Source organism: Heterocephalus glaber, unplaced genomic scaffold (assembly GCF_053883595.1).
Source record: "Heterocephalus glaber isolate CG9 unplaced genomic scaffold, H.glaber_assembly_v1.0 deba00000122, whole genome shotgun sequence".
In the NCBI taxonomy this organism is placed as follows: domain Eukaryota; kingdom Metazoa; phylum Chordata; class Mammalia; order Rodentia; family Bathyergidae; genus Heterocephalus; species Heterocephalus glaber.
The window spans coordinates 8,885,883-8,957,971 of NW_028258138.1; the positions used below are offsets into that span (position 1 = coordinate 8,885,883).

Sequence of the window (72,089 nt, forward strand, 5' to 3'; positions counted from 1 at the left end):
CAAAAACCTAGCCTCATTACCAGGGAGAATGCCCACTTTGACCTAGTTTTTCTTCCTTTAAAAGAATGGTTATGTAAGAAAAAAAAAAAGAATGGTTATGTACATGCTCATAACTATTCCAAGAACTGAGTATAAAAAGTTCTTCAAAGATGAGCAAATCAAGATTCAATAAAGTCATATGACTTGCTCAAGGCCACACAGCTTTTTGCCTAATGATCTTGAGTCACCGATGACTAAAATAGGTACCCCTCAGAAAGGAATTGCAGACCAACCATGTGCTACTGAGAAGTGAAGTCTAGGCGAGAGATTGGTCTCAAAGAAATATCTGCACTTGTTGATAGTTTCCATACCCATAATGACCACAGTCACACACCTCACCCAAGTAAACTCACCAACTTCAGAAAGCATTGGAAAAATGAGGGAATGTTTTACCCCTGAATAACTCTATTATTTCAAAAGTTCACTGAACAGAACAAATACTCTGGGACTACTGTTCACAATAATTAATTGTCCAAATTAGTCCAAAATGCCCTGCATTGACTCCTTGGGCACCAAGACAGTGCCAAAGCATTGCCAATATCACCCATTGCAACAAGCTCATGCTTACAGAATTAAAGTAGTCATTGTATACACTTCCCCTTGGGTGCCCTGTAGATCGCTCTGTTTATGAAATGTCTACTGCCTTCTGTTTTGCATTTTTATTTTCTTCCCCACAAAGGCTATATTGTTCTTTACTAAGATCCCTTGAGTAAAACTCCAAGTGTTGAGTAATCTTTCTGATTTTACCATGCTAAATCCTCCCCGATTCCTTGATCTCATATACTTCAATATCATTCTCCATTGCTCCTATGAAGAGTAGCTCTGAAGCCCAGGTCTGTGTGATGTTGCTGATATTGCCCCACACACATACAGCCACAAATGGTCCCCCAAAGGCCTCAGGATGGAGGGAAGGGAGATGAGTGCTGGGTGGTTGGGAACTGTCCTTTTGATATTATGTATGTGGTTCCACAAAAACTAGCTTCAGCCATTAAAAATTAACCATGCTCTGAGTCTTAGATGCAAGGTTCCTTTGTTAGTTGTTAGAAACCGTGAGAGACAGGCAAGCTTGTCCGCCTCCATTGAGTAAACTGGGAAGGTTTCTTGGGATCCCAGAGGGTAAGGATCACATTTCCCAGGGTGGCAAATCACTCCTATGGTGCTCAGCCCCAAACTATCAGTCAAAAGCCACAGGGCTTCACTGTAACAGAAAAACTAGCTTTCCTGGTGCTAAAGGCCCTTGAACGGGAGCTAAGGTCGTGGTCCCTAGAAGTAACATTTCAAATTTTACCTGAAAGTTTCAGTGCAATTCAGAAATGTCTCCTCTTTCAAGGTGAGATCGACCTTCAGACTTCTCCAAAACACCAAGTAGAAACGTTTTCATATAAAAGTGATTATTGATATCACTTTGGTAAGTGATATAATCACCTTTCTGGCTGCTAGATAAGGCCACCCTAAGACATCTCTAAGAGATGAAATGCATCTTTTATCAAGGTATGAGGAGGCCCTGTCACACCTCTTCCCGGTCACCCATGGCAGAGTCAAGTGACCAGAGTTCTCTTTTGTGAACCAAGTCAAATCCCTCCTTTACTCATGGAGGCTGTCCTGGGTCTGGCCCTCAGGGCAAGACAGGAGCATGTTCTTCTCTGAAGATTGCATTAACAGGGAATCCCCCAAGCTCTCAAAAATGCTCTCATTAATAAAGACAAAAATCACTTCATCTGTGAAGATATTGTGGCTGAAACTATATATTCACTTCTCACCAAGGAAACTGCTATCTCATTCAACATTATCGAATGAAGTAGCTCCCGAGAATAAAGTCAGAGAGCCTTGATTTGTTGGTCTGAAAACAAAACAGAAATGTCATTTTGTTTCCAGGACTTGATAACCCAAGAATTAGAATACTAAATAATATTTTTTAATTTTTTAAATTGAACTTTAAAAAATAATGACGTTATGTTCTTTAACATCTCTCTCTAGGACATGGTTTCCTGGAGAAACCCTGCAAAGCAACTCAAACCTGAGAGCTGGTTCCCCATCCAGCTCTTCTCAGAATCAGGTATTCCTGATTTCCTTAGAAGAGGCCTCGCATGAAAGCTGGTAATCATGGAGTGGTTACCCAGGCTACATGGAGAACCAGAGTACTTTGCTGTTAAAAGGGACCAAGCTACACACTTACTGATAAGTCTGAGGCTTAAGGACTGGATTTCTGGCTTTCTGATATCCACCTTGGTGGCCTCCCATTATGTACAAAGAGGCTTCATTTGGTCCTTAGTGAAAAGCCCTGGGTTACATTTTTGCCTCCACTCCACAACTCAGCATTCCTGTTTTGACAGTGATTTCACTTTCTTATGGTTTGAAATCCATGGATCTATGATTCCTGAGTGTCCCAAAATGTAACTAAGAGAAATCAAAGGCATCATCCTAGCATCTCTTGACACTTGGAAGATTACGCTTGGTTTGGATGGATTATCCAGGAGTATTCATGGCCAGAACATGGACAATAAAAGCCACATAAAGACCTGAAACTGTCCAGTAGACACTGATGAGTCATGTGAACTGAATTACAAAGAGAATAGGAAAGAGTTGGCATCCTTTGTTTTGTTTTTCTAAACCCCGTGCAACTTCTCTCAGACAATTTTTTTTTTCCCTAAAGATAACCTTTACAACCCCAGGAGAAATCTTGACCTTTATTGTTACGAATTTGTACAACTACATTTTGGGCTGAATGTATAGAAGGCCAATGAGGAGAGATGTGTCTGCCTTGAACCTGAGATATTTGGCCATCTGGTCAACAAGGAGCAAAAACCATAACAAAGCCCTTCATCGACCAACTATAAAAGAATACTGTTTTCTGCCCCACCCTCTCTCCCCATCCTTTGACAAAGCCTGAGTAAATAGATACATTTGCTGCCAGGGCTTAAAGGTCAACAAACTCTTGCTTGTCAGTAGAACCTGAGAATCAAGTCAAGTGGACTTCACAGAAACACCACACCTTCCTGCTCTATGGTGTTTGATCCTCAGGATTAGAAGTGACAGTGTCTTCAGAAAACTTGCCAAGAAAAGAATGTAGCAGAAATCTGTGCTATAGTATGGCTTGGCCTGTGGAGAGCTTTGGTGATACAATGTCATATACTGGTGATAGGGACTTTCTTTGGAATGACCATCCCAGATTTTCTGGCTCATCTATGGCAGGAGAACTCTAGGCTGGTCCCTAATATGCCCAAGCCTTGATGTACACACTGCACAATCCCCAAATTCCCAAACACGTGGTGTTAAGTCAGTAAGTTTGTGGTCATTTGTTACACAGCATAGAAAGCAAATACATCATCTTAGGAATTGCAGAGGGAAAACATGCTTGTATTTTCCCCATTGTTTCTTAATGTCCATGTTTTCTGGACACACTTCTCCTTCTCTAGAAGGATGTGAAAAGTCAGGCTTGCTTTACACACAGGTGAAACAGTCCATGGCATAGATGAAGGGAAGTAGGTGAGTGCACTGAGAAAGGCTCCAAAAATCTTTTCTAGCTGTTTGAGTCATTCACAGACTGACTGATCATGTGACAATGTAGTATGTGTTCTTCACAAAGTAACCCCATTATACCTGTCCTGAGTGATTAATCTTCGCTTCATATTATATGGCTAAAGGATTAGACATTGGTAATTTAGTTACAGGCTGCACAAATATCTTCAATTTGGGAGTGGCTCCACCAGAAAACAAAAGATCCACCCCAAACCCCTAATACAGATGCCAAAGGATGTGTGAACTCAAAATAAGACCTTAAGCAACAACTGCCATTCGCTTGCATGATGTATTTCTGTGCAGGGGGACTATGCCCAAGTGTTACTACTGAGGCTACACCTACCTGTCTGGCTCAGGTTGTAGAACTTAGTGGGTGAGAACTACATAGAAGATTATGTCATGAAATCCCTAAACATTTGATGGCTGAGGAAACTGAGGTCTGAAGGGGTCAGCTGTCTTTCCCAAAGCCACCCAGCTGGATGTGACAGAAGAATATCAAAGTTCAAGTCTTTCAACTACTTCCGATGTGGTTACCTTTCCTTTAGTACAAAATGAGCCACATTCTGCCTGTTACCAATGCTCGCAAGGATACCAGTTTTAGATCTTGTCCTGAACCCAAGCTGTCCCTGCTTTGCCCAGAAACATGGCACAAACCCTCCTTGACAGCCCAATTTTCTTCTCATTTTAACTCTGCCATCAGTGCTAGTGTCTCTTACTGCTTAAGCAAAGAAGCAATGAGTCAGTTATTCTGAGATTCAAGCCTCACCAGGTGTCTTAGTTTCCTGCAGCTGTAGTAACAAAACACCACAAACTGAGTGGCTTAAAACAACAGCAATTTATTATTCTCTCACTGTTCTGGATGCCAGAAGTCTCATGTCAAGATGTCAGCAAGGACCAGTTTCCTGGTGGTGGCCAGCAATCCTTGGCATTCCTTGGCTTGCCACTGAATCCTTCCAGTCTCTTCTCTGTCTTCACATGGCCTCTTACCTGAGTGTGTCTCTGTCTTCTCTTTTAATGATGATGACACCAGTCATATTGGATTCGGGTCCACCTTGGTCCAATCTGACATCATCTGAATTTAACTATCTACGTCTGTAAAGAATCTGTTTCTAAAACAGATCATATTCCCAGGTTCTGAGTGGCCATGAAATTTAAGAAGACACTGCACAACCCACTACATTGAGTCTTATGTGTATGCTCAAAACTAATCTCCCCAACTTCCTCAGGAGTAGAGCAATTTTGTACACACAACTCTATCCAGCACTCCTCTTCACAAATGCTATTACAACCCAGGACCTGGAAGTTAGAGTTAAGCTATAAATAATGTTAGAGAGCATCTAGCCAATGGCTGTTAATAATCCTGGCTGCACATTAGAATCAACTGGAAAGAGTTCAAAACCACCAGCATCCGAGCCCAACATCAGAGACTGTGATTCAGTATGGCCTGGACATAGAAGTTTTCAAACTCCTCAAATGGTTCTCATATCCATCCAGGATTGAAATCCCCCCAAACGAGCCCAAACCCTCAGTTTTCAGGGGAAAGACCTGAGGCAGAAAAACCATAGCTATCGCTTCCCTTCTCCATTTGAGCTACCTCCAAGCCTCTGAGTCTCAGTTCTCTGAATGTTCTTCCCTCGAATGATGGAAGCCCCCCACAGTTATCATAACAAGGTCCTATGAGGGCCCACAACCTCCTCAAATGAGAGAGAAGTAAGTGCTCAATGACCACAGGGCAACAGTGCACAAGGGGCAGCTACTGAGTGGTTGTGACAGCACGCTGGTGAATTACCGGTGCCCACCCACAACCTCTGGAACGACACAGTGCTTGGGCCAGCTTTGTAAACTGTAAAGTGCTATGCAAATGTGTGATACCACTTTTGTTCTTTCTTTTCTGGTAGTGTGCCTTGGGCAGCTTTGTAAAACTCCCATAAGGGTGTACTTTGCCCACTCACCCATTTGGTTTCCATTGAAAAGATTCTTCTGTGTCCCTCCAGCCACTGCTGCATTTTCTCTTCGAAAGTACACATTTTTAAGAAACAGAAACATTTTTGTTGACTTTTTAAAATCTATGTGTATCATGTTGGTATCGTACTGAATATAACTAATTCTTCCAAGCTAACCAAAAATGCCCATGTATTTACCAGAGAGGACTGCCCAACGCCTTAGCCACCACTGAAGTTCTCCCAAATTTGTCTTTCAAACAATACTCTCCTTGGCAGCCAATGAGTCATTCTGAGCCCAAAACAAAAACCATAGAAAGACGAAAGGAAGACAAGTCCCACAGCTCAACCCTTCCTTAGATTTGAGGCACCTTCTTATCTCCCTTTCTCCTTCCTCTTGGCTCTGAGTGTGGGACAACCCAAGACCACAGGGAAAGGGAGTCATGTGGCCGGCTAGGCCTCTACACCTCAGCCGGTGACAGATTTAGAAATCAAGAAGCAAAGAACCCTGTTAAAAGAACTCGTGCCAGAAGTAATCCCAGCACTGTGGGAGGCTGAGGCAAGAGGGTCACAGGTCTGCACAGTAACTAAGAGAGATCCTGTCTCAAGACAAAAATGAAACAGGGCTGAGGTGCGGCTCAAAGCAAAAGCCTTGGGCTCAGTTCCCAATATCCCCCAAACAAACAAAAAACTCGTAGTTTTCTTTTACTTTAATTCACCCCACACTTTCAAGAAAATGTCCAACTAATAAGAGGACTGCTCCATGCATTTTAAATACTTGGACACATAAAATGACAAGGGAAGGCCTGGCTGAGCAGTACTACCCAGAGGCACAGGTAAGTCTGGAGGCCTCTGGTCTCCTCTTCTACACAAAACCCACCCAAGGCAAGTGATAATTTCCCCCAAAACCCACTGGGTTGCACACCTGTGGCAAATGCCACAAACTTCTCCACTCCTGCCACAGAATCTCTTTCCCCTCTTTCTCTCTCCTTCTCCTACATGCACACACACACACACACACACACACACACACACACACACACACTTACTTCAAGTCTTGTTCCTGGAACTTCCTAAATCTGCCTCTTTTTTGTTTAGTTTAGCTAGTTCATTTGTTTCCTGGATAGGAAAATGTGCACACACGGTTCCTGTCTACGCTACCTTGTCTGGGCTGTGATGAAGCTGCCTTTGGGGTAAGGAGAGGTATCGCGGTGCCCTTCTTCACCAAGAACACATTCAAGAAGTCAGCCCTGCAGGAGCCAGCAAACAGGTGGGCTTTGGTGACAGAATCTGAGCATGTCATTTTAACAACACAACCACAGATGGTCACAATACAGTCATCAGCTCTCTCCTCTCAAGTCAGCGAAGTAGCTGAGCTGTGAACGGGATGGTAGTCCAAGGACTGTGGCTTGGCTGATCAGAAGGACCCAAAGTCCAGCTGCCTGACTGCTTTTAATATAGTCATGGGAGGCAATCAAACGCATGGCTTTGCTCACTGGCAATAGAATCAGGAACACTTCAGTCAGGGAAAGGGACTGGGCTCCAGACCCACGAGTGTCCAATAATACATCTGTCCCCCCATCAGCAGGAGCCTGGTTCCCCTTCTCAGACCCACAGTGTGTGCCTCCTTTCTCATGATGCATGGACCAACCCAGTGGCTCCTTTCAATTCCTGAAATCTATGATGCAGAGTCCATCCACCCCACCACCACCATATACACACCCCTTTCTTCTTTGGCAAGCAGAAAATGGGTCAGGAGTGAGTTGTGTTCATGTCAGTGTGATAAGGAGCTTCTTGTCCTTGAAGGGGCTTCCATGGCAAGACAGACAGTCCTAGGACAGAGCAGGATCTCCCTTTCATTGATATCGTTCAGCACATCAGCAATACAACCCAACACATGGCTGTGATCTTCCTGGTAGCCGGGGCTAAGACCTGCTGGGTTATTTCACACTTTGCTTCTCTGATCCTGCAAGGCTACCCTTTGATGTGTGAGTCACCCAGGCTGACACCCAGGGGGCTCAGCTGGGTTTGGATGAAGTTCTCAGGCTGATTCTGTATCAGACCAGATGAGTCAACCCAGCTGTTAGGGTTTAGATCTAAGATGGCCTCAAAAGCTTCATGTATTTAGAGGGCAACTGAAATATAGGGGTGCTATAACTGTCCTGCTGTTGAGAAATGGGGTCTAGTTGGAAAAGGCAGGTCACTGGGAGGGGGGTGACTTGAAAGGGCAAATCAGTCTCTCTCTCTTTTTGTCTCTCTCCTTCCTGACTACTGTGATATGAGCAGCTCTTCCTCCCTACGCCCCTCTTTTAACATGTGGGTGTCAGGTATTGTATCTCAGTGATGAAGAAAGTGACTAAGACAGCAGTGACCACTTTAAGTTCTATTTTCTATAGTCCATTGCAGCAGATGGCGGAGTGAGGTCCACCTGGCTTTGTCGGGGGCGGGGGGAGGGGAGGAAGCGCCACCTAGTGGTGGAAAAGAGAAACTTGCCTGGGTGCACCGGACTCGCTTTAGGAACATCACACACTTAATCTGCTTTTCCATTTCTCAGGGTTTCAGTTAAATATTGTACAAGTGAAAATGGTGTATCCAAGCCAAATGAATGGGGTCCTGGAGAAAGCTGTTAGTCCATCATGGTGCTGCCAAGCTCAGTGTACCTGACAGACACCTGGACCAGCTCTGGACACCTGGACAGCCCACAGATACTGACCAAAGGGGACAGCTGAATGGTCAGGGACCACCATACCAAAGAGGATGTTTTGTTGTAGGGAATCAGGAGTTTAGAGTGTAACTGCATTCCATCTCCTTACAAGCTTATGAAGTCACTCCCCATCCATTTTAACAACTTATATTTAGGACTATTACTCAGTAAGAAGAGTAAATACCAGAGAAATTCATTTGCATAAAGCCAGCTATGTTGCAGATTTTGGAGAAAAGCTCTAAAAACACCACCCCCGTGTTCCCATTTCCCAGATGAAAAGAGGGAGGCTGAGGTGTTAAATGATCATTCAAACATGTCAGAGTTTTGGGGCAGGGGAGATTTAGGACCCTATATCTTCTGGAGATGGTTTTTATGAGTGCTGTGTGTTTGTGATACACAATGAATACATTCATGGTGGGAGTTGGTACATATACATTTTGCATCTTAGTCCTTTTTGTTTCCCTTTCCTCTTCCCTTCCTTTCTTATCCCTCCATCCCTAGATCCCTTTGTCATCCCCCAAAGGTCTTCTTGTTTCCTATCATCTATTTTTATTTTACTCATAGAGTTACTTATACTTTGGATTTCTCCTATAAGAGAAACCATGCAATATTTAACCTTTTGTGTCTGAAGATCTTGCTGTTGTTTCTTTTTTGTTTTCTTATACGTGAAACCTGTTTCAAACTCATTCTAGGGAAGAGGGCATTAATGTGAATAGTTTGTTAGTATTTGATACCAGAAAGGGAAAGTGAATAAGCAAACCAAACCACTTGCTGTTACAAAACCAAGGAGCATCCTGAGCACAAATTGTCCCTCTCCTTCTGGGGCCTGGGATTATTCCATGGTATTCTGGACCCTGAGTGGATCCCAAAGATTAGAAGGATCTTACCAAGCTCCAGAAAGTATTGGTTCTGCATTATAAAAGGTCAGAGCTTCGGAAAGGGGCCCAACCTAGATGTACAAGCATTCGCCACTTGGAATAATGGCTTTGCAGGGAGCCCAGCAATCCAGCAGCTCCTGTCAATGGGTGGGCCACTGTTCTTGTCTTCTCACCAGGAATAGATCATGGACCCCTACTGAAGAGGGTCACGGAAGAGTTGAGAGCAGGAGGTGTAGTCAAGGAAAATTACCTCTCTTTGAGAGGATTGTTAGGTTTGGCTGAAATGGCCCAAGGCATGTTCAGTAGAGACAGTAGATGGCAGCGCCTATAAAAGGTGAAAGGAACATCATGTGGGAGAAGATCTTACTGGTAGCTCACCCCAATTTTACTCCCTGAATAGATGGCTTCCACCTCCCATGTATGTGGTTCCATGCTTCTGAACACAGCTGCTCCTGGACCATGACTTCACCTCCACCAGCTCAGGGGCAAATAATGACAGCTTTGAACTCTCCCTGACTAAATACCCTACTTTGAGGCAAGAGTCATCAAAGACTCAGCTGGAACCCTGAAATAGGAAAAATGACTTTGCTAAATCAAAGCTACAGTGGCAGGTACTGCCACTGCTGGGTCCCTGGACACACAGAGCAGCAAATCTCTGGTGACCTGGACCCACAGTGCCCCAGTGAACAGTGCAGTCAGTCCCTCTGTGACCAGGGACCATGCTCTGAAGTAAAAGGTAACACATTAAACCAAAATTCAAAGTTTAAATGGGAAATTGGCTGAATAGAAGAGTTCAAAATTAAATCACCGTAGGGACAGAAGTCATTTGGTAATGTGAACAAATATGACCTAATTTATCCATTGGATGTATTTTATGTTTAGAGAATTATATGTTCTTGGATTAAAGCACACTTTGGTTCTCTTAACTGTAAAATGAAAAGTTGGGATTTTCTTCTTTAAAAAACTAAATAAAAGCCACCCCTCTAGAATTCTTCCAAAGTCTAATTATGAAGCTGAGGACTGAGGGGTGGGGGAATGAAGTGAAAGACTGGTCACTGTTGGAGCATAATGAGAGGGAACCCCGAGCTCAACCCAGTGAGGAGCATGCATGTGTGCATGCATATGTATATGTGTGTAGATGTGCCTGTGTGTTTGTGAGTGTCATAAGCGTGTGTGTGAGAACGTGTGGGGTGTATGTGAGCACTCTGAGTCTGTTCATCAGGGGAATGACAGCCTACAACTCCCAGAGATAGACCTGCAGACAGGAAATTATCAGTGGAGACCTCTGCTCTCTGAAAGCCTGTTCCCGGGCTGAATTCTTCTCTCCATTAGCTGGGTAGGATCCAGAAAGCATAACTGGGATGCTCATGTGTTCTTTTCCAGCCTGCCACTGGAGGGTGTGTGGTCAAAGGGGAGGTTATTACCATTGTCATTGTTAATTTTTTTAGTTATCAGGCATCCTGGGCAATTAGAAGGCAGAATGGAATCCTCTCCATCCCCAAACTTTTTACACAGCCTCCAGAGAGAGATTGGTCTCTCTCCATATTTGCATTCTCTATAGTGTGCTTTGAAGAACAAATATTTGTTCCTTGTGTTTTAAAACCATTCTTGAATAAAGATTTTAAACCAGCAGAACAGCCTTGGGATATTTTTCACCTCCCCACATTGATGCAGCTTTTTAGCGGGGAGGGGTGGGAAGAAGCTGCGGGCGGGGCTTGGGGGCTGAGGGTGGGGACTGGCAACCAGAGGCAGGGCTGGGGAAAACCGTCCTGAACTTCGGGTAACAGCGAAGCAGACTGCAGGGCCTCTATCTCAGTCCCCTGGACAAGGGCAGGTCACATGAGTCTGCTCAGGCCTCTTTAACCTTCCATTAAAGTTCTGTGATTCATAATTCAAACACGGATTAACTCTAATTCAAATACTGATAATCTCTGGTTCACATTTTCTATTGCCTTGTTAAAAGAAGGGCTTCTTTTAACCCCATAAAGGTTTTTTTTTTTTTTCTCAAAGCTTAAATGGAGAGAGAGAAAGATTGGGTCCATTTAAATGTTTTCATAGTTTGTTTAATTTTTAAGGCACACAGGTGTTCTGATCATTTTAACATCTATAAATACAAAGTTAGCACTAGTAACATCTGGTAGTCTACTCATTTATCAAGTTTGAATGTAACATTATGAAATGAAATTTAAACATCTGACTCTTAAACAGATATGTGACAACGTGGACCACAGTGAGACATGATAGAAAACACCTCCAAACCTGTGTGGTTGACGAAGAAAGAAGGCTGCTGGCATAAAACTGTGGCATCTAGTAAGCAGGGAAAGAAAGTAGGCACTATATTCAAGATTTTGTTTCCTTATAAGGCATTTTCATCAAATTCCAGAGTTGTTGCCATGAACGTGTTTTACTCCCTTTCAAATGAATCACCCATAGAGCAGATGTGTGCATAGAGAATGAACATTTTAGCTTCAATCAACTTTACAGGCAAGTTTTCTGTGAGATGCCTGTGAATGTCAAGGACAGACCTGTGAGGTCTTGATGAGTGTCTAAGCTGCCTCACCTCTTCTCCAGGTCTGGGGCTGGAGCCCAGCATCCGGCCCACACAGATGTGATGCATGTGGGTTGGAGGAGGGCTGGAGGAGGGAAAGCCACATATAGACCAAAAACTCTTTGAGTCAATCTTTTCCACTTCTGCCCTCACTGGACCATTTACCAGAATTGCCCAAGATAGTCACCACAAATTTAATCTCCCTGGGTTTTTCCAGCCTGACCACTAAAAGAGATAAAAGAGCAAAGCAGCAGTGAGGACTGGGCAAGCCCCATGATATCATGATCATCATCATAGAGGAAGAGCAAGGCTGGATCTCAGTGAGAGCAGCCATGAGAAGGAACCAAAGTGTGCATGGTTCACATTTCAACCTAAGGCAGGGGGTTCTCCAAGTTGCAAGTGATAGGAAGGGTCCCATTTGAGGCACAGACTTCGCGAGAAGGATGGGAAAAGAGAAGGCACTGGAGAGGAAGTGGGCACCAAAGGCACAGATGAGTCCCTCCTGCACTACCTTTCCTGGACCCAGGGGCAGAGGCATCTTGAAGATGGTGACCAGGTGGCTGAGTTCATCCCACCGCACTCCTGCTGGTTCCCAGGGCTCTGCCACTCTACACTTCCCCACCTCTTTAAAAATGTCTACAGTAACCTCTGATGTGTAGGGCTGAACACGTTTCTTTGTTTAAGGTCCTCTTTGAATGGATATCAAGGCATCACCAAGAGGTCCCCTCACCAGTCCTTTAAAGAAACAATAGAATAGATGAATGAAATTTGCATAGTGCAATTATGTTTGTGCACACACAAAAGACTGAAGATTTGGAAGATGTTTACCAATAAATTATCAGTAAACATGTGGGAAAAATTGTAGGTTATTTTTTTTGCTTCCTTCTCTCTCTGATACCATTTTAAAACAGGCACAAAACATTTTATAATTATAAAAATAGTGCTTTCATTTTGAAAAAAAAGTAAGTTAATATTTAAGAGGAGAAAACAGTCTATGTGTGATTATGAAAACTATCAAAGACAGGCCAAGTTTTTTAAAAATGGAAGGAATTAAACCCAAACCTAATTGGCTTTGAAACTTAAACTGCAAAACACATGCCCTGAATATCATAGATTATGATGTCAGTGAATGTCAAAAACTTAATTTACATACAGTAGGCAACTGGCGTGTATAAAGACAGATACTGGCTGAGTTGACAAATTGGCATTATTTTGCAAAAGATGGTTGGCTTTGGGGGAGATGCATGGAACACACTCTTCTTGAAGCCCAGCTCATTTATCTGAGAAATAAAGCAGAAAGCACCCCTGGTTCACTTCATCCTTTTGGCAACATCTGAATACGCATGTTCAATCTCCCGGTCAGCGGGACACGTATTTGTGAATTCATCCCTAGCATAAGCATTGTCCAAGTATCTCCAGATGCCAGTCATTTCAGGAGGAAACTCAAAATCTCTGTATTTCTTGGCCACAATCTGAAAACGAAGAGGAAATGATCAGTAAAGGTAAAATCCACTAACGTAGGCCATCATATCAAACAATCCATTCTTTTGGGGCACATAGCTCACTCCTGATGTCATCCTGTAGTCATCTGGTCTACCCATCGTGACATTTTTGACTTTGCATAGGAGGCATCATGGGGACAGGGAAAGTGATAAAGTTACTGGACTCAAAACAGTAACTCCACACAGTCCTGCTCACCAAGTTACCCCAAATGATCCCTGAGACTCACTGACACAAATGTCCTCTGTACTCAGTGGAGTTCTACTTGTGTTTCCTGCTGTTGTCTTTTCATCAATTATCTTTAATGCTACTATGTATACAATGCATAAAGATTCATAATGAATCTTCAGTGTAGATTGTGCCGGGATCACTGTAAAGTTTTTCCTGCTTGCTGAGCCTCACTTCCTGCAGTCCTGAGTATGTGTGCCCATTACCCCCACAGACCTCCATCATCCCACCACTGATAATCATTTGATTGTGGCCCTACCCCATTGAGAGGACAGACTCGTGAAGCAGACGGGCCCATCCCTCACCCTGGCGAAGACAGTGGATGTAAGGGAAGGGCGACTGAAGGTGAACTTCGTGAGAACCTCAGCAGGTGTGAGAACTACTCCCCAGCAGTTGGGGAACTGGTCACAAAGGAGGGTGCATGATTATATCAGTTTGCTCAGGCTGCCGTAATGAAGAATCCCCAACAGGATGCCTTAGAACAAAAGAAATGGATTCTCTCACAGTCCCGGAAGCCGGAAGTTCAGAACCAAGATGTCAGCAGTGCCCTGCTTCCTGATAAGGCACCCAGGAAGTATATGTCCAGCCTCTCTCCTGGCTTCTTGCAGTTCTGTGGTTTCCAGAAGCTTAACACTGGTCTTCCATGGCCCTCTCCCTGCATGGCCATCTGGGTGTCAGACTCCCCCCTTTTTCACTTCATCTTAACGATCTGCATTTGCAGAGGCTCTGTTTTCAAATGAGGTCACACTCTGGGTTATGGGATAGGACCTCCACATACAAATTTGGGGTGCAGAAAGGCACAATTAAACCTATAACAGGGACCCATGGCTACCAAGGCCAGTTCTGCTTTGTCACCCCTGTCCCCTGTCCCCTGGGATGTCTGCATGAAGTGAACACTGGATTCATCACAAATGAGGTCTTCAGGACTTGTTTCTCAGGTTTTGGAGACCCATAGCCACCGAGGCAGCCTGGCAGCAAATTAGGACCCAAAGATTTTCAGAAAGCCTCCAAAATGGCTTCACAACTTTTCTCTAAATTCCAATTTATTAATGCGGATCTTTTGTCTACATTTTTCTTGTTTGCTTTTGTCAGTCTTTTTATCTGAACATTTCTAAGTACATCTGTTAAATATATTCCTCTTATAGATAGAATCTTGTTCTTACATTATATTTTTTTAACTTAATATTTACTTGGTTTTCTGTCTTTCTGTGTGCATATGTGTGCATGCATGTGTTTGTTTCCCTTCCTGGTAACTTAGAAGGTTTATCTTAACTTTTTCAGTGATTTCCTTTATAATTTAAAATAAGAAGAATTCTCTATTTCTTGATTTATCAATTTTGGATGTTATCTATTGTTCCCATGGTGCCAGATGAGGAAATTCGTGCATCTACGCTCCTTTACATTTCTTCTCCCGGATCCCTCTACCAACAGTTATAACAACATCCAGGGTTATTTTAGAAGGAGTAATCAAGAATATTTAAATTTTAAAAATTCATTATAGTAAAAACACATTGCCATTAATCCCCCTCAAACTCCTTCCCTTCACTTCAAACACATTTATCCCCTCTCTGAAGCAGCTCTGGGAGTCCTCTTTCATGTCTTTACAAGGTGTAATCAAAAATACAATGGATGCTGCTGAATTCCACCCAAAGGAAGGCAGGCTCATGAAAACATTACCATGTCCAGATCGCCTTATTCGCTGGCTCTGGCTCTTCCCTAGAGTCAAAATGACCATGAAAGGTAAACATTTTGAATCAATTCAAGATATCAAGGCATCCGTGGCAGCACAGCTAAAGATGCTCACAAAAGAGGACTTTGGAACTGCTTCAGGGAGTGGCAAGAATGATAGCATAATTGAATCCAAAGTGAAGGGGAGATGCCATCTGCCAGAACTGCTTCAGAAAGGGGACAAGTGTGTTTGAAGTGAGGGAGAGGATTCTGAACGGGATTCATGGCAATGTGTCTTTTACTGTAATAATTTTGTTTTTATTTAAACACACTCCGTATTTTTTGATCATACCTCATATTCTGATTCTTCTGTCCCTATAATATTTGGTCTTAATACTAAATTAGGCTTAAATACGTTCTCTGTCCTTTTGTACCATGTGATTTCTCTGGTCCTAGATTCTTATTTTGATTATCACTGTATTGTTTCACCATACAGCAATTTTTTTGTTTTTTTAATGTGCTGACTCTACTGAGACTAGGTATCTCGGTAGAGGCTATAGTCTGTAACATGTAAAATTGTTACATCATATATCCTTTCCTTTAACTTTCTGTAGATGTTAACCCACTATTTTTTTGAATTTTAATATCGTGAAGACACCTAAGGCCAGTTTGAATCAATCCCCTCTATTGGTGATTTTACCACTTATTATTATTAGTGTCATTGTTGTTGCTATGATTATTATTGTCTGGATGTCTCCTGTGGTTTGGATATGGTTTGAGTGTGTCCCCACAAAATTCATGTGTCAGAAGTGTGGGCCTCAGTGGAGGGACCTTAAAAAGGCAAGGCCTAATGGGAGGTCATTGGGGGCATTGCCCTTGGGAGAGACTAAGGTAGTTCTCTGGGGACTATAGTTAGTTTTCTCAAGTAGAGCAGCGTCAGCCCCACCCTGCTCACTGCCTTCCAGCCCATGATTTTCCCCACACACACACTACCACCACTAGGTTGCCAACTGCCATGGGAGTTAAACTAATACCACATCCTGCCCTTGACCCTGCAAAACTGTGGCTAAATAAGCTTCTTTTCCTCAGCTATTACCTACCCTCAAGTATTTCCTTATAGTAATGGAAAATGGGCTAATACAATGGCCAAAGGATTCTTTTTTATTCTCAAGGCTCAGTAAAGTCTACGGCCATACTGCCCTGAACACACCTGATCTCATTGAAGCGCAATAAAGTATCAACTATGTCTTCAGTGTTGATTGTTCCTAAACATGCCATGTTAGTTAAATCAGAGGTTCGGGTCCTTCTTTATCAAAATACTTTTCCCTTTCAAGCTTCCTTTTTTAAAAAAAATTTCCTTTCCTATTCTGTTTCCTGGAATCTCTTTCAGAGTCCATATCTCTTCAGTTCTTCTCTATTTTGGATGATTTTTCAGGCCTAATCTCCAAATCTCTGACTAGTTTCTCCATGATCTTTTCTGTGTTTCTTTCTACTTCTAGTAGAACTTTTATTTCTGCAATTATTTCATTTGTCTTTACTTTTGTTTTTAAGCTCTGCCAGACTGATTTCCACTGCTTTGTGGTACTATGCTTTTCAAAATCTTGTATTTGTTTTTGAGCTTTTTCTGAAAAGGTCCAGGTTCTCTTTCATTCCTTCAGGTTGTAGAAAACTCTGGGATGTTCTTTAATCGACAGGAACAGATCTCCATCACATATACACTTCTCATTTGTCTTTTTCTTTGTATTTCTTCTGTATCTTATCCTTTTTCCTCTCCCCACTTTCATTATACCTGTCTACACAGAGGACCCACTTTGATTTTTTTCTGGTTATTAGTCATCTTTTAATAAAGAAGACACATTTGGCCTATGATTTGCTTTAAAATAGTGTGAAAGAGCTAGAAATATGGGTCCATGGTAGCACACTTGCCTAGCATGTGTAAGGCCTGGAATTTTATCCCCAGCACCACAAAACAAAAAGATATAGGGGGGAAAGAGAGTGAAACAGGGAGGTGCCAGGCTAATTTGGATATTAACACTGAAGCACTCACTCACCTAACATTGCTGTCTGCTCTGACCTAGGACACATTTAGTTAAAGGTAGGGTTAGGTTAGGCTTAAGGCATCCTCCACTCCAAGGCTCACAGATCAGGCAGAAGATGACCATGGCCCAAAATGAAGCTTGGGCAGTTTGCAGTCTCTCCCTTGACTGGTTGGGAGCTTGTTTCTGTTTCCTGTTCAGCAGCCATGAAACAGAATGACACTTCCCTTCTCTCCTCACGCCCTCTCCCCTCCAGAGTGTACTTTTGTACCTTTAGATGAGGGACTGGGTCACAGAGTATAACGATGGCATCTCTGTGCCCCCCAAACTCTGTGTCTCTAAAAAAATCTCCTCTATGGGGATGTTCCCTGGTCCCTTCATAGCTCACTGCAGGTCCTAGTCCTCAAATAACAAAATTTGGGTTGGCCATTTCAAGATTGTGTTATTTACTTTTTTTTAATATTTGCATATCCTTTTATTGGTACATTTTAGGTATACAATATAATGACATTCATCATTGGAAATTTGCACCTTTACATAATCTCTCTTGGTTCTTATTTTTCACCCTTCCCCTGCCCTCCCTTCAACCCCTCCAGTCCTCTCTATTTACAAAGACTTTCTTTCCATTTTTCCATTTTCTCATATTAATTCCATTCCCTTCTTTCCTTTCCCCTACCCCTCCCACTTCCCCTTTGCCCCTTTTCTTCCTAGTTCACATTATCTATTATACCTTTTAGTCCTTATTTACACTTTCAGTTTCTCACACCAGAGAAACTATTTGGTATTTACACATGTGTGTCCTATTTATTTCACTTAAGAGTATCACCTCAATGTGCATCCATTTAGCTATAAATGTCTCTAATTTCTCATTTTTTATGGCTGACTAGTACTCCATTTTATTTTAAAAAAACATTTCTTTATTCAGTCTCCAGTCGATGGGCATTTGGGCTGCTTCCAAGTTTTAGCTATTACAAACTGTGCTGCTATGAACATGGTGCGTTATTTACTTTTTGAGAACTCCATGGATTGCTAAAGATGTAAAGAAATGTGCACTGGCCCCATGGTAGCTCACACTGGAGGCAGTTTCTCTGTCCTCAGGTTGTTGATCTGTCATTTCTTTGTAATTTTATGAAAGATGAAGCTAAAGCTCTATTTTTTCTATTGCTTTTTCCTGAGTTTTAGGAAGAGAAAGAAATTATAGATCCCTTCACTCTCTCATCTTTTACCATATTCCATTGGATTGGCTCTCATTTCATTTCAGAAGTACTCCATCCTGACTAGAGGTTCCATTTGACCCAGCTATTTCCCTGCTGGGTATCTTCTCAAAAGAATTAAAAGAATTATACCACAGAGATATATGTGCACCCATGTTTATAGCAGCACAGTTTGTAATAGCTAAAGCTTGGAAACAGCCCAAGTGCCCATCAACTGGAAACTGGATAAAGATGTGGGTTTTTAAAAAGTAAAATGGAGTACTACTCAGCCATAAAGAATGACAAACTAGAGATATTTATAGCTAAATGAATGCATATTGAGGCCATCCTCTTAAGTGAAATAAATAGGACACACATGTGTAAATACCGAATAGTTTCTCTGGTGTGAGAAACTGAAAGTGTAAATAAGGATTAAAATGAATAATTGATAATTTGAAATAGGAAGAAAAGGTCCAAAGGGGTAGGAGGAAGTGGGATGGGAAGGGGAGAGGAAAGAAGGGAAAGGAAAATCATGAGAAAAGGAAAAAATGGAAACAAAGTCTTCGTAAATAGAGAAGGGTGGAGGGGGTGAAGGGTGCACAGGTAATGGGGAAAAAATAAGAACCAAGATTCATCATGTACAGGTACAAGCACCCAATGATAAATGTAAATGTATTGTATACCTAAAATGTACCAATAAAAGAATTTAAGGGAAGAAAAAGAAGTACTCCATCCTGGATGATCATTAAGCTTTTAGGTATCTGGAATGCTAAATGGCTCTCCAGATTTTGCTGCTTGGTCTTATACTGGCAGCATGGACTGTGGCATCATACTCTGAAACTTACTCCTTCTACTGACATGCAGAATGGTCTTTTCATAGGCACTAAACAAGTGGCAATCAGTGCTATACAGCTGGGGGACATTTCTCTTGCTCTCCCTCAACCTCCATGCACCTCCACACTGCTCCACTGGTCACAGCAAAGACAAAAGCACTCAAGGAAAGAGATTAAACCAAAACACACTGACATGACTATCCTGTTGGAAGATGCCTCCCAAATTCAGCAGATTTTGAGGAGTTGAGATCCTTTCATTAAATCTTGGCTGTCAGGGTACCGGCAAAGCTGCTGAAAAGATATTCACTGGAGGCACTGGCAGCATCCCAAAGGCTTGCATTTCCACTGGCATCTCTCAAGCACAGTGGGGAAGAGACACAAGCGATGCCAGGATGGAGAGGGGAAGAGGGTATAAAGAAGAAATGCAGAAAGAGCAATGCGTGAGAAACCAGGAGTGGCTGACAATGGGAGTAACAGCACCACAGACTAGTGGAATTTCTTTTGTAAAAGATATGTATTTATTAGTGGCTATTAATTTTATAAAATATTGGGTTTCAATTTGCATAATATATTTTGATCACATTCTTCCCCCCTTTACCCTCCTTTATGCCTGCCTCCCCCTTTCCCCTGTTCCCTTCTTATTTTCTAGAAATTATCTCCCTTCTACTTTCATGTCCTCTTTTTCAGATTCCACATATAAGGAAGAATACATGATCCTTGTATTTCTGAGTCTGCCTTATTTGGCTTAACACAATTATCTCCAGTTCTATCCATTTTCCTGTAAATGACACAATTTTGTCCTGCATTATGGCTAAATAATACTCATTGTGCATGTGTAGCACATTTTCTTTATCCATTCTTCTGTTGAGCATCTAGAGAGGTTGCATATCATGGTTATTGAGAACTGTACCACACTGAATGAGAGTACGCAGACACTGATGTGCAATTTTTAAAAGGCCAATTAAATGTTCCATTAGAACACCCAGTCCTTGAATTGTATTTTCGGTGTCTCTCCTGTCACCCCTGCTCTTACACCAAGGATGTAGCTTAGAACTTGGTTGGGTTTTTAATCATCAAGATGAGCCAGAACAAGGCATGGGCTTCTTCCTGTGGTATCTGAGGCTACCAAGGACATAGCAACAGGGACGAAGACAAAAACAACTGACATCCATAACTGATAAAGAGGCTGAGCACTGCTGGGAGACAGTGCCAGGCCATCGCCTGGGAATGCCATCCCTAGAAAGGGACGTTCATCCCTGCAGTTCTCAACAAGGGACTGAGTTCCCATTTTAATAGACTGAAAACCCACACAACATCTCCAAGCCTCAAGTGTTCGATACCAAAGAAGCCGATAAATTTCCTCAAGTTGCTTTCATGCCACTTTTCTCAAGGCTTTTGAGGTCAGGCTGAGAAAAAGAGTAGTGAGGACAGAGGGACAGGGTCAGGTTCACAGGTATTTCATGAGAACCTCTGGAGTCATCACTCCTAGTATCTGAAACTTGGGGCTTGTCTGCCTCACACAGAAATGAGCTAGTTTTTAATTCAAGAGCCTACATTTCAGATTGTTTAAATGTCTGGCTCAAACACAAGTCAAAACAAAATAAAACAAAGCCTCATTCATGCATTCAGCACAGGTGTCAGGAAGAAAGACAAACCTTAATAATGTGGAGCTTGGGTAAGAGGTTACAGTCGGCCAGTGTGAGCTCATCCCCGTCCAGGAACTTCCTGCCCGAAACAGTGACATCCTCTGTGCTGTTGGTGTCTATTTCATCGGGCAGAAGGCTGTTTAAGTAATTATCCAGCTTCTTCAGGGCCCGTAACAGGTTCTTTTCATAAACTAACACAGAAAGGCGAGAAGTTACCAAGATAGCCCATGCCAGTTAGTGCCCCTTTTCTCTAGCAGTAAAGGAAGGAGCTCCATATCCTTCTATCCTGAGATGAGTCCACCGCGTGGCACGTATAGGGAACAAAGGCTGTGGAGCCAGAAGATCTGAATAAGGGCTCACTTCCTGGAGCATTGCTCTGCTGTCTACACAGCACTGCAACTTCTAGAACTCTTCTATTTCTTCAAAAAAATATTTATGGAAACTTAAAATGAGATCCGCATGGGTAGAAGCATCTTTGAAAACTCTCACTGTACATCTGGAAATACCTGGGTGGTGGTTATTTTTCCCCAAGTGTTGTTTTCTGGATTTCCAACTTCTGGAAGGGCTCATTGTCTTGAAGTCATGTGCAGATTCAAGTCGAAGGTATTTTACCCCTAATTTCTAGGCTCTTATCTCTACTCCCTCTGAATTCCCGAGATCTTATAACCAGCCATACGGAAGTCCATGTAGAAACCAAAAACAAGGAGGTGGGAGGTACTCACTCTCATGTGCATCCTTCTTGGTGTTTTTAATAAATGCTGAGAATTTGGCAAACACATCATTTCCTGCAGAGTTAGATTCAGGGTGTTGGGTCCCCAGCTTAGGGTACCTTGAAAAGTTCAAAGTTGGAGGATCACAGATAAGCAGTGTTTGAGTTAGGTCAATACCATGGGGAAAACTATCTTTCTCTGGGCAGATGTAAAAATGAAAACCTCCTCTTTATTATTTTCCTATTCTTTATTCTTCAAGGTTGGGAGTGAATGTGATTTGGGAGAACTCCACTGGACTTAGAGATTTTGTTTTGTTGATGACTAGGCCCGGGACCCCAGGGCACCAGGTCATACATAATTCCTTCCCTGTTTTAATGAAGGCAATGGTTTAGAAGGGTCCTTCCAGCTCCCACAGCCCATGAGGCTTCACCCTGGCATGTACCCTGACCTTCCCACAGGCCATCGGCTCCTCCTCCATGCTCCCGCCTTCCCACCCTATCGGACAGACCACAAGCGCATGGCAGGGAAGGCCAGACCACCTTCACACAAGGCTCCCAGCCTGGCCCTGGCTTTCTGTGTCACACCGCAGGGAACAACAAAGGCAGGAAGCACTGAGGCCCTAGGAAACCAAATGCATAGCCAAGCACTTCAGAATGGTCTGTTTGCAGAGCTGAAGGTACCAACCAAGTTGTGCACCCTGGAGTCAGAAGGCCTACCTTGGGGGTGCTAACTTCTCCTCTAAGAACTCCTCAATCTTATTCACATCCGTCTTGACTTCACCATCAAAAGTCATAAAAGGCGGGTTTGCTCCAGGAGCCAGGTTTTGCAGGTCCAGGGGCTTCCTGGGTAGGAGAGGACAGCAGTCTTTGAGGACAGCTTCTAGGATTTAGATTCGATCCCAAAGCTTAGCAGTGTCCTCCCCCATACAGACACAACCCTTGAGAATGTCAAAGTAGACTGTGGTTTGCAAAATGGCTTACTTGTGATAAAAGTAAAGATGTGCATTAACAAGTCATGAGTTGGATTCATGTTTTTGTGCTTCCATTTGTGCATATAGATGTGAAAATGGTAACTCTCGCAGTGTTACCAGCCAGAAACAGTGCTCAGATGGGTTTTTGAAAGGCTCACAGCTGACCTGTAACTGGGATAGCAAGTTCCTTATGGACACCAACTCCTCCTCCTTCTGACTACAGGATATCCGCTCCTGTGACTTTGCTGCTTGGCCCACACTGGGGCTTCACTTCAGGCTCCTGACCACTAGATATGCCCATGATATTGTGTACGGGCAGTAGGGGTCTGTACGTGTGTGTCCATGTGTGTGTACGTGCATGTGTAGGTCTATGCAGGGACGTAGGTCCAGTTGTTTCAATACTGCAAAAGCCTGTCTTACCTTTTCAGATCCACGGTTGTGACATTAAATATAACACCCTTTAGCCAGAGAATCATAAAGAGACGCTGAGAAAATGGGCAGTTTCCAATACTCTCACCATCATAACCAGCCTACAAATGGAAAAAGAGATCCTTATCCAAGCCAGTCCCACAATTATAAATGCCAGACACCACAGAGCACACATAAAATCATGATACATCTCTAGGAATGGTAAGGGGACTGTAAATAGCCTTCTGGGGCCATTTAATTCAGCATACATGCCAGGTTGGAGGTGGTTGTAGAGGAGGGGGAGGAAAAGCATACACACATACACATGCACACGCACGCACTCATGCACACCACATGGAGCCTTTCCTTTTCCTTCCTTACCTGCTAGCTCACCACTTCCTGTCATGTGGGGCCTCTGAGTAGCAGTTCAGAGGGAAAGAATGATAAGAGAAAACTCCCTTCATTACCAAAGGTAAAAAGGAAGAGATCCTCTTCCCCTCCCTCTATCTCTTGATCCTAGAATTGTTTCAAAACAGACCAGCTAACTCTTCGACAGAGATGCCACCTCTCGTAGCCTCTACCATGCAGCTGCACAGGGTTTTAGCTTACAGGAGCTCTAACATCCTTGGACCCACCAAACTTGTTTCTCCCCTCTTCTGATTCAGGGGATGGTGTAAAGACAAGGCAGGGAACACCCGTATCTAGGAAGTGGATTAGAACACAGCTGGCATCAAGGCATGCAGCCCTGGAGACCCAGTTATGCAGCCCCACAAAACCACAATCCTCCTGAGTGCTGGGGTTATAGGTGAGTGTCACCACGCCCCGTTCCAACATTACTGTGTCATTTTTAGTGATATTTTTCATGCCTTGATTGTGCAGTTCTAGAGCTCAGACTGTGCAGGCCACAACTGAACACTATGTAAGGGAGGCTCAGGTAGCACTCACTCTGCCTCCTATGCCTGCCGCACACAGCCAGTCCAACTGAAACTCAAAACCTATATATATCAGACTTCCTCAGAGCTTGTGCAACTTGCCAAGTACAACATGGTGGTTCCTAATGAGACTGTGTCAACCTGCCTATATTTATGTGTGCCTGTGAAGACAGGCATTTATCAAGTAGCCATGTAGGTTTTCTTATTTAATTATTAAACTTCAGCTTGTTATAATATTTAGAAAAATAATTTAATAAGTTAAAATTTTAAAAATAAAGGAAGTTGGGCCGGGGATTTAGCTCAGTGGTTTCGCCGCCTGCTGCGCAAGCGCAAGGACCCGAGCTCGATCCCTGGTACCAAAAAACATAATAATAATAAAATAAAGGAAAGTGTTACTTATATATAGTATCTATATTGAATGATTTTATACTGCCCAAGACAATTCTTCTTCACTCAGTGTGTCCCAGGTAAGCCAAAGTATTGGGCAGCTGTGATGTAAAACAATTCCTTCCTACTGCCCAAAGTGGGTCACATCCACTCACACCCAAAACACAGACTCAGAAATGTCCTGAACAGCTGTCCTCCATTCCTGGCAGAGTTAAAGAGCAGGTGTTGGAGTTGACAGGGGAGATGTCCTAGTACAAGGAGTGATGGGCTGAAGCTAACTAAAGAAGTTCCAACACCTTCTCTCCCTCCTCACCCCCCAGCACAGATCTCTGACAAGGTTATGTGCCTGATCCATGCCTCCCAAAAGGCAAAGAGGTGGCTTGGATGCATCCTCACAACCCACTATGGTGTGGATGTGGCTCCCACATCCCAGGGGTTGGCGTGCTGAAAGCCTGGTCCCCAGGATGCCAATGTTGGGAGGCTACACAGAACTTTAAGTACTTAGAGACCTAATGGAAGATGACTAAGTCATTGGGGGCATAACCCTCAGAATCCATTTCTACCACCTGCAATCAAAAGAAAGTTGAGAAGAAAGCACTGCTGTAATACAGAATAAGAGCAGGATATGAGGCAAACCACTCATTTGGACAGTGAAGGGAACAAAAGACATGGCTGAAGATAACTGGACAACTCGAAGAGTACGCTGGAGGGGATTTCCAACGTTGCTGTTCTTAAGTCACCTTGGCAGGTTATTAATAAATTAAAGGATAAAATACTATTAATGGCTGTTCCTAAAAATGAAGAAAATTAAGAGACAATCTAAGTTTTAAAGGACTCAATCACCCTCTTCACCAAAGAAGAAATCCAAGCCACCAGTAAGCACATGAAAAAGTTCTTAATATAACTAGGCAGCAGAGCAGTGCAAATTGAAGCCACAAGGAAATGCCACAATGCACTCACCAGAATGAATACAATTACAAAGTCTGACAGTACCAGGTACAGGCAAGAATGCAGAGCAATCGGCATTCCTATTTATTGCTGGAAAGAGTAAAAATCAGTATAGCTACTTGGGAAACTGTTTAGTGGCTGTCTAAAAAGCTAAACATACACTTATTTACTCTATTACACAGCAATTCCACTCCCAACAGAAATGAGTGCTTATGGGCACCACATGACACTTATGCAAATATTCTTAGCAGCTTTAGTATAATAGCCCAAACCTGAAGGCAACCTAGATCCCATTAGAGCAGAATAAATAAATCAGTCATAGTATATTCAGACAATAGGATACTACAAAATAAAGAAAAAGAATTAGCTATTGCTATTCGCAATGTTGTGGATGCATTGCACATACATAATCTTAAGAGACAGAAACCAGATTCAAAGTCCTGTGTAACTCAGTGTGAGGGGAGTGTAAACAAAGGGACACTCCTTTATGGTTAGGGAAGTCAGAAAAGCAGCTGCTGTGGTGTAATGGTTTATATCTAGATGTCCCCCGCCAAAGCCTCAGTGCTCATAGGTGGGGCTTTTGAGAGGTCAATGTATGATGGAGATACTATAGCTGACTTGCTGTTAGGAGGTGGGGTCTGATCAGAAGAGGCAGATCACTGCAGGTATTACCCAGAAGGCCATCTCTCCCTTCCCATCTCTCTTTGCTCTCTCTGCTTCCAGGCCACATGAAGGAAGCAGCTTTTCCTCCACCAAGTCCTTCTGCCATGCTGTTTCTTCTCTGAAGCCTGCCAACTATGAACTGAAACATGAACCAAAATAAACCTGTCCTCTTTTAAGTTGTGGGTGTCAAGTGTTGTGCCCCAGCAATGAGAAAGTGATTAAGTCAAATCTTGGTACCAGAGAAGTAGAGCATTACTGCAATGCTACCTGATCACATGGTTCAGAACCCTTTGAAACTAGTTCTCTGGGGGAGTTTGGAAAGGTTTGGAGATGCCAGCTAGAGAAGACCTAAAATTCTGTGAACTGAGCTTGATGGAAGATTCTGGTCAGAGATCTGAAGACCAGAATGCTGACAGAAAAGCAAACGGTAAAGGTCAGGGTCAGGAAGTTTCAGTTGGAAACAAAGACTGCATTGGCAGTTGGATTTGGGGCCATGCGTGTTTTCTGGAAAAATATTTGTTCACATTTTTCTCATGTCCTGAGACTTTGCAGGATTCTGAGATTAAGAGCAATGGACTAATCTGGCAGAGAAAATTTCAAGGCAGCCCAATATTCAAGCTGTCACATGGGGGCTTTTAACCAGCTCTACATTGAGAATCAAGAGCAAATGGCACAGCTGAGTGATTTTTAAAGTTTTCAGTTTCCACAAGAAAGAAGCTCCTATAATGTTTTGGTAGAGGAGATCTTGGTTGCTGAGGACATTAACATTAAAAAGAAGCCAAGTATTGGCTGGAGATTTAGCTCAGTGGTTCCACCGCCTGCCTCGCAAGTGCAAGGTCCCAAGTTCGATCCCTAGTACCAAAAAAAAGAAGAAGAAGAAGCCAAGTACTTTATATATCAGAATTGGAAAGATACCTTGAGGGTATGTGAGAAATTAGCAAGGCTTCACCTTTCACAAGTTCAGGGGTACAAAGATGAAAGACTGCTTTGAGAAGAGAGCCCCCATGGCACACTACTCAAGAAAGGCCACCTAGGAAATCAGCTCCCTGGGGTCTGTTTCACAGTTCCTAGCCAGGCACTCATCAGCCTCTGGAACCATGATCCAAGGGGGTCTGGCTACTCCTTGGGCTGGCAGCAGACCTTGGTGTCATCTACATGTCACTGGTTTTACAGGTATACAGAAAGCAAGAGTGGTGAGGTCATGGAGGCTTCTGCTCAGATTTCAGAAGAAGGCCTGGGAAGCCAGGCAATGTGCCCTTGAGAAGGCACTACATGAAGCTATGAAAATAAACCCAAAGTGAGGTAGAGAGTCCAGGAAGGTGGAGAAGCCAAAAAAATATGGAACATCTGAAGAAAGCCACAGGGAGTGACCAAAGCCAGCCCAAGAGAGATGTCATGACAGCTGCAACTAGCAATGCTGTTGGGGTAGGGCTACCCAAGGCCTTTGGAGTTCACATCTTTGCCTTAGATGCTGGACACAGAGCTATAGGGTCTAATGTTTTTCCTGTTGAGTTTCAAGGCTCACAAATAAGAGTCTGCTTTGAGTCTCAGAGAAGACTTTGGGCTTTGGACATGGACTTTGCAGTAATGCTGAAGTTATTAGGACTTTGGCAACTCTTAGAGCTGGACTAAATTGCATTTTGCATAAAGAGATATCCATGAGCCTTTTCCAGCCCAAGGGCTAAATGTTGTGGTTTATATCTACATGTCCAAATCTTTCTGTACTCATAGGTGGGGACTTTGGAAGGTGAGTGAATTATCGGGGCACTATGGCTGACTTGCTGTTAGGAGGTGGGGTCACTGGGTGTGCATGCATATCTCCCTTCCCTCTCTCAGCCCCCTGGCTCTGTAACAGGCGAAGAGGAGAAGCTTTTCCTCCACTACACCCCTCTCCTGTGCTATTTCTTCTTTGGAGCTGGCTGACCATGGACTGAAATTTGAGCCAAAATAAATCTCTAATCCTTTAAACTGTGGGTGTTGTGCATGGCGTCCCAGTGACAAGAAAGTGACTAAGATACTTGGGAAGATGGGAAATGTCCAGGAAAGACAGGGAAAACTTCTGGATTGTGGAAATGTTATATATCTGATCTGGGTGGTGGTAGACAGGGATATTTCACTGACAATGTCTTAAGGTTTGAATATGTTGAATATATGTTTTACCTCAATTGAAAAGAAAAGATAGTGAAAGTATTAATTTTTTAAAATAAGATCAGATTCAGGGAATCTTGCTTAGGGCCCAGGAATCTGAATGCTGTCTTTACAAGCTTGGCCAAGGTGATGCAATGCCGGCGATCAGGGGCCACGCTATGAGAAGTGGGACCTTAGACGAACCTCAGGCAGAAGGTAAGCCTGCGCACTTCTTGTGAGACAGGGCTGGGTGAACTCCTAGTGGAACAGTCTATTGACTAGAAGACTCATGAGACTCTCTAGTTAATAAATAGCTCTACGAACACGGAGATGTGGCTGGACTTGACTCACATAAAAAGGCGCCAACAGACCCAGTTCAGTGTATTTGGAGCCTCCTAAGCCCCAGCCTGGGATTCCCACCCCGCTACCCCTCTCCTCCCTGGAGCCAGCATTTATTTGTCTGTCTGCCTATTAGCGGGGAGGGTCTGACAATTCCCCCAGGTGGAGTCTTGACATCGCTGGGAGCCCGGGGGCTGAGGAGGGGACCAGTTATTAAACAGGCATCCAAGTTGTCATAAGAACTGTGCCCCCGATGGACTATGAAACGTGCCCTGCCTCGCCCACCTGACCACTGCAGCCCAGAGTCCCACCCCTCATGGTGCTTTGGAAGGCTGTGCCACTCCTCACTCTGCCCTGGAACCAGAGCTTTGTACAGCTGCCAGCAGCTGGAGGCTTGGGTTCCCTCACCAGCCACGGCCCTTCTTCCCTAGTGCAGGTTGGGACACAGTCAGCCAAACAGAGTAGGAAGGGGGAGAGAAAAGCACAAGGACATGCTGCCACCACATAGTTTGGCCAGTCCTGACTTGCCCTTCGGCTCTGAAGCCTCTTATTTTCATAATAGCTACCCTAAGCACAGTGAAGTCTAAAGTAGGTTCTGCAGAGTGGGGGAGCTGTTCTCCTCCCTCACCCCCTTGTCTGCCTAACCTTCTGAATCCAGTCATAACTCATGCTGAGTGCACCTAAAGCCCTGCCGAGCTCCATGCATCCTGCTCTGTGGCGGAGCGTCTGATGAAGCTCACCTTGACAAAGGCCTCTGTGTCTGCACGGGGCCTCTGCAGCCGCACTTCGCACCACGGCATCTGGAGGATGATTAGATCACACAGCTCTCTCTCGCTTCCCTTCACCTCTTAAATGCCTCAGACTCCAAGCGGTGCTTTCCCTTGAAATTGTCCTGCTCACTATTTCCTGAATCTTGGCAGCTACTTCTTTGGGAGGAAGAAAGGAGGAAGGAGTAATAAATTGTTTCAGAAATAAAAACCACTTTTGTCTTCTGACTCTGTCAAAACTTAAAGGGCTTCTTTGAGGCTCTGCAACCAAGTGAAACATCTGGCCAGAGGCTGAGACAGTGGGGTTCAGGGCCACTGAACCTACAGCTTGGACGACAATGATGAGCGTGTCAATGGCACATTTTCCCCTTGTGGCCTTAACACCGAATTGTTAAGGAGTGAACTGAGGGCTGCTACACGTTTTGGAAGAATCAGCCTGCTCCCCACTGCCAATAAAACAGGATTTACATACCCAGTGTTGCCTCATCTTAAATTGCTCTAAAAATTTTTTTCTGTCTCAGTCTGTTGTAAATGAGCGGGTTACGGGAACATGGTGGGAGTGATGAGGACGCCTTGCTGCCTAATTTTATTACTTTAATGTGCTGCAGTGCTAGGATGTGCCAGCAAAAATAAAGGCGAAGATGCACCACCTCCATAGCCCATTATTGAGCAATAATGGGAACGGATGGTCTCGGCCATATTCATTAACAGACAAGATGATGGGATAATACATAGATATTAAGGGTGGGTAACTGACACTGTCGCCATAATTGGGATGTTCTGGCCTATGAAGTTTTATTTCCCAATGCTGATAATTCTCTCCAGCTAATTGCACTCTGCACTTAAATTTCTCAGCAGGGTTCTCAGCCTTCAGGGGAAGGTTTTGTATGTATGCATTTCGATAAAATCCAATTAAGCAGTTGGAGAGATCAGAATGTCGTTTATTTCCAGCAAAGAACTAGGTACTTGGATGACCTAAATTTGTAGGATTGCCTTTCAAATCTGACTTTTTGGAGGACCTACTGTGGCACTTCTCAAAAGAAGAAAGTGAGATGCCTACGACATATTCTGAGAACCTGCACCACTTGGAAGACAGCAGTAATTTGCCTGGGTCTTGGCCTGCACCCACTGCCTAAGACAGAGCCCCCACAGTGTGCATGGAAAGGTCCAAATGGTGATGTAAGGTCAGCAGCTTATCTTCCACACAGGCCCTATTTAAATCAGAACCTCTTCCCACCCACCTTCCATGCTTACTCCATTAAGAATTTGTGGAAGAGATTTTTTTTTTTAATTTCCTGTATTTTTGCTTCAGACAAATGACCTCTCCTTTGGTCTGAATTTATAGGCATAGGACACCACCCACACGGCCACTTTCCACAAAAACAACTCCTGGCCCACTACTGCCTTCAAAGGACCAAATGGCCTTGATGGGCTGATCACCCCTCAGTATACTCTTGGAATCTCCTCGGCCACCCACCTTCTCATTCCCCTAAGAGGGGGACTCTTGATTTCCTACCTTCTTGGCTACCATCTTGATTTTCTACCTTCTCGGTTCAACCTTCTTTCTAGAAAATTCTATATGGGCTTAAATGGCAAGCACATTATGTAAAGTAAGCACTTTGCTCCTCCCAAATACAATGCAAACAATTTGGGGGACAGAGGAAAGATGAAGAAAGAGGCAATAAGTCAGTATTATTCTCACTGCTCTTTCTGATGACTGGATGTCACCAAGGCAGCAGAGTGTGTACGCTGGGCACAGGAAAACCTCTTAGTCCCTGCAGGAATGAGGTAAAAGACAAAGTCTGGCAGGGGGACTCGGGGAACATGGCTGATCTGGCTGCTTTGTAGGGAAGAGGAGAAAATCAGTGAGGAATGATGGGCTGCTGTTTCCAATGTTTGGGAGGCAGTTTAGACCGAGTACAAACAACAGCTAAGGAGAGGAGCTAAGAGAAGGGTCAGGCAGCAGTTTGCTGTGGGAGGCCACAGTCCGCTCTCTTCAAAGAGGAACCTGGGCCTAAAGAACCAGCCAGGGGTCTCTGTCAGGAGCTGTCTCCATCCATTTTCTGCTGCTATAACAAAATATCAGACTGGGTGATTTAGGTCCACCTCATGGTATGGAGGCCAGGAAGTCCAGTATCAAGGTGCCAGCTGCTGGTGAGAGGCTTCTTTTTGCATCCTAGAATGGTGGAGGGCATCACATGGACAGAGAGAGAGAGAGCACTTTCACACCAAGCCACCAATCCACTCCCATGATAACACTCCCTTTCTTAAGGGTGGAGCCCATATGTTTTAAGCACTTCTTAAAGGCCCCAGGGAAGCCAAATATGGGAGTACACACCTATAATCCTTGCAGTCCGGGAAGCTGAGACAGGAGGATTGCAAGTTCAAGCCAAGGCTGCGTAATTTAGTGACTTAGAGAGGCTTTCTCTCAAAATTTAACAAATTAAAAAAGGACAAGGGATGTAGCTCAATGCAGTCCTCGGTAGGTGAAAAAAAAAAAATTAAAAAACCAGCAACATGAGTTTTGGAGAGGACATTTCAATTATAGCTGAACACAGGACAGCCAGAGAGAGTTCAAGGAAATCAGAAGGGAAATGACTGACTTTCTCCGTGTCCCACCTACCACCCTGAATTCCTCCCTGTGGCCTTTGGCAACAGTACAGCAGCCTCAAACACTTCAAAAACTGGCACTGGAGGGGCCGGGGATGTAGCTCAGTGGTTTTGCCGCCTGCTGCGCAAGCGGAAGGACCCGAGTTCGATCCCCGGCACCAAAAAAAAAAAAAAAAAAAAACTGGCAGCCGAACATAGATTTCATGGCCAACCACAGAGGTCTCAGGCCTCAGGCCCAAGAGACGTCTCTCCCGAAGCCCAGGGGAGCCTGCCCTTTCCCTGGACTCGTCCGTGGAGGCTGTGGGGTCTCGCTAACCCTCACGCAGTATGTGTTTGGGCTCAGGGACCTATCTTCCTTTATTAGGGCTGCTCCCGCCAGCCCTGACACTTGCAGGCTTGCAGGAAAAACCAGAAAAATGACCAAAGGCCTCCGTGCATTTGTTGCAAAGGGACTGGAGCCTGGTGAACCCCAGAAAGTACCTCACAGGATGCTCCTCTCTTTTTAGCACCACTTCCCACGAACATTCTTCCTTTCCGAACCCCACAAATTCTCACTGCTAAGAGATCGCCCAATAACACTCCCATGGGAACGGACGGAAAGGAGGAGGAGGCGGGAGCGCGAGGCAGAGAGACAGCCAGCTGGTTGAATCTCAGAGGCAAAGTGTCCCCAGACCCTTGTATTCCCAGGCACCTGGTGTGGTGATGACTCCACACGCAATATTTTAAAATAACTAAGATGTCTTGATTTTGACTAATTCTGCTTCAAGTAATTCTATACATTAAAAAACAGTAATCCCCCCACACACCTAAGTTGAAGCTTCTGTTTCTAAGTAACAGCCAGTCTCCCCGAGACAACATGGTCACGGGAAGCAAGCTCAGGTATCAGCCTGGGAGAGGCCGGGAAAGTAGCCTCGCAACCAACTAACCATGGGGCTTCATTTGACCCCCGCAAGCCTTCGTTTTCCTATTTTAAAAAATGGAGCAAAAGACATTGATATACTTGAATAGGCTGGGCATCCAATAAAGGTGGCTATTATTGTCATCAGCAGCAGCAGCAGCATTAGCCTTCCAAACACAAGCATGCCAGAATAGACAATTATAGATTTAGGGTGCTTTTTTTTTTTTGTACCAGGGATCAAACTTGGGACCTTGCACTTGCGAGGCAGGGGCCAGAACCACTGAGCCAAATCCCCAGCCCGATTTAGGGTACTCTTTAACAAGTCTCAATTAGTGTGATTTTCATGCCAAATGGTATAGTCCTTAAAGAAACACTGATTTTCTCTCTCTCGCTCGCTCTCTCTCTCTCTCAAAAAGTAAACATCTTATCCTGATTATAAGTAAAGATTAAGAACTAAAGTCCCTTCCCAAGCAGATCTTCAGCCAGGAAGGCCCTGGCCTTGCTTTTGTGTCTGGGAGCCACACCAGCCTCTAGGTGAAGGCTGAGAGAAGAGAACATCTGGGGAACTGCGTGCACCTTGACCATGTGGGGCCGATGCGCTCCAGGGAAGAAACCATACCCAAATCTCTGCTCTAAAAGGAAAAAGACTGGTCTCCTTCCTGGCTTCTGGAGGTGGCACTAAGGGAGCCAGGGGAGCCGAGGGACAGGTATCTTCGATCTACCTCCCCCTTAGAGAGAGTGATTTGCAAGGAATGAGAGGAGAAAGCCACCAGGCCCCGGCAGGACAGTGGTTAAACATGAGAATGAGAATGTTCTGGAAGGAAATGGCCTTCAAAAATAATCAAACGCTAAGGTGAAATGTTAAAACTGATAATAGCACTCGCTGACTACTTCCTCTGATTTCAATATGGTGCCAAGTAATTGATGGGTGTTATCAGATTTAATGCTCGCAAAATCTTGCAAGATATGGCTTGTTATTCCTCCCATTTCACAGATGAGGAAAGTGAGGCCCAGGGAGATGTTAACCTGCCGGAAGCCACAAACAGGATTAGCTGAATACATTCCTCTCTTGTTCTCCCACTCTGGAGGCAGCCGGGTGCTCAAGAAGGAAAGCAGATTCTTGGCTCTTCCCTGAGGGTCAGTCCTCCTGGGCACAACATGGCTGCCTTTGAAACCATTCTTGTCCAGGCTCCAGGGCCGCAGCTGCCGTCCCCAGGGCAAGCTGCACACAGCTGTCTCTCCTCACCGGCTCTCTAGCCCCTCAGCGCTTCCTGTGCCTGCGCAAGGTTCACCCTGACAGGAGGCCATTTCTCCAGCCCACTCTGCTGGAGTGTGAGCTAAGTCCGCCCAGGAGCCCACTGCTCGCAGGCGATGTGACTTGGCCAGGTCGTCCCGCCCTGCAGCGCTTCTTCCTCCTCTCTTACCACACGAGGCCCCCAGCACTGCCCCTTCGTGCTGGGGGAGAATGAAATGACATGTTACCTTGGAAACACACGGAAGGGTGACACCCTGGGACTCTTGATACCCTGCCGCCTTCCTTCTTTTCCTTCCCTCCCCCACCTTTCTTCCTTATCTTCTTCCTCTCGCCTCGTTCCTTTCTTTATCCTTCCTCTCTCCCTTCCTCCCTCTTCTTCCCTCCCTTCTTTCCTCTTCCCTGCCTCTTTACTACCTCCCTGCCTCCCTTTCTTCTCTCCTTCCTTCTCTTCCCTCCCTCCTATATCCTGTATCTGCCCACCAAGCCAGTTGCTCTCCTCAACACTGTCCTTTTCTGGGCCAAATGCAACATGCTTAGTGATCCCAAGTCGCCTCCTAAAGTAGTCCCCCTCCATCTGCTCCCATGTAGGTGCACTGTTCTCCCTTTATGTCCCTTTCCATGACTCTCTGGTCTCTCTCCCTTTTCTGAGGCCCTGTTGACAATAGCATTGGTTCTGCCTGGTTTAGCACCCAACTGTTCCCTACTAGTTTCCTGTTGGTGACCTTCTTTGGGGGCAGCACCATGTCAGCCTTCTGCGGTGTCTCCTGGCAGCACCAGCCACGTGTTCACTTATTCCAGACAGACCTCTGCTCCCTCCACCAGGACCTCAGCACAGGCGGGTTGGGCAGTGGTGCCTGTGACGCCCCGGACTAGGACCTGTCAGTTCCAGGGAAGGAGACAAACAGGGAAAAGGTCTGTGGAGGTACAGGAAGACCAGCCTGGCAAACCTCCCCAAGTGCACACAGAGCCAGCTCTCGGCCAGAGCCAGTGTCCCCCACCCCAGCTGGCAGCCCACCTGCAAGGCAGCCTGTGTCTCAGCTCAACCCAGAAGCAGGGAAATCGGGGATGAGTTTGGGGGGCCCAGCACCACCCATCTTAGGGCACCAGACACTCCCGACCAAAGGGCACCCCTCAAGGGCCAGAAACGAGCACCTCCTCATTTTTAAGTTCCTAAATTGCTCTCCCAGTTTCTCTTTGATCATCCATACAATTTCTGCGATGAAAAAGACAAAGTTGAACCTCAGTCCAAGATGAGTAGGAAGCCCTGCTGGGCCTCCCCCAGCCATTGGCAGCTGTGAGAACTGGGTGCCCTGGTGCCCCAAACGTGTGCCTTCTCCTCTGAGAATTTAGGGTTGAAAGATCAGTATCAACTCATTCGCGTTACCTCAGAATTTAGCTCTCACCTGTCCTTGTAAAAAGATTCTTAAGTAGACGCATCTTCTCAAAATAACATCCCTGAGGCCTTAAGGAGGCTACAGATTCGAGCTCTGTGCTTTACCAATGGGAATATGAACCCCCGAAAGAGCCAGCAGCTAACACATACATAGCATTTACTCTGCCCTGCTCACTGTTCTAACCATTTTACTTGTATTAACTCAATTAATCCTAATAACCACCCTATCAGATATAGGTGCTACCACCACCTCCACTGATACACGAGGAAAGATCGAGAGGTAGAGAAACACCCAGGGCTACACAGCAGGATTTGAATCCACGTAGTCAGCTAGAGTCTTCCACCTTGGGCAAAGAGAGGGGGCTGCTGCTTCCCCTCCATCAGGGTCCTTCCCCAGAGTCTTTGGCCCGCTCTGGTTTGTTTCTCCCATGGCTGTGCAGTAAAGACTGGGGGTGGCCTACATGAATCTTAATGATAAGGACAAGAGGGCAGGGCTCAGAAGCAGGTTATAAGGTACAAATGGCACAGGGACGGAGATAGAAAATGGACCTGGGTTGAGGCTATCAAACCTTGTGTGCTGGGGCAGTAGGAGGAAGATATTTGACAGCATCAATGGTGACTTCGGTGGCCATGGGCAACATCTCCTGTTCCCTGCCTAGGGAACGTTTGCAAGAAACCAGGGTGACAATGAGGTTGGCTTTGCATCCTCCTCCCCCACCCCTTGAGTGCAATGAGTCCATCTGCCTGATTAACAGACCCCCCCACCCCTGCCCAGGGCTGGCATCCACCTTTAGAAACTAGGGAGTCCTGCAAAGCTGTGGACTTGGCCGGACTGTCGAACTTTTGCTTCCAAAGGGGCAGGCAGGGCCTAGGGTCTTCTAAGGAAGACTTACTTGTCCAATCTCCTCTAATCCTCTAATCTAATCACAGCCCCGCATAGCATGATTCGTGTTGCTGGCTAAAAATGTTTGGGTCTAGAAATTCTGTAAGGCGGGTAAAACCAGTGCCTGCACTGGCCCTGAGTAGCTTTCAATACAAGCATCCACAGAGTGCTGAGCACCAGCTGAGGCCACTTATAAGCACAGAAAAAAGACTTTTCAGACTCTCTCTGAAAGTATCAGTGAAAGCCAGCAGGGCAGTTCCACAGCATCCAGGAAAATAGCCACCAACTCTCCTAAACAAGTCTGCCCTGTGCACATGACCTTAGATAAGGATGACAAAGTGTGAGAGAACAAACTCTACGACTGTTTTCTGCTACAGTGGACAGCACAATGGCCTCTCGAAGAGCTCCACGTCCTCACTTGGGGCACCTGTGGATACGCTCCTCTGCCTGGCAAAATGTTGCAAACAGTACCAAAGTTATGGGTTTGGAGACAGGAAGATAATGCTGGACGATCAAGCGGGCCCAATAGTCACGTGAATCCCTAAAAGTGAGAAGTAGTCAGGAAAGATTTGACTGGGCAGGGAAGTATTTGGTTTAGATGGAGAATGTCCTCCAAAGGCCTCCTGTGCTCATAGGTGGAGCTTTTGGAAGTGACTGTAGCATAGGGGCGCTAAGCAGGCTCTGGGCAGAAGAGGCGGTCACTGAGGGGACCTGGAAGAATGTGTCACCTCCCTGCTCTTCCCGTCTCTCGCTGCTTCCTGGTCACCAAGACCTGAGCAGCTTTCCTCTGCCCAGACCCTTCCACCATTCCTTTCCTGCCCTGGAGCTGGCGACCATGGACTGAACCCTCTAAGTCATGAGCCAAAGAAACCTCCCCTCCTTTAAGTGGCAGGTGTCAGATGTTAGGTCTCAGCAGTGACAAGAAGAGTGACTAAGGAAGAATGGTCAGAGAGATGAAATGTTATCAGCTGTGAAGACAGAGGAAGGGGCCAGCAGGCAAGGACAGCAGGCAGCACCAGCAGCAGCGAAGATGTGAACTCTGCCCGGAGCCTCCAAAGAGGACCCAGCCCTGCAGGTGCCTTAGTGCCAGTGCAGCGAGATGCATGTCATGCTTCTGACCAACAGAACTGTAACATAATGAACTGTTTTGGTTTGGTTTTTGTGGTACCGAGGATCCTCAGCTCTTTGTGTTTTTTATTTGGAGACAGGGTCTCACTAAATTGCCCCTGGTGCAACTCCAACTTTGAATTTTCCTGCCTCAGCCTTCCCAGTGGTGGGATTATAGGAATTTTCATTGTCTTAAACCTCCAAGTTTGCGGAAGTTTGTCACAAAGGCAAGAGGAAACTCATACAGCTCAATTCCCACATGGGAATTGGAAACCTTTTCAAAGACAGTTCAGCAGGTCATCTGTTAATCAGCCACACGGGGAGAAAGCCTGAAGCGGGTAGTACTCAATTTCTAGAGACTTCCTGCACAGAGCCATTTGACTCATTTCACAAGGATTTGTGACATGGCCACAGTCACCAAGGAGGAGAGGTAAGGATTTTTGTGTTAAACCTGCTCCCCCCAAGCCAGGAGCCCAGGTCCTCTGTGTGGACTCATGAACTCCTGGAGCACTGGGAGCCCTGCTCATTCCTCCCCATCACCCTTGGGGCCACTGCCTCTGCCGGACAATCCCGGATGGAACTCTGGAGTGGGATCCAGATAGCCTTCTCCCAGTCTTTTAATTTGGCAAGACTCATTTCAGAATTCATATGACCAAAAATCTAACAGGGCATGTCCTACATCTGTACCTCAAGAGGAGTCCACCTGAGACCCTTTGCTCTTTTTTATCTTGGGCGTTTGCTAAGGTTTCCAGACGTAGCTTCGAATGTCAAGTTGCGGGAACTCTTCAAGAGGTCGTTTGTGCCCCCTAGTGGCCATGAGATCCACTTTCAGATTTATTCCCCCCTTAACCACATCCACCTGTAAATAAGCTCTGATGGAAAATGTCACTAGTTATTAGCCCCTGTGAGGAACTAAACCATCTAGATTTACCCGGGACCTGGCGGCTTCCTGCTACATAGGATTTCCAGTTTTCAAAACAGGAAAGTCTGGGGGAAACTAGATAAGTTGTTCTCCCCAGCCTCGACAAGCCTCCTGGACCTCAGGGAATTCTGTCCTAGGTACTGCAAACACTGAACCCAAACACAGCTGGTCCTTGAATGCTGTGCCTTTCAACATGCATCTTGGTAGGTGTGGTGGTGCATGCCTGTAATCACAGCTACTTGGGAGGCTGAGGCAGAAGAATGGAAAGTTTGAGCCCATCCAGGGCAACTTAGTGAGACCTTGTCTGAAAATAAAAACTAAAAAGTGCTGGGGAGTTAATCAGTGGCTGAATGCCCCTGAGATTGATTCCCAGGATTGCAAGAAAAGTGCATCTTAATTTTAAGTCAGCAGCTAGACAGTGCATACTAGGCTCATGTTAGGAAAATAATAATTTAAGCTCTACAAATTATTTCTTTACCCCTATTGAAGAACTGATGGTGGGAATACTGCGAGGAACCACAGAGGGTAAAAGAAGAGAGTCACCTCATATACTGGGCAAAGTAGGTGGTAGAAAAGTAATCCTAATTTTCTCTAAGGTATTAAAACCCAGCTTTCTCAAGTTGTTCAGAATTCTCTAGCACTTCTGCAAACCTCTTTCGGAACATGTTTCTTCTTGACAGTGGAGATGGGTACCTGCTTTCTCTTCATTTTTCTTTGGAAAGTTTAAAACTATAAAGGAGACTGAAGGCCTGGAGCTATCTGTTAACAAAGGGCAGGGTTTTAAACACACTCTGGTTGGTGTCAATGACCAATATATGAAAGTTCTCTGCAGCTGGAAGCTGGGACCTCTTCAGGCTTTTTGTTCAGATAGAAACTAGGCAGTAAATCAGAAATATCTTCAGGATTCATAAGGGAATTATTACGAGGCAGGATTTAGGATCAGTGTGGATTTTAGAATGCTTCCCTTTTAACATTAAAGGATGGCAGAAATCGTAGGCTTGGTGATTAACTTCTCAGGTGATCACCTGTATTGTATGATGTTCAAGATCTGAAGGAATACAAATGTCTAAAATTGCCCCTACTAGCCTTCCACAAAACCCTGTGTCCCAGAGAGCCATCTAAAAAAGGCTACAGTCTGTCAAGCTGAGAGTGGTCTTCCCAGGCCCAATCTACAAGAGGGAATCTAGGTGACCACTAACCTTTCCAGGAGGTGACAATTTTGCCTGTTTCCCCATCCACAAACCAAAAGGGTACATTTTTGAGATTTTTCTATACCTTCCCACAAGGCCAGGTGAATACTCTTGTCTTCTTCATAAGCTTTATATTGTAAAGATGTGCTAGTCAGATCTCTCCCCTTTCAGGTACTTTTGAGCAGTCATATTAATTGCTACAGCTGCTCACCATAGCTATGAAAGTAAATACACAATCTAGAATTAAAACACAATATTGCAAAATAGCTACCTAGGAGACGAAGTAGATTTGGTTTCCAAACTGGAAGTTCTTAATAAGTCTTTTGGATCACATGTTCATTGAAAACTTCTGCTTGCTTTTAAAACAAGAGCCATTTCTGGTCAGTTAGGTCATTAGCTTCTCTTCCAATCGTCTTGCTTAATGGAAGAACTTCCACAGCAGCAAACAAATGAGCATCCCAGCCAAAAATGCTTGTAAAGGAGGCAGGTGACTAGATAATGCACTGTAGGATCACATGCCAGATCAGTGGTCCAGTGGTGTGGGATTTTTCATTTGAATCCACACTCAGTAAACTGCACTATCGCTTCATGTCTAAGAGAGCTACACCATATCAACCTGGTGATTTCTCCCCCACACTCCCCTTTTCCTGGCCATGGACATGTGAAGATAACCCTGTTTTACTAAACCCAAGCCTCAGATTTCACAGCTTTGGGTTCAAAGCAAATGTTATTTTAGCCTGAATGCTGCCACTTTGCTCAGTGAGAGGCAACCAAAGAATCAACCAGGAAAGCAAAATATCATTTTATGTATAAACTACGAAAAGTTCACTTTAAAAAAAGGAAAATCAGAATCAGAAGTTTTTGAAAGTGTGGAGTTTAGGAAACTCACTAAATTTTACTAGAACTATGTTTGGAGGGCTGACTATCCCAATTATAAACAACTAGACTTCATTTTGCATTTCTTTGTAGTAGTCACTGAATCCTATAAATTCAAGGTTTCCTTGATCACAGATAATTTATTTATAGCTAAACTTGAAAGTTCTTTGACAGGGATAGTTCTACACTATAGATGTTCGCAGTTAAATGGAGAGCTTTTAGGATATTTCAGACATTACAGAATTACCTGGAAGCTTTACCTTCCCCCATTTCCACTGAGGCCTAGCTGGACCAATGTAAGGGGAAAGGGCTTGGCCCAAGGCCCGAAGGGACTAGCTGCTCTCTAAACAAGGAGAAACACAGCCGGCTGGTCAAGGCGAACACCCAGGCTTTATTAGAAGGAGGTCATTTCTATGCCGCGTGCTTTCTTTGGCAAGTGGTATGACTCCCTCCTACCCACACCCCAAAGAGAAGAGAGGGACCAGCTGTTTCAGCATCCCAACCTTGACCCAGCGTCTTAGAAGCCCCACAGCTATCAGACGTGGTGACACATGCCCAGAATGCCAGCTCTCAGGAGGCTGAGGCAGAAGGATTGCCAAGAGTTTGAGGCAAGTCTGGGCTACATAGTGAGTTCAAGGCCAGTGAGACTCTGTCTGCAAAAACAAACAAACAAAAAGAAACCCCCACACTCAAATGGAGGAGCAAAACATGTAGACTCCTGTTTTCAAAGGAGCCAGTTATGTGAAGTGATCAGAAACCTTAAATCCCTAACATGCAAAACTGTACAAAAATAATTTTATGGAATTTGGAATGCTTAAGACTCACTGAATCAATGAACAAAGACATGAGTCAATCAATCATCAATGACCCCCAAAACACATTTCTAATCAGCACCTCAGGGCACTGTGAACAGAAATGCTCTGTGTCATAGACATGTAAACATGTCTTTAAGGTAGAAGGTACAGTGACAAAGGGAAAGAGGAAAGGGCTGCCCTGAAAGTTGGGTTCCTGAGTTTCACCCACTTTTCACTGTTCCAGACCTAGTTTTGTGTCCCTGTGGTGTTGAGAACATTCTGAAATCCCACTTCCAGTGTTGGGTGTTGAAGCAATGCAGAGCCTAAACTCGCTTCACAAATTATTTCTTGTGAACAAGGTACATAATTTCAGGGAGATTTTTAATTCTTTGCATTTTTATTCAAATGCCATTAGTTGAGTGTTAATAAATAACACTCAACAAGCCTCAAATGGCTAATCCACCAAATCCACCAGAATAAGGTATGCTATAGGGTTCTAGTTCTGAAAATCTAAACTACAGACTTAAGGCTTCTCATCTTGAAACATCACCTACTGATATTGCTCATGAGGAGATTATTAATATGCAGCCTACAATCCTGAAAAAGATGATGTCAATAGAATTTATGTGTTGATCGGTTTCCCCATGGAACTATGGCATCACAGAGGATTGTTTTTTCTGCCAAGGGCCAAAGTAATAACTTTTACAGAAATGCCCAATCAACCACATCATTGGGAGGTGGGTGACCTAAGGAACATAAAGTGTTCTAAAGCATAAATAAACCTTAAGGGACCAAGAAAAAAATGAGATAAAGCAAATACAAAGAACATCAGTCCATACTAAGTTTGTAACTAAGTTCACAGTTCTACAAGGGAAAGGGATATTGTTTTAGTCACCTTTGCATTGCTGTGGCCAAATGCCTGAGAAAAACAACTCAGAAAAAGAAATTTTATTTTGGCTCATGGTTTCAGAGGTTTCAGTCCATGGTTAGCTGGCTCCATTGCTTTGAGGCCTGTGGCAAACCAGAAACATCATGGCAGAAGAACATGATGGAGGAAAGCTGCTTACCTTATGGCACCTAGGAAACAGATCAAGGGGAAGAGTGCTGGAGAAAAGGTATATTCATCAAAGACACAAATCCAATGACTAACCGCTTCCAACTGGCCACCACCTTCTAATAGCCCATTCAGCTATGAACTGATCAGTGGGTTGTCAATCAGAGATAACCATCAAAATCAGTGTGGAGATACCTCAAAGAACTAGGGCTAGAGGTCCCATTTGACCCAGCTATCCCCCTGTTGGGTATCTTGCCAAAAGAATTAAAATAAGCATACCACAGTGATATATGTGCACCCATGTTTATAGCGGCACAGTTCATAATGGCTAAAGCTTAGAAACAGCCCAAGTGCCCATCAACTGGAGACTGGATAAAGAAGATGTGATTTTTTTATAACATGGAGTACAACTCAGCCATAAAGAATGACAAACTAGAGACATTTATAGCTAAATGGATGCATACTGAGGCCATACTCAAGTGAAATAAATAGGACACACATGTAAATACTGAATAGTTTCTCTAGTGTGAGAAACTGAAAGTGTAAATAAGGATTAAAATTATTAAAATGAATAATTGATAATTTGAAATAGGAAGAAAAGGTCCAAAGGGGTAAGGGAAGTGGGAGGGTAAGGGGAAAGGAAAAGAAGGGAAAAGGAAAATTATGAGAAAAGAAAAAAATGGAAACAAAGTCTATGTAAATAAGGAAGGGTGGAGGGGGTGAAGGGCGCACAGGGAATGGGGAAAAAATAAGAACCAAGATACATCATGTACAGGTACAAGCACCCAATGATAAATGTAAACATATTGTATACTAAAATGCACCAATAAAAGAATTTAAGCAAAACAAAAAAAGTGGAAAGTATTCTAACGCATATATAAATCTTAAGAGGGTGACAAAGATAATATGAGATACATCTGATAGAAACTGGACAGAGAGCACCAGTTCATATTGTCTAAGTTTCTAACCAAGTTCACAATTTCCATAAGGGACAAGGATGCCTTCATAAGGGACATAGAATACAGGAAAGCTTCTTTGCTTGGGGAGAGCCTGGCATTGCAGCCCTCAGAATTTGATACCCCAATGCAAATTCTGAAGTTCCTGTTTTCAAGTCTCCCATAGAGACTGAGGAAGGGATATCAGCTCCTTCCTCCACAGTTTATAGCAGCATATTAGGAATCCCCATAGTCCGGTCCCCACCTCTTGGTTAGGTACAGAGCGAAACCACTGGTGTGGCCCATGTCTCCCACTTTGCGGTCAAAAGCGGTGAGGGCAAGCGAAATGGGGGACAGGCAGACATTTGTGCAGACTATGTGGAAAGCGTCGAGGTTTCTCTAGCCTCTCTGTGGGGCAAAGGGAACCTAACGGGACTGGAAACCAGCCCACTGATCCTTGTCACTCTGTCCCTCGTCTTCTTTGCCTGCTGTTTAGTAAAGAGACAAAAAAAGAAAAAAGAAAAAAAACCAGTGAAAGCAGCAACAACCAACAAAACCCAAGGGCAGAAATAAGGCTCCTCGCAGATTAAGTGTCTGATAGGTGGATGGGTCTTCTCTCTTGCCACACTTAGGAGGGATGAACGGAAAGGTCGTGGTGCCCGCCACATCCTTACTTCTGCTGATATTGTTCACTGTCGTTACGCCAGCTAATCCCAAGACACAAATACTACGCACCACACTTTCCTCCAGGGCATGAAGAAAAAGGCTATGGGAAGTGAAGCAAGGTCCATTTTAGAAGAGAATAACTGAGTAATTCCCTGTGAAACAAATAAAAGGCCACACAGTGGATAGCACTTTCTACAATGACTTTGACTTTGTTGCTAGACTTAACCAGTGCTTTAGGGCGTCTGTCCCGTGAAAGTGGGGAGCTGCATTTATTTCATGCTGTTGGGGAAATGTGTTATCCGTTTGCTTGCTCCTGGCTGTAGAGGGGGATTATGATCCACCAGGAAACAGGCCTCTCACTTTTCACATCCTAGAACTCAGAAATAATTTCATTCATCATTGCACCTAAATCCTGAGGAATATATTATAGACCTTAAAACCATGAAACATGGGTCTGAATTTTTCAAAAAAAAAAAAAAAGCTTCCTAATCCTACATATATTTCCAAGTATGTATAGCATTTATTCTTTTCAACTGTTATAATAATTAATTTATTAGTAACTGGATGAAGTGGTCAACCCACAGAGCTTAATTATGGAACCACTCAGCTTCCAGCTTTAAACTCTGGCAAAAGGCTTAGCAATGTGGGTGCTCACTGTTCACAGCAGGTGGAATCAAGTGGTGCAAAGTACTTGAACAAATTAAATGGCACCTGCCACATTGTCTCATATATGAATTATGCTTGAAAAATGCCAGGGCTATTTTTAATCTTGATTTAATAATATGGCCTGATACCAACTGAAGCTTTTGCATGGAGATGAAAAGCTTATTTCCTTGTAAAATTCTCACGAGGAATTATTACAACAAAGGAACATCTTGTTCTGGAAAGCCTGCTTAATAATGCAGCCTGTTGTTATACACCCCTGTGGTTTATGTTCTTGAATGACAGAGTATTCCAATCCCTATAGTGACTCAAAAGGGAAAAATGCAGCAGCAAATGGAAGGCCTGGCAACAGAGACTCCCTCCCTCCACTAGGCCCCCTCTAACTTCCTTAAACTACTCCATGCCTCCCGCCTTGGCCCTGCCTTCATATCCACCCAGAGTTCACCACTGTAGAGGAAACAAGTTACATGTCCCAGTCACCAAGTGCTGTGTAAAAAGCTACCACAAATTTAGGTCTTTTGGTCCCATGTAGCACTGACAAAGTTCACTCAGCTGTACTCAACTGGTGGATGGGCTGGGAGGAGGACAAGATAGCTTCTCACAGGTCATCCAGCATCTTACACGCATGGCTGAAAGGCTGGGCTGAGCCAGGATTGCTGAGTGGAGCACCTATAGGTGGCCTCCTCCTTCATGGTGACCTCAGGATGGTCAGTGAAGTTATGCAGCCTTCCATGAAAAAAATTCATCTAACATCATCTTGCCATTATTCTACTGATTACCAAGAGTCAAAAAGGTCAAGTCATATTCCGAGGGAGGAAATGAGAGCCCAATTCTCAATAAAAGCCATGCTAAACAATGTGCTGCTGTTTTTAATGTACTATACTATATGATTCCAAGGTATGCCCAAGTGCTCAAATCACATACCTATAGACCCAGCTCTTTACTCACTTGAAATAGTTAAAGAAAACATTAACAGTGTCTAAAGATATCAGAGTCATTATTTTATATTCAGTGATTGGCAGGGCTTCATATCTGTAGTACTTAGTTTGCCAAAACTCAATGACTGGGGCCACCTTTATTGGTGCTATTTCAATTCAAAGAATCATAACACATTTGCTAAAATGGCAGTTAGCAAAGAATGTTCCCTCCATATCTGATGTGCTAATTAATACCTCTGAGCTTTCTTAAGCATTGAATTTTTAAGGGTTAAGTGACACTAAGAAGCCACTGAGTGTAACCCAAAACTTCACCCAGTCTATTCATGGGAACAGAATTGAAGGCATCCAACCTGGAGTTAAAACAAAGTGAACAAAGCTGGGGAGAGATTACATCTTCCCAGGGTTCTTTGAAGTTGCCTCCAGAGCTCTGACACCAAAGACACAAAAAAGTGTTAATTTTCCTCATTTCAGGAGAAACTAGTGTCGCTAGATTTCCAGACCAAAGACAACTTTGTTCTGTACAGCCTTCAAAGCACGGGGCAGCTGTAATATGTCCAGTGTTTCAGTGTGGCCACTGTCCTAAGGGCCCATGTGCGGCTCAAACCAGGGAAAAGAATGACCTCCCTGGTCTGGTTCTTCATCCCTGCATCCCACTGCAGCTGGAGAGGGTCAGAGGTACTGCTGGGGACACTGCTGGGATGCATGGAGAGGTCCTGCCTACCGCACTGCAGCATCCTAAGGCCCCAGAAAATTAGAAAAAGACAAGCATAAAGCCTTGGCCAGAATGGCACCAGGGCTTCTCTGCCCCTCAGCAGCTAACCACCTTCTCCTGCAGAAAGTCCCAGTGTATGGAAGGCGGCAGCAGACAGGTTTATGAAAGAGGCCCCAACAATCCCTCTTCTCCAGGACAGGCCTGAGGTCACACATTCAGAAACAAAAAGGGAATCCTGGGATGCATGTACATTTGATGGGTGCCAGATTGATTCTCCTTTGTAAAACCGGAGATGACAGAAATGAGAGGTACTGCAGTGATGGTGCTATCTTCCTCTATACCACTCTGCTTTTCAACTATATCCCTCACCAAAGTCTCCTGCCACCAACACAGAAGGACAAAAATGATCTTCCTCGTGCCACAGGATTTTAAGAGCTAAATCACTGTCCTCAGATATAAGCCAACATCAGTCAATATAATTTAATTTGGGAGACATTGCTGGTTCAGGTGAAGGATGTTATGGGATAGGAGATTTCCATTCTACAAAATATATAATTAAAAGCTGGCAAGTCCTGCTGCCTGGTGTGGTAGCCATGCTTCTATATAGCTGTCATTCATGTGTCCACTACAGTGCAGAAGGATAGATAAATCTATGGGTCGTCCTCAAGGTCAGAGATCTAGAGCCCAAATCTCTCCTTGCTATCATTTGGATGTGGAACAGCCCCCATGGGTCCATGTGATAAAGGCTTATTCCCCAGAGTGGTGGTGTCAGGAGACTGGGGAACCTTCCAGAGGTGGAGACTAACAGGAGGTCTTCGGGTCACTGGGGTTTGTCCTTGAAAGGAACTGTGCAACTGTGATCCCCTTTTGCCCTCTTTTTTGCTTCCTGACCATGATGTAGATAGCTCTGCTCCACCACATGCTTCTCTTCATGCTGTGCCACCTCACCACAGGCCTAAAGGCAATGGGACCAACTCATCTTGGACCAGAACCTCCAAAACTGTGAACCAAAACAAACCTTTTCTCTTTATAAGTTGATTAGCTCAGGACTGTGTTATAGTGACTTGATGCTGACGAACACACCCCTTGACAGGGGTCACTGCTCAGCTACCAGCCCGCTAGTCCCGCTGGTTCCATTCCAGCTCCATCTTCCCCCTCCTCATGCTATTTTCTAACTCTTCCTCTCAGTCCCTCTCCAGATTGAAGCTCCAAAAAACAGCAGCAACATTTGTCCTCATCACTGTTATACCCCCAGCCCCAAGCACAATGTCTGATGCTTGGCGAGTGATCAATAAATATTTGTTTTAAGTATACACTTGGGTCCCAAACACCATCAGTCAGATTGGGAAACTGAAAAGCAGCTTTTTGCTTCTCCTCACATCAATAGACTCAACTTTTATGTGAACAAACGAGAGCAGAAAGGAAGAGAAGCAGTGAGTGGGAGAGTCCATGAACCTAGCAAAAAGCTGTAATTAGAGAACATTTTCAAGCTGAGTATGTCTTATACATACACGTAAGATTAGGTGGAGTCCTTGTAGGCTGAGTCAGTATATATCAAAACAATCTGTGGTTTTCAACAGACCTACTACCTTGGAAACTTCCAGCTGATCTTTCCAAACTACCTCTGATAGTTAAGTATTCATTTCTTCCTCCTATTCAGCAAGCACAAGCTATGGACAACCTCCCTGATCCTCCACAATCCACTGGGCGACTGTAAAGAGATTTGTCATATTCGCTATGCGTTCTGGCCAATTTTCAGCAAATGGAAGCATAAATAGAACACCTGGTTAGGAGACAACCTTAGAGACAGTATTTTGATATTACTACATCACAGATCACGTTTTCACAATGGTTTTGATTTGTAGGTATCAACTTTACTTCAGCAGATCACACACCATGATCAAAGTGATCCACCAATACTTTCAGGTGGAATAATGTGGGCATGAAATGATCCCACCCCACACAGTTCAAACTCTGTTCTGAACAGGACTTCTTACCCTGCAACATGGAGTTAAATTCTGAAAGTGCATGTGCTTGGTAAAACATACCTGCTAATTAAAAAGAAAGGAAGAAATTAAAGGCTGGAAGCACCTAATCCATCAGGATTTAAGAAGTTATCGAATAAAAAGCATAACAGAGCATTTAAAGATTCCAGTAAACAAAGGTGAAGATTTCACGAGTGTTATCTCAGTCCATGCTTCACTTTCCCATGCATCAATTATAAGAAGTTACTAAGATGAAGAGACTAAATCACCCCAGTGCCGACAGTCAACATGTTCCCATGAAAATAAGGGCAACATGTGTTACACTTAAAACTGTGAAGGTTTTAGGTGCACAGAAACAGGCTGGATTTGACCTGCAAGCCATAGTTTAGACCACTGGTCTAACCCCATCTTGCCATCTCATTTCCCTGTGCCCAAGAAAGGTCTAGAAGTGGGGTGCATAGAAGTCACCCCCAAGCAATGGGACAGAAGGGAAAGTACTGCCGGCACTCTGAGGTGGAAATCTTTACCTGATGAAAGAGAAATGGGTGAGAGAAGAAAACCCCTGTCTCTTCCTCCCACCCTCCTACTTCAGCTGTTGATGGTCTGATGCTCAGGAGATCCCATTTTGAGGATAGAGTGAGACAGAACACAGCCAGTCTGTGCCCTGGGTGACATAGGCACACTGTTGCCTATTTCTTGTATGAGAAACAAGAATGTGGGTTTAGATCCTCTTGTTCTTGGATAATCTATGAGTTGCAACTGAACACACTGTAATGACATTTTCCCCAACATTCAGTACCATAGGGTAGCACTGGCTGGGGCAACAGTATCGAACAAGTTTTTAAAAAAATCAAGAAATAGTCTTAAATTCAAGACTGAGAAAATTTCATAGCAGCACTAAGTAAAATAGATTTTGTACCTATGCACTAACAGCTCCGAGTTAAAATGTTCATTTGAGCAGTAAGCAGGGGTCTTGATGCAAACAAGGCCCCAGCTGAAGATGGGCTTGATATTGTCTCCCTGCAGGAGTAGAATGGGCTCCAGGGAGCCTGGTGGTGTCATCCAGTAGCTATTAATATTGTGCAGAAACATTTCCCCAAACTGTGCCTAGACATTAGGTCCAGCTGGTGAGTCAGCATCAGACAAAAACAGCAAGAAAGTCAGTCCCGAAAAAGAAGGAGTTTAAGCGATTTAAACATTCACTACCTCAACTCTTAGGATGAAAACAATTTTACTGAGTGTAACAGGAGCTCAAATCACAGCCACCCCATTTTAGAAAATCTTTAAGAATTTGTACCAGAGTTTATCAGGGGACCTACTCTCTGTGGAGCAGAAAGGAAGATAACTGTGGCTTTCTAAATACAACTAAATTGATAACGAGTATTTCCTGTATCTTTGGGGCCTCCTGCTGCATGCTCCTATAGCCTCCTCCTCATTCTAGTGCCTCCATCTCTTCTTACTATCAGTAATTGTCTATCATGTGCTGGACCCTGTGCTAATAATGGCTGAGAAAACAAAATGGCCAAAAACTACATGGTCTTTGGAATGCCAGTTTCCAGCCCAATGAAGAAATTAGGTACGCATGCCATACTACCTTGTTCAATATCATCCTCATGCAAATGGCAAGTTTGGGGAGGGCAGGGACCTTGCTTGTGACTACAGAGTGAATCCATCCTCCAAATGTCCATGAGCTAGAAACTTGATCTCCAAATTCACACACTAATGATATTCAAAGATGGAACCTTTGGGAGGCTACCATGACTAGATGCGGCCATGAGGGTGGGGTTGCCATGATGACATTCGTGGCCTTATTAGAGAATGAGAGACAGAGACAGAGAGAGAGAGAGACAGAGACAGAGAGGGAGAGAGTGTGTTGAGCTGGCACACTTGCTCTTTCTCACCATGTCATGACTCAGCAAGAAAGGTCTTACTACATGCTAAGTACAGGTCCAAGTACCCTTGGGCTTTCCAGACTCCAAAACCATTTAAAAAAATGCTATTCTTTATAAATTCCCAGGCCTTGAGTATTTTGTTATAGCATCAGAAAGTGGGCTGAGACTTTAGCCATTGTGTTCTCAGACTCTAGCACAGTGCCCCCCACACATGGCATGGGGACAGAGTGAGCAGGTTGGACCTGCAGTGCAATGTGCCATTCAAACCTTAGCATGGATCAGAGCCTGGGCTTTCCCATGTCCCTCCAAACCCTAGGCTTTGTGCCAGTATCAGAACGGGCAACTTTACACATTTACAGGACCTACTGTAGTATTTCTGAAGGTGTCCTGCTTGTCTGTAATGCTCACAGGGATAGGAGAACAGAGTGCACCTCAAGGAGAAAGGCTGGCCCTGTGAAACCAAGGACAAAGAGAACACTGGCTATGAGGAGGAGGGACTCAGGCTGAAGTCAGGGAAGCACAGCTCTCCCATGAGGCACAGCAGGGAGCGGTGGCCCATGAGCACAGGCAGGACAGAGGTGCAGGACAGAGCCACAGGCCCCAAAGACCCCAACGTTGTAGCCCCACTACCAAAACGTCTTCATAGAGGAAACTGGGCCTGACCCTCTCACAAGGACACTGAACAAAGGCAGCAAGGAAACGGGCTTGGGTCCAGGTTTTGCTTCTCACTAGCTGTCATCTTAAATCCATCAACTCTCTACCTGACCACCTACCTAATATCACCATAAAAGCAACAACTGAGGGCCTGCTGGGACCTACTGCAGTACCCAGAAATGAGGATAAACATTAGAACACATGTGTCCCTCAATGTGTGTGGGGGGCACCAGTACCCTCCGTGTGCAATGTACATGCCTGTAGAAAAGCCATTGCTAAAATGTCTACTTATGTCAAGTAACCATGTGCTGATTTCATTTATGTAAGTTACAAGCAAGTCTTCAAAATTAATCAGAAAACAAACTACAAAAAATAAGATGTTAGGGGAGAACTAAAATTACGGAAGTATTATCTTTGCTCACTTCCCTTCAGAACATGTAGTAAGCACCCACATAGTAAGGAAAGCAATATCTCCCTTCCAGGCTCCTCAGAGTCTGGGTCCCAAACAACAGGTCTCAGCATGCTCCTTCCAGGCCAGACATGCTCAGAAGTGCAGCCTACTGGTCACCAGAAGCTATAGCCTACTGGTCTACTAAAAGCTGCAGCCTACTGATCTACCAGGAGTTGCTGAGATGTTGGTCCTGGAATGTTTTTGATTTTTTTGTTTGTTTGGTTGATTATTTTTTTGTTCTGTTTTATTTTGTTCTTTGACATTTCTGGCTCATAGTGCTTATTTGAGGCCTATGTCTTTTTTGAGTTTTACTTTGTTCCATGAGGTCTCAGTTTCATTTTCTTTCGAGAACCCAAGTGTGATGTTGATGGAGGCTCATGAAACTCGGCAGTAAGTGTGTGTTAGGTTAAATAAGAGCTCTGCAAAACACAGTTGAAGAAATGCTTAGATCCTGGCCCAGGATCATATAATGGTCACACTGAGGAATTTTAAATCATGTAAAATTTGCCAGGAAATCTCTGTCTCAGAGATTTCTGTCCCACACCTAGGCCTTGCCTTAAAGATGAACTAGAGAAATCAAAGCTGACTAAGTTGCTGTGAGCCTTTTGGTTGTTATCGTGCTGTGCTATTATGCTATGCTGTTACCCTTCCCTGTTATGAGTAAAGAAGAAAAGAAATCCAGGAATGCCAGCACATGCCTGGAATCCCAGCACCTGGGAACCTGAGGCAGAAGGATTTTGAGTTTGAGGCCAGCCTGGGCTAAATAAAGATTTTCAGGACCAGCCTAGATTACATAGCAAGGCTGTGTATTTTGAAACTTTTTTAAAAAGTAGAAATACAAAAAGAGGAAGAAGAGGAGGAGGAGAAAAGGAGTGGGAGAAAAAAAGAATCTTTCTAACAAAATATATTGCAAGGTTACACTGCAATTTGATGACAGGTAACTATTTGAGAAAAGAAAACTAAAAATGGGCATGATTACAACTAATTTGCCACACAGTAATTCAAGGTCTTCATTGGCTTGTTCTATTTAGTTCTGACTCTTTTAAAATTATACACCCTTGCTTCCTTATAGAATAAAACAAAATGACAAATTAATAACATGCCGATTCTCATAAAGAGGTGGGGTATAAAAAGGACCCAGGTGACTAAAATCAAAAATCAATTTGAGGCAATTAATATTATTACATTTTACTCATTAGTAAGTCATTACTCTCTGGTATATTTATAACCAATGTATTCCTTTTAAAAAATAAGAAGAAATGGCCAGGTGTGGGAGCACATGTCTGTAATCATAGCACTCTAGGAGACTGAGGCCGGAGGATCCCAAGTTTAACTCTAGCCTCAGCAACTTAGTGACTTAAAGGCTCTCAGTGTGACAGTGCTGGTTTCAACTTCTAGTACTACCAAAAAAATGTAAAAGTTAAAAATTCACAAATAGAATGTGGCCTAATTAATTTTAAGTGTGTTTACTAAGCCGTCATATGAAGCCTAGAGGAATATTTAGAAACACATTGTAGTGCTCACCTTAAGGAATAGCTCTGTAAATTCTATGCTGCAACTACATCATAGAAAACCAATTTTGAGCACTTGCCCTAACATATTTGCCAAGTCCAGGTCAGCCATCCACTGGGAAAAACAGAATTCACCTAAAATGGAGCCCAAGGAGGGACCCAGGCAAAACTAAATCAAGCAAAGAAATCCTATTCTGGCTTAACTTAAGGATTTTAAATCAAATATTGCAAACTTGGAGCCAGGCGTGATGGTGCATGGCTGTAATCCCAGCACTCGGGGAAGCTGAGGGAGGAGGAGCATAACTTCGAACCCAGAGTAGGTGATTTAGCAACTTAGCAAGGCCCTCTGGAGATGTAGCTGAGAGCAAAGGTCCTGGATTTAATCTCTGATACCAAGGAAAACAAACTACCTTGAAAGTTCAGCAGAATAAAGGTTTTTTGCTTTTTTCATTAAGGTCTTTTGTTTTCATGTGTTTTTAAAGAGAATGATCAGTAGGTTCAGAAAAAAGTGAGGCCCCTTACTAAGAGACCCTCAGAAGTTAGCCGATCTCACTGTTTGGAGACCTATTTGTTTCCTTAATGAAAAAATATACTGACAACTGAGCCCCAAGGCAACCCTAAGCACACCTCGTGGAGAAGCTGCCATGTTAGCCCCCCCCCGCCCCCCGCCTTCGCAATCCACACTAACTACTGCCAAGTGGTATCTTGAAAAAAGGTGTTTTTACTTTTCCTAACATTCTCATCCCAGAGAATGGAAGTAATTAGGTACATCGAGGGATTTTTCCCTTAAAAAAAAAATGGCAGAGTGGAATGGGCAGAAAACTGTGCAGAATCAATGAAAGCTCTTGTGAGTTGAGCAGAAGCAGCAATAAGCACCAGCACTTACTCTGTGCTTACTTAAGCAAGACTCCATTCTCCATGCTTTCTATAACTTATTCTTGAATCCTCACAAGAACCTTAAGGGTAGGTACTGTGACTGCCCCAGTTTAATCATTGTGACAACAAAGGTACAGAAAGGTGAAGTAACTTGCCTAAGGTCACACAGCAAGAAAGTACAGAGTCAGGATTTGATTCCAAACCTATTGGCTCTAACTTCTGTGTTCTGGATCAACACCCTATACTCATGCAGGCAGCCAGCCACACACTCAGTCCTTCACTACAGTGCAGTCCCCACTGGCGATATAATAATGAACTTCACACAGGTCAGGTGACAGACAACACTGCCATGTGTGAGTGGAACATGGACAGAACATAGACACTCAACCTAGACTGGGGGCGGCAAAGTCTCTCCAGGATGGCTGAAGCCCACACTTAATTGTGGACACATGGCAGACAACCAGGCAAGAGCAGGGACTGGGGCAACGGTGGGGTGCGGCACTTGCAAAGTTTCGAAGCAGAAGGAATGTGCTTCCATGGTTCCCTTAAGAGACAGAAAGTGCTTTGCGATGGCTGGCATGGCAGTGCCATGGTTACATGGAGTGGGGACCCCCAGCAACACCAAGGGAAGGCCAGAGAAATGAGAAGCAGGAATGACAAACCAAAGAGCTTGTGCCTGGCTCTGAAATGTGGGTTTACCCGAAACTCTGCAATGACCAACTGAAGAATTATACACTAAGAGACAAAATGACCAGATCTTTTTCCTGCCTGCCTCACCAGCTATTTCCAAGGGACTTGATGGAAGAGGACCCAGCATGGAAGCAGGAGACAGGGAGCCGAGTTAGAAAGCTGTTACTGCATCTCACAGCTGTCACAGGAGGCCCTCTGCACAAATCGTGAAGCCATTCAGCCCCAGCAATGAAAAATTTCTTCAACCAGACCAGGTCTGGAACCACCCAGCAGCAGGTACCCCAGTTCTTCCCAGGACCTCTAAATGGGTTGTACCGTCAGGGGATTTCCCCATAGATCACTGTACCCTGTCCTAAGGCCTTAAAAATGGTAGGACAGCAGCCTCTCGCTAGTGAAGAAATACACGCCCGTTCCAACCCAAGCTCCTGGCCACCCAGACACTTCTTAAAATTCTAATGGTAATTACTTTGGAAGCATTTTTTTTTCTTTACTTATTAGGATTTGTCTACATTTCAGCCAAGAGACTTGGGCCATAACTGGCTTCTATAAGCCTGCAAGGATTTTGGAAGGATTATGATTCAATGTGTAACGCACATTCTTGACCTTATTATGTCCACTTCCCCGGGTCTAGGCAGAGGTCTTCAGAAAGGGCTTTTTTCTCTTTTTTTTCTTTAACAAAGCTCTTGGTGTGAGAGGCTGCTTGAATGTGTCTGTGTGTTTTTGATGCCTTGTAAAATTGTCTAAGCTCAAAACTTCCTCTGCCACAGGACTCTCCACAAACTCCTGCACAAGACAAACCATTGCTGTCTTCCCGACACAAGTGAGTTCGATCATACTGTCACACAGACAGCTGATGTTCAAGTCACCAGCTTCCAGCATTGCTCCAAAGGAAAGGTTAAAACGTTCGACAAATACGACCGTGTGTCAGTAAGCTTCCACCTTCCTCCCGGACACACATTCCCAGCTGTGAAACTGGAACGCCTTTTTGGAACTGAATGGCTGGCCAGCTCTGGGCCTCGGGAATTTGAGTCCCGGGGATAGTTTTCACATGGAACCTACCTGTCCGCATTTTCTTTTTCTCTTCAAGGATTAGAGCTTCCTGTGGCAAACACCCTTTCAATACCAATAGGGCGCGTCGCTTTTTGTTGTTTCCACTTAATTCATTCCCTAATCACTTCCAGACCCGGAGGGTGAGTTGGGATTTTCAGGACAAAGGACAGTGGAATGCTGATCCCACAGTCGCACCTCTGACTACCCTCGCGCCAAACTCCTGTCCTTCAGAGAATCCCCCAAACGCTCCTGAGATCTCTTGAAACCCTGCCTACCTTCTAGCAGTCAGAAGCACCTGGTGACAGTTCGTGCTGCGTGGGGAGGCACACTCTGCAAGTCCCTCCTGGATCCGAGAAGGCTCAGGGTGGGAAGGGGTGTCCTGAGACTGGAGGCAGGGACATTTACCTTGACGAAGAGGGTGATGTCATGCTCCTGTCCCGGGTCCCCCTCCTGGGCCGCTTCGCCGTCCTCCCCGCCGCCATTTACTGGCGCGGACTCCTCGCCGCCCTGGGCGCTGCCCTCCTCCGCCAGGTGGTTGCTGAGCTGGGGCTGCGGCTCCTCACCCTCACTGGACTCAGCCGCCTGCCCATGGCGGCGGCCGTCGGGGGGCCGCTCCTCGCGCCCCAGTGTGGCTTCCTCGCGGGCCCCCCCGGGGCTCGGCTCCCCCTCCCCTTGCTCCTCCCCGGTCTCCTCCCGGAGCCCCCCCGGGTCACCATTCTCGCCAACGTCTGCCCTCGCGTCCCCGGGGACCGCGTCCTCCGACTCCTCTGCCCCCGGGGACCCGCTCTCCGCCGCCTCGTCCTCCCCCAAAGCCTCCCTAGGCTCCCCCGGGCTGGGGTCCGCGCTCTCCTCCGCCGGGGGCTCGTTCTCCACCCCGTGCGCCCCTCCCGCTGGCGCCTCAGCTTCCATGCTGTCCCCTGCCGGTCCCTGGGCGTCTAGGCGAAACCCCGGTGGCTCCTCCAGCCCGCGCTCCGCTTCCTCGTGCGCCTCCGGGGCCGCGGGGTCCCCCGGGTCCCCCTGAGCCTCCCCCGAGGCCTCTTCCACCTGCTCGGCGCCGCCCGCCTCCTTCCCTGCCGGGGGCACCGCGGGGCCGTCCTGGGCGCCGTCCTGGGCGCCCTCCTGGGTCTCCTCCCCGCCCTGCGCTCCCCTAGAGCCCTGCGCCTCTGCCCCCGGGTCCCCTCCCTCGCCCGCGCGCCCCGCGTCCCTCCCGCCGCCGCCTTCCTCCTCCACCGCGCGCGTCCCCTCGCCGCTGGGCTCCGCTGCTGCGCCCTCGCCAGCCTCCTGTCCCTCTGCCTCCGATCCCGCTGCCAGAATCGCTGGGTCCTCAGGCGGCCCCTGGGGACCCGGAGGGCCACCCTCGGGCTCCGCGGCCTCAGCCATGGCTCTAGAACCCTGTCCTTTAACGGGGCGCCTTCCTTGACTGCTCAGTGGTGCCGGGGCGAGGGGCGAGGTGCAGGGGCTGCTGCACCTCTTCCGGGAGGGCGCCCCACTCTGGGCTCTGGCGACGAGGTTTCCCGCAGGGAAAAATCTGCTCGGCCCGGGCTTAAGGTGTTTGGGCTCCTCCTCCCTCTCTCGTGCTTCCTGATTCCCACCTCGACCCAGGAGTCTTGAGCGTGGGCCCTGGAGGTGCAGCGTCGGGCGGGAGAGGGCTACAGTCCTCCACGTCCTTTGAAGCGTCCACCAGCCAGCCGCTGTCCTAGATTTGACCAGAAGTCCTTGGTGCCAACTCCATGCCCTGGGGCTTGGGCGGGGTTTGTTCCACCTCCTCCCCCAGTGTTTGGGTGGCCTGGAAGCCTGGCCAATGCTCGCCTTTCTGTGGCCCTTGTGGATTTTCAGAGTCTGGTTTTCCTGGCCTCTTGGGCGTTTGGAACAGCTTCAAGTGCCAGAGCCATTTACACACAACCTGGTACTCAAACACCTAATTCCCACCTTAGCCCTGAAGTGAAACATTAAACTCCTCGCTAGGTTGAGCTTTGTGACCAACAGCAAGAGTATAAGTCCTGGGAAAAGGAAGAGGGGAGGGAAGGCTTGTGACCTTCTATTTCTCCAGGACCTTCCTGACTGGCTCCAGAGGTCTGCATGTAGAAGCAAAAGGAGCCAAATGGGCTTTTCTGACCACAAAAGGGTTTTGTGGCGCATGAGGGCCTGCCTCTCTATGCAACAACTACCCTGAGTCCCAACACTGGGAGAAGACTATATCCTTCACCTCCCTGGTCCCTGAAATGCTAAGAGTTGATTATCTGGTGGACTCCCTTAGATTTTCTAAACTCTTGACCAGTACTTTGGTCATGATGTTGTTAAGGAACTGAGAAGCTGGAAGCAGGGGAAGAAAATCCAAGATGTAAAAGAGGGAACTAGAACAATGGAATTCACTCAGCTGGGAAGCTCCCAGAATCACAGACTATGTACCTTCTCCTTCAAAAAGGAGGCTATGCTCTAAAGAACTAACACCAATTCTTCTGAAACTGTTCCATAGGATTTAAAGTGAAGGATCCCTCCAAATTCAGTCTAAGGTTAGCATTACTCTTTTATGAAAGACAAGGACACACACACACACACACACACACACACACATGCACACACACACAGATGAAAAGTATAGATCAACATCCCTGATGAACACAGATGCAGAAATTCTCAATAAAACCTAAGTCAAAGTCAACAGCACATCAAGATTATTACCCTCAATGAAGCTACTTTCTTTCCAGGGATTCAAGAAGGGTTTGACCTACATAAATCAGTAAATGTAATACATCACACCAAAAGAATGAAAGATTTAAAATATATGATCTTAATAAATACAGAAAAAAGTGTGATAAATTCAACATCCTTTCATGATAAAAGCCCTGAACAAATTACATACAGAAAGATCATATGACAAAGTAATAAAGGTTACATGTGACAAACATCACCAACATCCTACTGAATGGGAAAAAGCTGAAAGCATTTCCTCTAAGATCAGGAATAAAACAAGGATATCCTCTGAGTTCGATCCCCGGTACCCAAAAAAAAACAAAAAAAAAACCAAGGATATCCACTCTTACCTCTCATTCAATATAGTACTAGAAGTTTCAGCTGAAACATTTAGACTAAAGAAAGAAATAAAAAGGCATACAAATAGGCAGGGAGAAAGTTAAGTTACCATGTTTGGTAATGATATGATTCTATATATTAAAAACCTGAAGAATTCACCAATAGACTATTGAAACTGTTAAATTTGGTAAGGTCGCAAAATACAAAATAACATACAAAAATCAGTAGATCTTTTGTACACCAATAACAAATTTACTGCATGAGAAATTACAAAAGCAATACCATTTACAATAGCTACAAAAAAATAAAATACCTAACAACAAACTTATTCATGGAAGTAAAAGGCAGTGAAAAATTACACAACAGAGATGAAAGAAAGTGAAGAAGACAATAGAATATGGAAAAACATCTCATGTTCATAATAAGAAGAACTAATATTATTAAAATGTCCACACTACCCAAAGCAAACTACACAGCCAATACAATCCCTATTAAAATATCATGACAATCTTTAAAGAACTAGAAAACACAGACACAAAATTCATATGGAAGCACAAAAGACTGTAAATAAACAAAACAATCTTCAGCAAAAAGAACAAAGTTGGAAGCATGGCAGTTTCTGATTTTAAGACATACTTGGAACCGTAGTAACAAAACAACATGGTACAGTATTAGCATAAAAGCAACATGTAGGCCAATGTAACAGAATAGAGATCCCAGAAATAAATCCATACATCTACAGCTGACGGGTTCTTGAAAATTTCATCAAAAACATACACTGGAAGGGCCAGAGATTTAGCTCAGTGGTTCCACCGCCTTCCCTGCAAGCCCAAGGACCCAAGTTCAATCCCCGGTACCCCACCCCCCCAAAAAATACGCTGGAGAAAGGACAACTTCTTCAGTAAGTGATACTGGTAAAACTGGATGTCTATATGCAGAAGATTGAAATTTGACCCCTGTCTCTCACCCTGTGCAAAAATCAACTCAAAAAGTGAATCAAAAATCTGAGTGTAAGATCTAAAACTGAGGAGAAACATTGCAAGATACTGGTGTATTTTAAGATGATTTGTCCAAAAGGATAGAACCCCATAAACACAAGAAACAAAAGCCACTGTTAACAGATGGGATTATGTCAAACTAAAAACTTCTGCACAGCAAAAGAAACCGTCAGTAGAGTGAAGAGACAAACCTACAGAATGGGAGAAAAAATTGTCATCTATTCAGTTGACAGGGTTAATATCTAGAATATATAAAGATCTCCAAAAAAACCTTAACAAAACAACCAAGTAATCAAATAAAAATAGGCAAATGACCTGAATAGACAATTATCGAAAGAAGAAATACAAATGGCTAACAAATATGTGAAAAAATGCTCAATATTATTAACTATCGGGGAAATGCAAATTAAATCACAGTGATATATCATCTAATCCCAATTAGAATGGTTACTATAAAGAATAAATGCTGGCAAGGATATTAAAAAAAGAACTCTTATACACTATTAATAAGAATGTAAATTGGTATGGCCATTATAGAGAATACAGTGGAGGTTCCTCAAAAAACTAAAAACAGATCTACCATATTGATCCAGTTATTCTACTTCTAGGTATATAGCCAAGCAAGATGAAATCAGTACACCAAAGAAATACCTCCACAACCATATTTACTGCAGCACTATTCACAATTTCCAAGATGTATAATCAGCCTAGATGCCCATCAACAGAGAAATAGATAAATAAAATTATATATATATGTATATGAGTACTACTTAGCCATATTTTGTCATTTGCAGCAAAGTGGATGGAACCATAGGGCACCATGTTAAGTGAAGTAAGCCAGACACAGGAAGACACTTGCCACATACACCGTCTCATATGTGGAAGGCCCCAAAAAATGTTGATCTGAAAGTAGAGTGGTGATTACTGGAGACTGGGATGGAGACTACGTGGGAAAAAGGTGGGTGGGTTTGACCAGTGCACACTGTAAATGCATATGGAATTATCACACTGAATCTCATTAATATGGACAGTTGATACATGCAGATAAGATAAATGTATAGAAAGGAAGTTATGTCGAAAATTATGCAGCAAGCCTACTATGATTCAGGCTAGATCTTGTGCATTGTAGTAAGGAACTGGATTACCCAACAGGGTGCCATGTAAATGTGATGGGCAGACTGATTTGACTTGCAAAGCTCTTCATGATTTGTGCTGCCCTGAGACATTTTAGCTCGTCACATCCATAAAGGGTTCTGTTTTTCTTATCAGAGGTGGAAACATCTTGGATGTGCCTTGAAGTGACGCACTGGCCCGTTTACCAGGACGATTCCTTCTAATTCCCATTCCCCATCTCTGGTGTGTGACGGGTGCCGTGGTTTCAATGTGTCCCCTAAAGTTCATGTGTTGGAAACCTAAACCTCAGCTTCGTGTATTGATGGTATTTGGAGATGGGATCTTTGACAGGCAATTGGGGTTGCATGAGGTCATGTGAGTGGATCCCCATGATTGCATTCGTGGCTTTATAAGAAGACAAAGGACCTTAGCACACTCTTCACCCCACTCCCCATCTCTCTCTTGTGACTTTCTCCATGGAATGATGCAGCCAAATGCCCAGACCTTGATATTGGGCTTCCCAGCCCCCAGAACTTTGAGAAATCCATCTCTTTATTAATTCTCCAGCCTGTGACCGTCTATCAGAACAGCACAAAAATGACTAAGGGATGTCCCAGAGACACTGAGCTTCAAGTCACCTTTCTCCAAAGTTGTACTCTCCCTAGGAAGGAAGAGGCCAGAAGCCACATCTTTGAGAAGACGTCACAAAGCAGAAGTTACTCACAGCACGTCATCCACAAGTAAGCTAGATAGACACACCAGGCACAGGTCCTGCTGTGCAGAAGCTCCAGGTACCCAAAGAGCCCTGCTGCATTCACCAGGGCAGGAAAGCTACTGTCACCATCAACTCTCTTTATTAGTCTTTGCTTGCAGCCCATAATGCCTACATTTATCATGGGGAATTAACTGTAGGTGGACTTAATACATACGAATTCTTCTTTTTTAATCCCTTAGCCCTCTCCTCACTCCCAGCTCCCTTGCAACTCTCCCCATTTGCAAAAGCTCTGTTTTCAACATTCTCCCTTTAATTTTCTTCTTTCCATCGCCTTTGGCTCCTCTCCCCACCCTGCGTACATCTCTCGCTCCCCCATCCATTTGAAAAAGATCTCTCTACTTTGTATTTATCTATCTTCTAATTTACTAAATAGATGCCTTATATATATGCTATATATAATCTATAATATATATATAATAAATTAGAAGACAGATATAGAGTTTCTCACATAAGAGAAACCGTGTGATATTTAAGCTTGTGTGTCTGACTTATTTCACATAGTATTATGGGCTCAAGTTGCATCCAGCTACCTATGAATGGCATTGTCTCTTGAGGATCAAGCCAACATACTCAGCCCCAAACAGCAAACAGTACAGTTTTGCAATCCCTTCCGCAAATGCTGCAAGGCCAGACATGTTTCAGAAAGCAGAATCCTAAGATGCTTGAGTGCTCGTAGTGCACATTACCTTACCTGCCGTACCACCCCATGATCAAACATTTCTGCAGTGCAATGTCAATTGAAATTCCAACAATATACTTCACAGAACTAGAGAAAAGAATCCAAAAATTCATTTGGAACCATAGGAGACCTAGAATAGCTAAAGCAATTCTAAGCAACAGAGACATGTCTGGGGGTATCACAATACCCAACTTGAAACTATACTACAAAGCTACTGTGATAAAATCAGAATGGTACTGGCAAAGGAACATACCTGAGGATCAGTGGAATAGATTAGAAGATGCAGAAACAACTTCAGACATGGTCAGCCACCTCATCTTTGACAAAGGAGCCAACCACCCTCATTGGAGGAAAGACAGCCTATTTAATAAATGGTGTTGGAAAAACTGGATTTCAACCTGTCAGAGATTAAAACTAGACCCATATCTATCACCATGCACTAAACTGAGATCTAAGTGGATTAAAGATATAAATATTAAGACAGAAACACTAAACTTGCTGGAAGCTAAGTTAGGTAGAACTCTTGAAGACATTGGCATAGGAAAAGACTTCATGAACAAAACCTCAGCAGCACGGGAACTAGCAGAAAGAATCAACAACTGGGATTTCACCTTATTAAAAAAGCTTCTGCACTGCAAAAGAAACGACCAATAGAGCTAAGAGACAACCTACAATATGGGAAAAAATTTTTCAGACAAAGGACTACTATCTAGAATATATAAAGAGTTGAAAAAAATAAGACCCCCCAAATTCAAAGACCCAATTCAAAAATGGGCATCTGAAATGAACAGACATTTCTCAGACAAGGAAGTAAAAGCAGCAAACAAATATATGAAAAAATGTTCAACATCACTCGTCATTCGAGAGATGCAGATGAAAACAACACTGAGATTCCGCCTCACCCCAGAAAGAATGGCTGCTATCAAGAAATCGAAATCAACAAATAACAAATGCTGGCAGGGTTGTGGGGAGAAAGGAACCCTTCTCCACTGCTGGTGGGAGTGCAGACTGGTGCAACCACTGTCGAAGTCAGTATGGCGATACCTCAAAGAACTAGGACTAGAGATCCCATTTGACCCAGCTATTCCCCTGCTGGGTATCTTCCCAAAATAATTAAAAGAATCATACCACAGTAATATATGTGCACTCATGTTCATAGCGGCACAGTTTGTAATAGCTAAAGCTTGGAAGCAGCCCAAGTGCCCATCAACTGGAAACTGGATAAAGAAGATGTGTTTTTTTATATAAAATGGAGTACCACTCAGCCATAAAGAATGAAAAACTAGAGTCATTTATAGCTGAATGGATGCATATCGAGACCATATTCTTAAGTGAAATAAATAGGACACACATGTGTAAATACTGAATAGTTTCACTAGTGTGAGAAGCTGATAGTGTAAACAAGGGTTAAAATGATTAGAATGAATAATTGATAATTTGAAATAGGAAAAAAGGTCCAAAAACAAAGGAGTGAAGGGAGGGGAGGGGGAAAGGAAATGAGGGAAAGGAGAAACTATGAGAAAAGAAAAAAAAGGAAATGAAATCTATGTAAATAGGGAAGGGCAGAGCGGGTGAAGGGTGCACAGGTAATGGAGAAAAAAAAAATAAGAACCAAGATATATCATGTACAGGTACAAACACCCAATGATAAATGTAAACGAATTGTATACCTACAATGTACCAATAAAAGAACTAAAAAAATATATATATATATATTTCTGCAGTGATGTAGATAACCATCGCATTAGGTGGGATATGTGGAAACCATGCATAGTTTCAAGGCTCCCCAGTTTAGATTCACCTCTAGATGACTTTGAGTCAGTTTGGTTTGCTTCTAATTGAGTACCCCAAAGAGTGGGCAATATTCAGAGCTTTGTTATTCGGATTTTGGAAGGTATATAACGGTTTATGGGCCTGTGAACCACCGAAGGACTCTAAATTTATTTGTGCTGCTTGAGAAGGTGTGAGATTGTTTACATGAATAATTTTGTGTTAATAACAAGCCAATGGTCGCCAAAGAACCAAACTAAAACCACAGACTTGTGTAAGTAATGAGGTTCCACGAACTTTAACTCAAGCAATTTGATGGAAATGTCCTAATTATGGGAGAGTTGGTATCTCAAGGAAAACCTATTTGTGAATTGTTTGTAGACTTGGCATATTCGGAGCCAAAGCTGGTTAAGACCTGTTTGGTTGAGACCTGGTCCTGGTACTGTCCTTGTAGGAGAACGACTAATAAATTCTCTTCTGCCCTGGCAACTGACCCTGCACACACAAACCTGTTTTATCTTATAAGTTTTAGATCCATCATTTTATTTTATTTTTATTAGTACATGTTTGCAGTACATCATGCTTATATTCATTGTGGGGAGTTAGTGTATGTACATAACACATCTTAATTCTTTTCATCCGCTTCCTTTCCCCTCTTCTCCCTCCCTGCCCCCTCCACCTCTTAGTCCTCTTCCCTTTTGCAAAAGTTCTATTTTCCTTTCATTCAAGGGGGTTCAAATTCATTTACTCACATTGACTGATCCTCTCAAAGTAACATCATCCTGTCTGTGGAATGTAGACTCCCTTTTTTTAATGATAGTCTTAATAAGCATTTTTAATTCTTATATTATATAATTTTACAACCCTTTTTTATTTTGTGTAGCTGAAAACAGACTCAACACTGAAAATACGAAAGACAGAAAAAAACAGAGTGTTTTACAACTTTTATAAAATCACATTCTCCATAACTGAACATTGGCTTCCTTTTGAGAGAGAAGAGAGACACAAGATTGTTCTAGACACTAAGAATATAGCCATGAACAAGACTGAGAAAGTCCCTCCCTGTGCAGAGCTCTGGAAGAGAGCAAAATTGAACAACTAAACAATGAAAATAAATAATTTTGTATGATATTAAGCACTATACTCTATGTCAGTCAGTGGGTGCAAACACAAACCTAAAACCTTTCATTTTTTTTCTCAGACCCCACATCCAACCTGTAAGTTAAATCCTGTTGTCTCCACTTCTTAAAATACCATGAAAAGAATTTCCCACATGATACTTACATTGGTCAAAAAAATCACTCAGAATCACTTTGATATTGGGCTCAGAGCCAGCATCCCAATTCTTCACAGACCTTTGAAACTGCTATTTTAACCATTTTGAAATGGAGCTCACACACAGTATTCAGTTCAAGTACAGACTTTGTGTTGGGTGGAATAACGAAGACCAAAGTGTCTTTAAACGTAGACTTTAATGCTAACAATTCCTCTAAACTCCATTAACATTAGCTGTTACAAGAGTCATGCAGATCTGACTAGCAAACAACACTCAATGACTTGCATCAAGTTCCTTATAAAATAGAAGACAAATTCACTTCAAAGTATAACAACAGCCATTTAATAGTCTTGTCATGTCAACACAAAACACAGCTAATGTGAGTCACTTCTTATCCCCACAAAAAATTAATTAATTAATTAAATTCAGAATCTGACCTCCTCTCTGCCTCGATCACTGCCACACTCCTGTCGCTGAGCAACTGCCATCATTTTCTCACTGGCTCCTGGTTTGCCCTGGGCCTTCTATGTTCTGTTCTCTACCCCCACATCCAGCTGAGCCACCTTCAAAATTACGAGTCTGACCATGCCACTTTTATGCATGAAATATTTTTAAGTCTTCCTGTCTCATACCAAAGGTGGCGGGGGGGGGGGGTAGTCCTTATTCATAAAGCATGAGATCATATAAAATCTTGCAACCCTAAACTCTTCCTGGCCTCATTTCCTACTACAATCATCCTTATCTGATTGTATCTGGAGTTTCATTTTCTGTGGTTTCAGTTAACTTCAATCAACTGCGGTCAGGAAATATTACATAGCAATTCCAGAAATAAGCAATTCTTAAGTTTTAAATTGCAAAAACTTCTGAATAAGATGACGAAATCCAGAGTCTTTCTGCTCTGCCCTGCCCAGGACATGAACTATCCCTTTGTCCAGAGTATCCACGCTGTGGATGCTACCCACTCATGGGTCACTTAGTACCTGGCTTGTCTATCAAGGCACCTTCTGCTGAGGTTTACAGGGCTTCTGTTGAATAACTCTTGGCTTAATTTATAAATTAAACTTTATCATAGAGAAACTAAGTAGAAGGATGACATTTATAGCAAAAACATCATATATGTTATGGTTTGGTACTAGCCACATTACAAGTGTCCACTGGGGTTTTGAAATCTGTCCCCTGCAGATAAGGGGAATCAAGAAGGTCCAATTCCCTGGCTCCTAGTACAATAGCCTCCCTGCTGTTCCTAGAACTTGATGGATATTTCTATACCAGGGATGCTCTCTATATCCTCCTGGTTTACTTCTTTATCCCACTGGAATCTCTGATTAAGCTGTTTTCTCTAGGCACTCAACTTTAAAGTGTATTCTCTGGCATTCTCTCCTGCCTTATTTTTCCCCAAAAAAGGAATCTATGTTTGACTCATTTTCTTTTTGCTCATCCCACCCCAATAGAATGGTAATTCCATGAAAGTAGGTCTTGTTTATCTGTCTAGAACAGGACCAGCCACCTCATAGGAGTTCATTAAATATTTACTGAATGAATGACTACACTATGCCTTGATAGACACATGTATCAATCTGAACTAGTTTTACAACTACTTTTCCCTTTTAGTTTTATATTTTGGTGGACAAGCTAATGCCACAAGACATACTGCTTACAGAAATTCTTATCTACAGACTTTGATGAGTATTTCATCAAACACTTTAATTATTAGCAAGGCCCAAATCAGTTCACATAAAGGAACACGAAAGGAAATACCAAACATAGTCGTGAAGGTCACTATGAAGTCACTGGGAGATTTGCACACTGTGAATGCAGCCGCTAGCACTAGATTGGCTATTTAAATACCAGGGAGGGTTAAACAGAGGTGACAACTGCAGGGGTGGGCACACACGAGAGGCAAAAGCCTTGATAATTAAGTAGCTTTTAATAATTATAATTTTAATAATTGTAGAACTCTTCTATTATTCTATGAGGAGTCATGATACAGGGTAATTATGACTACAAAGCAAACCTCCAGGGTTTATAAACAATGTAAGGGTTTGCTGGTTTTGTTGTTTTTCCAGAATGAATAGATTCGCCTCCACAGAGATCCCCTTTTTCTCTGGCAGGTGTCTGCCTCTTTTGGAAAGCCTTCGGGACGTAATGTATCTATAACATGCAGGTCACAGGATACGTTTATGGCTGAGTGAAAGTCCCTGCTCTGATTTTTCTTCAAACATCTGATCCCTTTCACCTACAAGTGGCTCCAAAACCACTTCCTAATTTTCTCAGTTACTTGTTAAGATATATTTCAGTTAAGAAAGATGTCAGTACAGAATACAACTAAGCTAGAATCCACAGATGGTAAAATCAGCTAATCAGTAGGTTTTGAAGCACATTTACAGCATAAATCAATGGGAACATTCCTCAGAACTGACACGAGTGACAATCATAGCCAAATAGGTGGAGTCTTGGATCAGATTGCCTGATTTAAGGCAAATCAGGGAAATTGCCTGATTTGTCCTGTAGTAGCTGTGTGACCTTGATTCTGTTTTTCATCCAGAACAGAGGAGATTATAATAGAGCCACTGCCACTTTGAGTTTTAAATCAGGTAATGTGTGTATCATACTTCGCACAAACTTCTGTTACTGCTGACGTCATGCTCTCCTTGTTAGTATTGTTCCAGAACAGACCTCTCACGTATTGATAAGAGCATGTCCTGAGAACTGCAAAAGTCACAGAGAATCAGGATGACCTTCTGGCCCACTTAACCTTTGGACCCGTTGGCAGAAATTATGCCCATGGACTTAGCAGCATGACTGTAGAGCTCCCCTGTCACTCTCAAAAATGTCCCCATGTAGACAATGAATTACATGGTCATACTAGCACGAACTCATCTAGCTAGTAAGGTTTTTTCTGTTTTCTTTTGTATGTTCCATACAATCTTTCACTGTGCTCAAAACCAACTCAATTTTGAACAAATATTTGTTGAGTGTTTGAAAAGGAGTTAGTATGACGTAGAAAGGAAAAAGCTAACCAATTAGTAGAGCGTCTGATAGTTCACTCTGGTAACAGTCTTCAATAATCTGAGTTACAATTTACTTTGAAGATCCTTAACTATACCCTGTAGAACCAAATATGTTAGGGCCACATTGTGTTAAATTATTATTGCTATTTATAATTTGAAACTTATTTCTTAAACTCCCGAGGCCAAATGTTTGACATTTATTAATTTATTCAGTCCACTTTAAATGAAATCATTTAGCTCATGATTTTGTTGCAGACTACCTTACTAACATTTGGGGTTTTCTTTCTAATTTTGTTGAGCTCAAATCAAGTAGACCAAAAAGAGATCAAGGCTTCGAAGCAGAATCTATAGCAGCCAGTGCCTTGGCTTTGTTTATACAGTGTCCTTGAGATACATGTGTGTGCATGAGTTCCATGACCTTGAGAAGTCCCTTTTCCTTGGTGAGCTATCACCTTACATCAGATGACTCAGGAATTCATTCACCACTCAAATTCTGTACTCTGTGATCTAACATTTTATATATTTGGAGCAAAAAGAGCAAACAAAGTCGCTCAGAGCAAAACAAAACAAAATGTATTTGACTTCACCACTTAAAGTATGAGTGTTCTTCTCAAAGATGAACTTGGACTCTCAATTAGGGTTCATGACTTTATTTTAAATTCACTCTGACCTGTTATAAGATTTCTTAATCCAGAATACATTAGACACAGCAAAATGGGTTGAAATCAAAGTCGTCTTCATGAAAACAAAATGCTTAATTCAAAAGCAAAAGGTACACCAAGTCTTAAGTTTCAGTTATCAATAAAGTTTTTTTTTCCATTTCAGATGAACTAAGAAAACAATCTATTGGTTGAAAGGGGGGGAAAAGATGAAAGAAATGAAGAGGAGGAAGAATGACACGTTTTGCAAATGGGGAGGGGACCAAGACATGGAGGGAAGGGAGAGGGAGGGAATAGGAAGAGGACTTAAAAACCACCACCACCACCACAATGAAGGAAAATCTCAAAAGCGCACTGACTGTTAATACGGGGAGTAACACAACATGAATGTTTGGCTTTATTATATTAATGGATTTGCATTGCTTTATCAGACAAAACCTCAGGTAGAATGACTTAATTTAAATAAACTATCAATAATTGTATAATTATCCATCTTACAAATAAAGCATTTATGTCCATTACCAATTTACATAGCATGGTAAGCCACTCTGTGTTTCCTTTACCACAACCCAAATCAGGTTTTTGACTACTTTTCCACTACTCTATTGTAGGTATGACTGCCAAAAACAGGATAAAATGTCTTGTTCATTTAAAGTTGGTTTCTGGAAGTACATATCACCAACACATGCATGAAAAAATTTTCAGCATCTTTGGATGTTAGAGAAATGCAAATCAAAACAACATTGAGATTCCACCTTACTCCAGTAAGGCTGGCTATTATCAAGGACTCAAAACACAACAAATGCTGGCCAGGTTGTGGGGAAAAAGGAATCCTTCCATGTTGCTGGTAGGAATGCAAACTAGTACAATTGCTATGGAGATTCTTCAAAAACTAATAGAAATTCCACTTGTCCCACCTGTACCTCTTCTTGGTATCTTCATGAAGGAGTTAAAGACATCATATTACATCATATTACATGCATACCTGTTTGTAGAAGTCCAACTCAAAATAGCTGAATCTGGTCAGCAGCTTCTATGTCCATCAACAGGTGAATGGATAAAGAAAATGTGTTATATAATCCAATGGAGTACTACTTGGCCATAAAGAAGAATAAATTTGAGTTATTTGTAGGAAAATGGATGTACCTTGAGACCATAATGCTAAGTGAAATAAATCATGTACACCAGATTAAATATCGCATGGTTTCTGTTATCTAAGAAACTCAAAATATAAATAAAGACCAAAATCAAATCAAGATGGTAGGAAACACGAAGATAGACTTTATAGAGACAGGAAGGGAATCTGTAGGAAGACGGAGAAAGGAGGGTGAGAGAAATGGAGCAAAAATGATCAAGAAGCAATATGTTTATGTACAAATCCTCCAAAACAAGTGTTACTGTTATGTATTGCAAACAAGTACTAATAATAAATCTTTAAATTAATAATATTAAAGTTGATTTTTAGGGGAATGACTTGAAGCAGCATCCTTCTTAATGGAGTGAACAGAAGAATAGGCAACAAATTGATCTCAATTCTGAGGGAATAGGGAATGATGGAGCTATGATTGCAGATGCTAGGAATTTCCCAAGGCTCCTTGTCCCCAGGGGCAGGATTTGAACTTTGCCACCTGCCACCTGCCAAGCAGGTGTGATCTGCCAAACAAGCACATGCCACCCACATGGCAGGTTCATAATAAACACCTCACACTCTCATAGAATACTAAAACTTGAAAGCATCTCAGAGATTGTTCTGTCTAGGGTCCTCCCGTAAATAAAACATTTTGCATTTTACCTCTATAAAGAGTGCTCTTCACATACCACAGCTTACTTTCCATGAGTTAAATTCCTAACAAGTCCTGTAGCACAGACAGGGGAAGCATGGAGTGGAGAAGATCTGATGCCCTCAGTCCCAACAGTACCCTAGCTGGAGACTCTTCCCTTTCCATGTGCAGGCTCCTTTCTTGCCACCATGAGGCTGCCACCCCAGCAGCACCCCTATGCCCTGCCAGCCTTCCAAACATTGCTCTTAAATCTTGTTTTTAAACAGATTTTGTCTTCTTGTTTGTTTATTTGTTCTTGGAAACAGGACCTATGGGTAGCCATGGAATCTGAGGTCCTGTCTTTGGCCGGGTAACAGTTGCCCTTACAGGGACAGTGGCAGTAAGAGCTACTGGTGTTTGGTTGCCTTAAAAAAATAATAAAAAGACATTCTTGAAAGATCCCACTGGCTGAGGTATCTTGGCTGGGAAAGCTAAAAAACACTGGGTAACCTGGAAATCTCCAGGGTTCCTGGTACCCCCAGCACACAGGAAAGCCAACCAGAGAGGTTCTGGTGGAGCCCTGGGCTTCCTTCTTAACAGCTATGCAGCCTGGGCCGAGTCACTTAGCCCCTCTGGGCCAAGTGTTCTCCTCCACAGCAAAGCCCATTGGTGTTCGTTTCACAGGGAAGTTAGGAGTGGAGGTGTATCAAGGACAGTCAGTCTTCACTCCTTCACTACCCACCCACTTGCAAGCACATTTTTATTTGTATACATTTCTACTGTTTACATTTACAACCCCATTTTACATCTGTAACTCCTCAATCAAGACTCAACCTGCTTCCGTGGGACATAAACGTGCAGAGCGGAAGAAACGCATTGACCAACACACACACCCAGCTAAGGTCCAAGGTGACGCTGTCTTCCTGTGTCAGCTCTCAGGCTACAAACAGTTGTCCTTTTCCCAGTCTGTTCAGTGCCTTGTTTTACATATTTTTGTGCCTTTTGTTGGTGGCATTGTGTTTAAAATGGTCCCTAAGCATAGCGCTGAAGTACTATCTAGTGTCGCTAAGTACAAGAAGACCGTGATGTGCCTGACACCCAAAAAACATATATTAAATAAGCTTTGGTCAAACATGAGTTCTTAGTGCTGTTAATCATGAGGTCACCATAATGAATCACCAGTATATACTAAATAAGGTGTCTTTAAACAGAAATACAGGAAACAAGTTTATGCATTGATTAATTCACAAAACTGTCACGACAAGAGGCTCCCAGGAACCTAACCCTGTATTTTCTCTAGGAGCAAAAGTTCAGTGTTTACAAATTCAGTGTTCTTGATGAGTTTAGAGAACATAACTATCATGAATAACAAGACTTGACTGTGGGTAGAGGGATGCCTGGCAGAGTAAATGTCTCTGAACGTCATCACTTATCATTACTGTCTGAAAAGGTCTAGCAGTCAGTGTTTTTTTTTCAATTTTCTTTAATTAAATTCTTTTATTGGTACATTGTAGGTATACAACACAATTACATTTCTCATTGGGAGTTGTACCTTTACATAATGCATCTTAGTTCTCATTTTTTCCCCATTCCTAGCCCTCCCTTCATGCCCTCCACCCTTCCCTATTTACAAAGACTTTATTTCCATTTTTTCCATTTCTCATCATTTTTCCTTTCCCTTCTTTCCTTTCCCCTGCCCCTCCCACTACCCCTACCCCTTTGGACCTTTTCTTCCTATTTTACATTATCGATTATTCTTTCTAATCATTGGTACATTTTAGGTATACAATATAATGACATTCATCATTGGAAATTTGCACCTTTATATAGTCTCTCTTGGTTCTTATTTTTCACCCTTGCCCAGCCCTCCCTTCAACCCCTCCAGCCCTCCCTATTTACAAAGATTTTGTTCCAATTTTTCCATTTTCTCATATTAATCCCATTCCCTTCTATCCTTTCCTCTAGCCCTCCCACTTCCTTCCTCTTTGCCCCTTTTCTTCCTATTTCACATTACCTATTATACATTT

The 72,089-nt window shown here is 43.7% G+C and overlaps 1 protein-coding gene across 2 annotated transcripts; it reads right to left on the reverse strand.

Moving 5' to 3' along the window:
- Positions 1–11,121: 11,121 nt before the first annotated feature.
- Clic6 (CLIC family member 6) lies at positions 11,122–56,731 on the reverse strand. 2 transcript variants are annotated; one of them, XM_004842585.4, is made up of 6 exons: positions 55,394–56,731; positions 22,833–22,942; positions 22,159–22,284; positions 21,455–21,561; positions 20,742–20,923; positions 11,122–13,100 (listed from the first exon to the last, which is right to left on the reverse strand). In XM_004842585.4, exons 1-6 carry the CDS (start codon positions 56,366–56,368, stop codon positions 12,939–12,941), a joined length of 1,662 nt encoding a protein of 553 aa, XP_004842642.2. In that variant the 5' UTR covers positions 56,369–56,731; the 3' UTR covers positions 11,122–12,938. The 2 variants fall into 2 exon arrangements, with proteins under 2 accessions (XP_004842642.2, XP_021111869.2); XM_021256210.2 differs by lacking the exon at positions 55,394–56,731 and adding an exon at positions 28,957–29,126.
- Positions 56,732–72,089: the final 15,358 nt, after the last annotated feature.

What these genes read in the sequence shown, in the direction of transcription:
- Clic6 (XM_004842585.4), bottom strand. Translation starts at nt 56,368, where the DNA reads ATGGCTGAGGCCGCGGAGCCCGAGGGTGGCCCTCCGGGTCCCCAGGGG. An exon ending in GAGAAGTTAGCACCCCCAAG is followed by an intron (nt 21,562 to 22,158) that starts GTAGGCCTTCTG and finishes GAACTTTTCAAG; the next exon opens with GTACCCTAAGCTGGGGACCC. An exon ending in CAAGAAGGATGCACATGAGA is followed by an intron (nt 20,924 to 21,454) that starts GTGAGTACCTCC and finishes TTTCTGTGTTAG; the next exon opens with TTTATGAAAAGAACCTGTTA.